This window comes from Coffea arabica, chromosome 5c, assembly GCF_036785885.1.
Source record: "Coffea arabica cultivar ET-39 chromosome 5c, Coffea Arabica ET-39 HiFi, whole genome shotgun sequence".
NCBI classification, from domain to species: Eukaryota; Viridiplantae; Streptophyta; class Magnoliopsida; order Gentianales; family Rubiaceae; genus Coffea; species Coffea arabica.
This window is the reverse complement of record NC_092319.1, coordinates 1,418,880-1,490,968: the sequence shown is the minus strand read 5'-3', so window position 1 is coordinate 1,490,968 and position 72,089 is coordinate 1,418,880. Positions and strand designations below refer to the sequence as shown.

Below are 72,089 nucleotides of genomic sequence, written 5' to 3'. Positions count from 1 at the left end.
GGTGATCGTTGATCGATTAACCAAATCGGCCCATTTCTTGCCGGTGAACATGAAGTACTCAATGGATCAGTTGGCCCGACTGTACATGGACGAAGTAGTAAGACTACACGGTGTTCCTGTGAGCATCGTTTCCGATCGGGATCCACGGTTTGTGTCGCGATTTTGGCAGAAGTTCCAAGAAACCCTGGGGACGAAACTCAACTTGAGCACTACTTATCATCCTCAGACGGATGGCCAGTCAGAACGGACAATTCAAACTCTCGAGGACATGCTGCGAACGTGCATCTTGGATTTTGGAGGCAGTTGGGGTCAGCACATGACCTTGGTGGAGTTCGCGTACAACAATAGCTTTCATTCGTCGATTCAAATGGCTCCGTACGAAGCTCTTTACGGACGCAAGTGTCGCTCACCGATTTACTGGGACGAAGTTGGTGAAAAGAAGGCACTGGACCCGACAACTATTCCATGGATGGAAGAGGCTCACGAGAAGGTCAAGTTGATAAGGCAACGGCTTCAAACCGCCCAGAGTCGCCAGAAGAGCTACGCGGATAACCGAAGGAAGGATTTAGAATTTGAAGTTGGAGATCAAGTATTTCTCAAGATCACACCCTTACGAAGTCTGACAACGGGGAAAGGAAAGAAGCTTCAACCACGGTACGTCGGACCCTACAAGATCCTTCAGAGGGTTGGAGCGGTCGCGTATCGATTGGAACTGCCATCCAGTCTATCTCGAATCCACGATGTATTTCACGTCTCGATGCTAAAGAAGTACCATCCTGACCCATCTCATGTTTTACAACCGGAGGATATCGAAGTAGATGAATCACTGGCCTACGAAGAGAAACCGGTTCAAGTACTCGATCGAAAAGTCAAAGAGCTCAGAAACAAGAAGATTCCGCTAGTGAAAGTGCTATGGAGAAACCACGGAGTGGAGGAAGCTACTTGGGAGATGGAAGAGGAAATGCGAAAGAAATACCCAAACCTTTTCGGGAATTAAGGTGAGAAATTTCGAGGACGAAATTCTTTTAAGGGGGGGAGAGTGTGAGAGCCCGTAAAACCCTAATTATTTTCCTAGGGTTTATTCCCCTTTAATTGCATAATTTTGCATTTTCTGGCTTAGAAATATTTTCTGAGAGGATTTTATGAGCAATTATAGTTTTAAGATGATTTTTCTAGCATTGGCGAGTTTTTAGAAAATTAAGGATAAATAATGGACGTGGGACCCACTAGTGCGAAAAGTTCGGAAAAATTCGGCCAATAAGGTTAAGTTTCGGATACTGTTATAAATTTATCGGGTGTTAAGAGATAAGTAGTGTGTGTGAAGTGATTGATGTGAGAGAGAAAAGAAAGATAAGAAGGCATTAATGAAGGTGACAAGTGTCACCTTCTTATTGGATACTTTTAAAGAAATACTATTCATCATTTTGACTTTCTTGACCAAGGGTTAAATATCTCAAAAAAATCATAAAAATTTACCATTTCTTACCTTGTGTTGGCCGGCCATCCCAAGCTCAAGAAGGAGAAGAACTTCTTCATTTTGCAAGCTTCCACTTGGTCCAATCTACCACAAACCAAAGCCTAGAGTTGTTTCTACTCCATAAAAACTTTGCTTCTAGTGTTAGTAAGTGTATTGGTGAACTTTGTTTGAAGATCAAAGGTGTCCAATATCCCTCTTTCTCTTGATTTCTTGGTAAGTGTTGCTTGAACACCCTACTACCTCTAATAATGGTCATATGATGCTTAGAAGTGGCATGAGTGTGTGAAAATGTGATTTATTTCTTGATTTGGCTTGTTATGGTGAAGTTTTTATTTTATTGGGAATTTTTCTGGTTTAATATGATCTTGATGTTGGGGGCTTGTATGATGAATTGTAATGGTTGGAAATGGCTCTAGTGGATGTCAAATGTGGTTAAATGCAACTAATTTTGGATTTGGATGGAAAATTGGAAAGTTAGGGTTCTTGAAGCCCCAATTCTGTCCGGTTTTAGATCACTGTGTTAGAGGCCGAATTTGACTTTGCTCAAAACATGAAAGTTGTAGGTATTGATGAGGTTGATGTGCCTGCAAAATTTCAGGTCATTTGGATTAATGTAGAATGAGTTATGACGAAATTACTGTAGCTGTTCTGCTTTGAGCAGAATGCGAAAACTGCGATAGTAGTTGGCTATTTTGACTGGAATTGGTTTGGATTTTGGAGTTGGTGTCTTCTGATGAAATGTAGCTGAGTGTCTTAGCTAACATATGCCTTTGGAATTTCGGCATTTGGACTTGTAAGGACTGAGATATACTGATTACAGTTTTTTGTGTTTTGCGAACCTGTTTTAGGAATTCTGGGTTAGTATTTGGCATTTTCGACCTAGTTAAGCTAGGAACTGGATTGAGTGGTCTTCTACATTATTGTAGCCCTGTTCCATAGCTTCGAAACGGTGGGTCTTACACCCCAACCGATATTTGTAGTGAGAGTTGTACCATTACCGCATAATGAGTGTAAAACAGTTTTCTATTTGGGGCCAAGACTAAGGCCATTTTCTAATTTCTGGTTTGCTATTATGCTCATTTATGCATATGAAACCCTATTAGGGTTGTGAATTGGTGTTGTTTATGGCTCGGCATGGAGTCTTATTGTATGTGTTGCATGATTCTAGGGCGTGAAGGTAGTGCACGACGGCTTGGTGATCGTGGTACATGAAATACCACTTACTTGCTTGGTGAGTATACCACTCACTAAATTGTTACTATGTGGCTTTGTTAAATGTTATGTGATGCCTTGATGGCTTATTCGAATATTGAAATTGATTAAGGTGAGGGTGTACTTGACCGCCCTCACCTCTTTTGATATTGTCACTGAATGGCTACCGTTTTATTGCATTACTGAACTTGATATATTGGTTGGTGAATTCCATTTCATGGAAACTGAATTGATGTCGTTTGGACGATGTCCAACGGCCTTACTGCATTACTGAGCTCAACCCCGTTTGGTAGTCAATTGGATCGAGCCGGCGAGGGCTTGGTCGTGAAGATTGAATCGCCACGGGGACTGTACTGGGGAACCTTGTGGTAATGAGACCCTTGGTTCCGGTAAACTCGAGTATTACCAAAAATATTACTGAATGGAGTGCGGGCCCGGTTGGGGTATGTTGGGTGGAAGGAATGGAAGTAAAGAGTTGTCTACGGTTTGGTATTTTAACATTGACGGAGAGTCAATGAGGTTGGTTCAAGATTGCAAGCGTGGAAATGGGCTCTTGAGAGCCGACCGTATCCTTTTACCGTTTTGCTTCATTGCTTATTTGTGCACTTTAAATGAAGATTCATTCTTATATGACTTTGATTGCTTATTGGGTGGTATACCACTGGGTTTTGGCTCATTCCGTGTTATTTGTTTTCCTTACAGGGATATAATTGCTTTTGAAAATGGACTGGATAGTCAATTGCCATACTGAGCTTGTAAATGTCTTTTGTATAGCTCTTGAAGTGAAACCCTAATGTATAACGGGTTCATTTCCTTTTGATAGGCAAATCGAATGTGTACTCCTTAATGAATGGTTTTGGCATGCCATTATGGTTGTAAATGTTGATTTCCGTTGTACATATATGCTTGGCTATGGTTTAGATAAATTTCGGCTTCGGTTTTCGTTTTATTTTATTTTATTTTATTTCGTGTTTTGACTTGTTTGCGCGCGATGTTATGTTCCGGAACGTTTTAGATTGACGTAAACCGTACCGTTAGTCCTGGCGAGAGTTGGGCAGGCAGTCCGCTAACCCCTTTGGTTCGCCTTAGGGGAAGGTGGGGCTGTCACAAATTGAAAGCAGCCTATGATGAAGAAGAAGCTTACAGGAACCAGAAATCTAGACTGAGATGGCTAAAATAAGGGGATAAGAATACTCAATTTTTCCATGCTATGGTCAAGGGTAGGAGGAAGAGGAATAGACTATAGAATTTGAGAATGTGTAATGGAGAATGGACTGTGAATAAAGAAGAGGTGGGAAAGGAGGTAACTCCTTACTATGATCATCTGTTTAAGACCTTAGAATTAGGGGATCTGGAAGAAATATTAGATGGGATTCCTATAACCATAACTAACCAAATGAACAAGGAATTGACTAAAAAAGTAAAAGAAGATGAAATCAAGGGTGCCTTCTTCTCTATGGATCCTAATAAGGCTCCTAGGAGTGATGGTATGTCTCCCTTGTTTTTCCAAAAAATTTGGAGCATTATTAAACAGGATCTGGTAAATGCAATCCAAGGTTTTTTCCATCACAGTGTCATGCTCAAAGCCATTAACCATACACTCATTTCTTTGATCCCTAAAGTTGATTGTCCCACTGAAGTTAAGCAATATAGACCTATTAGCCTATGCCAAGTGGTCTATAAAGCTATAGCCAAAATTTTGGTCAACAGGTTAAAGCCTTTCGTTAGTCACTGTATCAGCAAAAATCAATTAGCATTTGTTCCAGGTAGGCAAATACTAGATAATGTCATCCTGTCTCATGAGTTAATGCATTTTCTCAAAAATAGAAGGCATGGTAGAGTTGGATTCATGTCTGTGAAACTGGATATGTACCTTTAATCAGAATTTTTAAATATGTACCTTTACTTTCCAGTTGCTTGGTAAATATAGTTTCTAAATATATATGTATATATCTATAAGAAAAAAAGGAATAAATATATTAAATAATTATATCCTATAATCCTGTGCAAAATATTTTTTTATACTCATCCAATCTCAAAAAGAGCTTTAGCTAAATATATTCTGTAAAAAAAAAATATATTTCTTATCGTATAAAAAAAATTTTTAACAATAATTCTTGATAAATTCTCTTTGTACTCTAAATTCTAATGCTGAAAGAGGTATAGTTAGTTGACTTATGTATTTCAAAACACTTTCAGTTTTCTAAACTTGTGTGAGTTTGAAATTCTATGCATGAATAATACTTTACCAAGGTTATGATAAAGTTATTATATTCAAATATGAGAATTTGACAATAATTTTTGTATAAAATTTTCTAAATTTTTGTATGATCAAGAAGTTTGTGAAACGATATTTGGGATATTAATGTTTTCGGAAATTGAATTGAGCTAGGAAAAAGAAAATGACCAGAGGAAATAAGATTCCCATGGCATTTAGTGGTATAATAACTCAAGTTATAGGATCTGGAAATGGGAGTGATGCTATTTGAGGTATTATTGATCTTTTTGGAATTTGAAATGAGGTAGATATGAGATTTGAGGGAAGTGAAGGATTTCCATCACCAATTACAAATACAGTGGGCAGGAACCCATATATCGAGATAAGGATTACTTTTGCGATAGTGGATAAGTAAGTTGTGATAGAATGTGCGACAAAAGAAGAAATTGTACTGTTAGTGTTTAGGGCATCCTTTCTATAGGTTGATCTCTATAGAGCAGTATAAGTCGATATTTAAAATGTTGGATTTGTGAGAGATATTATGTTCTTCTGCGCTATATAAATATGAAGATGGGAGGTATAAGGAAAAATAAGAGTGCGCAGCAGAAACTTGATGGAATTAAATAAGGAAATCCAATTTAGACATGATAGGAATAATCCCCAAGATGTATTGCAAGAACATTGGGAATTTTGTTAACTTATTTTGATGTTTAAATCTTGTTGGTTTCGAGGACGAAACCTTTAAAAGGGGAGAGAATGTGATATCTAGTCTGAAAATGAATTGCGAGAGTAGTGTCAGATTGGGATCTTAGGTCCACGTCTAGATTTTGGTCGTCCTACCAAGAGATTATAGGGATTGATATTTAAGATTAAATACCGCCTTCTATCCCCAAATCAAGGCACCAAATGTTGACAATAAGAAACAACAAATGCAGGAGGCTAAGAAACAATTGAAAGCAGCCTATGATGAAGAAGAAGCTTACAGGAACCAGAAATCTAGACTGAGATGGCTAAAATAAGGGGATAAGAATACTCAATTTTTCCATGCTATGGTCAAGGGTAGGAGGAAGAGGAATAGACTATAGAATTTGAGAATGTGTAATGGAGAATGGACTGTGAATAAAGAAGAGGTGGGAAAGGAGGTAACTTCTTACTATGATCATCTGTTTAAGACCTCAGAATTAGGGGATCTGGAAGAAATATTAGATGGGATTCCTATAACCATAACTAACCAAATGAACAAGGAATTGACTAAAAAAGTAAAAGAAGATGAAATCAAGGGTGCCTTCTTCTCTATGGATCCTAATAAGGCTCCTGGGAGTGATGGTATGCCTCCCTTGTTTTTCCAAAAAATTTGGAGCATTATTAAACAGGATCTGGTAAATGCAATCCAAGGTTTTTTCCATCACAGTGTCATGCTCAAAGCCATTAACCATACACTCATTTCTTTGATCCCTAAAGTTGATTGTCCCACTGAAGTTAAGCAATATAGACCTATTAGCCTATGCCAAGTGGTCTATAAAGCTATAGCCAAAAGTTTGGTCAACAGGTTAAAGCCTTTCGTTAGTCACTATATCAGCAAAAATCAATTAGCTTTTGTTCCAGGTAGGCAAATACTAGATAATGTCATCCTGTCTCATGAGTTAATGCATTTTCTCAAAAATAGAAGGCATGGTAGAGTTGGATTCATGTCTGTGAAACTGGATATGTACCTTTAATCAGAATTTTTAAATATGTACCTTTACTTTCCAGTTGCTTGGTAAATATAGTTTCTAAATATATATGTATATATCTATAAGAAAAAAAGGAATAAATATATTAAATAATTATATCCTATAATCCTGTGCAAAATATTTTTTATACTCATCCAATCTCAAAAAGAGCTTTAGGTAAATATATTCTGTAAAAAAATATATATATTTCTTATCGTATAAAAAAATTTTTTAACAATAATTCTTGATAAATTCTCTTTGTACTCTAAATTCTAATGCTGAAAGAGGTATAGTTAGTTGACTTATGTATTTCAAAACACTTTCAGTTTTCTAAACTTGTGTGAGTTTGAAATTCTATGCATGAATAATACTTTACCAAGGTTATGATAAAGTTATTATATTCAAATATGAGAATTTGACAATAATTTTTGTATAAAATTTTCTAAATTTTTGTATGATCAAGAAGTTTGTGAAACGATATTTGGGATATTAATGTTTTCGGAAATTGAATTGAGCTAGGAAAAAGAAAATGACCAGAGGAAATAGGATTCCCATGGCATTTAGTGGTATAATAACTCAAGTTATTGGATCTGGAAATGGGAGTGATGCTATTTGAGGTATTATTGATCTTTTTGGATTTTGAAATGAGGTAGATATGAGATTTGAGGGAAGTGAAGGATTTCCATCACCAATTACAAATATAGTGGGCAGGAACCCATATATCGAGATAAGGATTACTTTTGCGATAGTGGATAAGTAAGTTGTGATAGAATGTGCGACAAAAGAAGAAATGGTACTGTTAGTGTTTATGGCATCCCTTCTATAGGTTGATCTCTATAGAGCAGTATAAGTCGATATTTAAAATGTTGGATTTGTGAGAGATATTATGTTCTTCTGCGCTATATAAATATGAAGATGGGAGGTATAAGGAAAAATAAGAGTGCGCAGCAGAAACTTGATGGAATTAAATAAGGAAATCCAATTTAGACATGATAGGAATAATCCCCAAGATGTATTGCAAGAACATTGGGAATTTTGTTAACTTATTTTGATGTTTATATCTTGTAGGTTTCGAGGACGAAACCTTTAAAAGGGGAGAGAATGTGATATCTAGTCTGAAAATGAATTGCGAGAGTAGTGTCAGATCGGGATCTTAGGTTCACGTCTAGATTTTGGTCGTCCTACCAAGAGATTATAGGGATTGATATTTAAGATTAAATACTGCCTTCTATCCTTAAATGAATAAATAGTTAGAAAGAATTGTACAGACATGGGAGGACATGCTAAGAGCTCGTGTTCTAGACTTCTCGGATAGTTGGAATAGGTTGGTGAAATTAATGGAGTTTTGGTACAATAATAACTATCATAGCGGGATAGATATGGCACTATTCGAAGCGTTGTATGGGCAAAAGTGTAGATATCTCTTATATTGGGATGAAGTATGTGAGAAGGTGATCACTGGCCCTGATTTGGTGGAAAGAACTTTAGAGAAAATTAAGATTATTTGGGGAAGATTAAAAGTAGCTCAGAACCGAAACAAGAGTTGGATGGACTTAAAAAGGAGACTTTTAGAGTTTCAACCAGGAGAAAAGGGTATATTTGAAAGTATCCCCTACCAAGGGAGTGATGAGAATTGGAAGAAGTGATAAGTTAAGTTCAAGGTATGTAGGACCTTACGAAATACTGGATAGAGTTGGACTCCTAGCGTATCGACTGGCTCTCCCACCTGCTCTGTCAAGGATACATAATGTGTTCCATGTCTCCCAACTAAAGAAGCATGTATCAGACCCGAGTCATATTTTGGAGGACTAACCCACGAGGTGAATGAGAATTTAACAGTGGAGGAAGTTCTTTTAGGAATCATGGATCGAAAGGACCAAGTCCTAAGGAGAAGGACCATACCTTACGTCAAGGTGCAATGGACGAACCATACACCATGAGAGGCAATGTGGGAGGTAGAAGAGGACATGCGGAATAGGTACCCATATCTTTTTGATCGAGGTACGCAAGTTTCGGGGACGAAATTTTTCGTAAGGGGGGAAGAATGTGAAACCCACGACTGTTGGCACCAATTTTAGTACCTTATTTATTTTATATTCTCAACTAATTAAAAAGGATAAAGTTACTAAGTAAAAAGGGAAAAATAAAATAAAATAAAATAATGGTAGGATGGGATAAGTGGTTCTAATATAAGTAGTGCTAGGTTTAGAAGTTTATTAAAATCCTAGACAGAAAAATAACCCCAACCTTACCTTCCTTTCGTCTACCTTCCTAGAGCAAGAGCCGTCAGAGAGGAGAGAAGGTGAAGCAGGCGACACCGTCAATCGATCCGACGACTAAGCACCTAAACCTGTAAGTCTCGAGTTCACGCAAGAAAACTTCTCTTTTAAGTTTTAGTAGTTGTATTAATTGTTCTAGGAATTTTATGGACATGTATTGTTGCTATATAGGTGTAGATATATATGTTTTGACAAGGTTCATATCTGGATTAATAGAAATAGGGTGTTAGATTTTAATCTTTGGTTAAGGAGGTTGGCTAAATCTGTCAATGGAAAGAAACATGAAGGAAAGAGTAGCGGCGGCTGCCGCAGATCTCTTCTGTCCGCAATGCAATGGAAAAAAAAAATATGAGAAAGGGGGTCAAACAGGGGCCACCGTCACTGGCGACAAAGGGAAGAATGGCAAAGGTTGGTCTTTCGGCCAACCTAAGGCCAGGACAAAAGAAAAAAAAAAAAAAGATGATGGTGATGTCGCCAGCAAGTGCTGGCGACAATGGAGCAAATTATGGTTGGCCGAATTGAGGAATTTGGGTCGCCAGAGAGTCTAGTGACCATGGTCAGACATGGTAACCATGGGTCCCACCCGAGGAAAAATAAAAATAAAAAAATAATAATAATAAACAAAAATAAATAAGTAAAAAGGGAGGCAATTTAAACTTGGACCAAACTATAGTATAAAAATTTAGTAAATATTTAATAAAGAAATTTTAAATATGATTAGTTCATTTTTATAGTATATCGTGAATATTAAAATTCAAAAACCCAATTTAAAGCAATTGTTAGAATTGAAGTATTGGTCATGTAACACTTATATTTAATTAATTACGTCTAAGATACTTAAAGAAAGTCTAGGATATCTTAATGTAGCCTTATGAGATTAATGTACATGAGGTAAGATAAATTATAAATTGTTAAACGAAACATGTAAAATAATAATAATAATAATAACAATAATAATGGTAAATTATAATTAAGAAACCATAATAGTAAGGACAATCACGATATGGACATGGAGGAGGTAAATTGAGGTTATGAACGAAGATAAAAATATAAATACGAGTGGGATAAACTAAGACAATAATAATTGTAATAAGCCAATATATATATATGTATATGTGTGCATAAATAATAATGACACTTACACACGTATAAAAGTAGAAATAAAAGGAAAGGTAATAGTAACTAATTAACACATATATATAAGTGGTAATAAAATAAATTAGCAATGACGAGGACGATAATAATAATAATGAATAATTATAAATTATAAATAGATATAGTAAGATAGTAGTCAAGATAATAAGCATGATTATGAATAATTACTTTCTTTTAAATTAGGAAACTTTACTAAAAGGAGAACCTTCCCAATTAAGAAACTTTCTAAAATAGAAACTTTCCAAATTAGGAAACTTTCCAAACATAGAAACCATCCAATTTAAGGAAAATGCTATTAGGGTTCATATAATGGTTTAGACATGAATCTTCGACTTACTCAGGGTTGGTATGTTATGTATTTATAGGAAATAACAACTAATTAGGAAACCTATGCATTTGATAGGTACGGTACCAGTTTAAGAGACCTAAGGTAGTTCCACTCGACCAGCCAGACGTAGGTGGTACTTACCCTTCTGAGATTTCAAATGTGCAAAGTGAAATTCTTGTTTTCAATCTTATTTTGTTGTGTTGACTCGAAAGGTGTTTGATTAAATGTTTTGCTTGGATATTTAAGAAAGTTATATTTTACTATACAAAAATGGACCATGTGACTTATTTGAAATGTTTTGATATGTTTCTTATATACAAAATGAGCTGAATCTTTTATGAAAGCAAAGATTTATGTATACGATATATGAAATGAATTTTGACAAGTCAAGCTCAGAGCAGTCATGGAATAGACGGTAGGGGCTATAGTCCTGTCTAATCGCCATGGTAACCTGGTATAAAGTCCAGCCGATTGACCGATTGACAAAGTCATGGTAGCCTGGTATAAAGCCCAGCCGATTGACAAAGTCAGAGTAGTTTGGTATAAAGTCCGGCCGATTGACTCATGTATGAAATGAGACCAATCGGTAGTCATGAAACCTATTGGTCGCCCACCTAGAAGGGGTAAAATCTCTAGGCTGAATACTTAGTAGCCAGTCATTGCATGTACTTGTTATGAGTTGAACTGAAGGAAGGGTTATGAACGGTATGAAATGATTTATGAACTGTTTTGAAATGATCTATGAACGGATATGCGACGTTTTGTGGGATGATTCATGAATGGATATGAAGAGACTTATGAATTGTTGCAAAGTGATTTATGACATTGCGATTTCTCATGTATGGTTGTCAATAAAGTGCTTTTAAATTTCTTGCCTTTCTTTACTTCTGATTGTCTTATAAATGTCGTTACTTTCAAAATTATAGAGGTGATTTATGTGCAAAGGATTTGATATGCATCTACAAAGTTACGAGTACATGGTCCAACAGAGGGGTAGATACTACCTATTGGGCGATTTGTCGCTCAACCCACTTTTTACCATTTTGCAGATTCTGAGGAGTATGAATTGGTTTACGTAGAAGACCCTGAGGATGACTTCTATTAGTTTGGAAGTTGGTAGGCTAGCTACTCTAGTTGTTAGCTTCATTTACTTTTGTTTCCGTGGTTTCAATTAGAGAATAAATGTACGAACGTCTTGGGTATTCGTAGACTACCCTTTTATATGAGATGTGTACTGCATTTTGTTTAATTATATTATATTGTTTTAATACTTGTAAAAGCAGTTTAGTTAATGTAGCCTTGTATTCTTGAGGGGGACTTGGGAATACGGCGGATGTCACGTGACGGGCGCATGCGGGCTCGGGGCGTGACAAGTGAGGCTATAGCTTTTGCTATATATGCAATATATACTATATAGTCCAGGCACAACTATGAGTGCTTAATTGTTCTAATTATTTTTTTGTGTTGTTGTTATTGTTGTTACTCTTCGACACAAGGCATTATGAATTTTGAGTCTTGAAACTGGGCTTTATTTCATATTGCTTGGGGTGTTGCTACTATTGCTGTTTTTGCTCTAGGACATGAGATATTATGATCTTTGAGCCTTGAAGAATAGGTTATTTTTGTTGTTCAAAATGTTTTTCTTATTCAAAATCTATCAAAGGACACTTCTAAGTCAGTAAAATTAGATCCTTAACAGATAGACATTTCAAAGTAAATTAATTGAATGTTCATAAATAGTAATTTGGCATAAATAAGAAGATCAAAGCAAGCATCAATTTGTTAGCTGAAGTCAAAATCATTAATACTTACAAACTTTCTTTTTAGGGTAAAGGGTTTTGACTATTATAGAAAAATATTTTATTGAATATATGTGTATTATAAATGTAAATTTATTTCAAAAAAAAAAAGTACATATTGTGCTTTTCAAATGTATAATAAATCTTACAAAACTAGGGCTCTATATAGATTAAAGTTTTTTACTAAATATGTTTTTTAAATAGATGTTTATAGTAAACACACCCCAAAAATACTCTCAAATGCATCTGAAATACACCTAATAAAATACCAAAAAATTTAAAAAATTAAAAACATCACCATCTCTTTTCTCCTCTGCCAGTACCCTACCACTTTCACCCTCTCACCTCCCTAACCACTCTCTTTTCTCTTTCCCCTTTTCTCCTTTTCTTCTTCTTCGCTTATCCTTTCTCCTCTTTCCTTCCCTCCCTCATTTTCGTTACTTTATATATGGAGTGGTGTACTCATTTTCCAACAAGTTCTAGTCAATGTTTTAAAAGGTGAGAGTGTTGGACAGGGCATTCTATGTCCGCCCAAGTGGAGTGTAGCGGTGCAAACGAATCGAGCCACAAGCTCGACTCGAGCTCGATCAATATGAACTCGAGTCGAGCTCAAGTTGGCCGAGTTGAGCTCGAGCTCGAGCTCGAACTCGAACTCGAGCTCAAACTATTAAGCTCGTGAGTTCGCGAGTCGGCTCGTGAGCTCAAGTATATATATATATATATATATTTATTTAATAATAAAATTACATATATATCCTTAATATTTTATTATTTATTAAGAAAAAATATTATTTTATTTATTTTAAAAAAATAAAATAATTGTTTTTATTTCTTTGATCTTGAGTTTCAATATTGTTAGCTTGTCGAGCTCGAGCTCGAGTTCGAGTTCAATAAGATTAAATCCAGACTCGGCTTTATTAGGCCAAAATTTAACTCAATTCGCCTTGTTTGCAGCCTTAGTGGAGCGCAAGGCCCACAAATTTTTATTTTTTAAATATATAATAATATTACAAAATTACAATATTCATGCATATATGTGTGTATATATATTACTAATAAGTACCAAAAAAAGTTGATAACATTAAGAAAATTAAAAAATATTATGTTTACCTAACATAATTTTAACTCATACATTAGCCATCTGGAATCATGTTAGAAAATATTAAATATATTTTGGGATCAAAGAAAAGGAAAAAAATATAGCAAACAATGTCATTGATGCTTTTATTTTGTATTTTCCCAAACTATTTCTAAAGAGAAGATAAATGGAATCATTCATCAAAACTATTAAACAATAATAATGATGCGAAACAAAGATAAAAAAAGATAAAATAGTAAAATCAAAGTTTAAAATTAAAAAAAGCCCTAAACACCCCAAGTGCCCAATGCCTAAATGCCTAGGCGTTTGCCTCGTAGCGTGGGGCAGATGACAACAATACTTGATATGTGCTAAATTTGTGATATTTTTGAATGTGTTTCATATTATTTTTGAGTCAATTTATAAGGATAAATGGTATAAGTTGTCCATCTTTTGTCTCTAATTTGCACATTGAGTTGATAGATGAATTTATTGTGATTTTATCATTTTATTTGTAAAATCTCTTTATTTTTGTAGGTAAAATGATCAAGTTCAATTGGAAGCGAAATGGTGATTTAACAAAGTGAGGAATCTTGAGAAGTCACAACATTGGCTAAAATAAGTGGTGCAAGGGAAGCTTGAAGAATGAAGAAAAATAAGAAAAAAAAGAAAGAAACTCTCGAGGAATCCACTCGCGGTTTTCCTGCGGTTTGTGGCCAGTGAGTCGTTTCACACTTGTTTTGCCCAAACCCTGGGAGAATCCCTCCAGGGATTGTCCAGGGATTCCTGGCATTTGCAAGTTGCCAACTTGCATGAATTTTTTTTTTTTTTATCCATCTTTGATAAGACAAAAAGGGACCACTTGTACCTACTTTTGGGGTTTCTTGGAGTTGCTCTTTTTGACATTTTGACTCCAATAATGCAAGGCCACGAATATATACTACATAGTTCTTCTAGTTTAAGGGTAGTCAGTTCAATTTAACTTGAGAGAAGAGAGAGAGTGTGGAGAAAGAAGAAGAACAACCAAAGGGTTGTGTCTTACCCTTTGAGGCAAGACACAAGCCCTTAACAAATGGAACTCTATTTTATCTTGATTTAGTGTAAGTTAGTGTATTATTGTAAGTTAGTTGTGGTGTATCAATATTTGCATTGGCTCAACATGGAGCTCAAGGGATATGAAGAACGAGAGGTCCAAGAAGCTCTAGTGATAAGGGTTCTCTTCTTTCCATATCTTTATCTTTGTATTGAACTCCAAATTTGTTAATGCAAGATTTGGATTTTGTGTTTGTGATGTTATTTTAAAGTATATGCCTTGGGTATTTGGTTGAACTTTCTATGATTGTTTGGTGTTGATTTCTTGCTGATTGTTGCTATTATCTTGGTTGAGTTATTTAGCACTTTTACTCTTATAATCATGATTAACTGGCTATTGATTATGATCATCTAAAGTTGTTAGATTTGCAATGAGAATTGGAATATGACATTAGTTCATAGAAGTGTTAAACCTAGGGAGTACACTCACGAAAGTAGAGGTATACCTTTATGGTTTTGTTCCATGTAATTTCATAGAAGTGAATGAACTTGTATTTGATTTTATAATCACAAAAGTAGGTATGAATTAACTATAGGTATAGTTGGTACGCCGGCAAAAGCAGGTATCACATATATTAGGAAAATATGTTATAACTTAGCCGAGATTTTAGTACTCATTTGGTTAGGGAGTTGCATAAACATGAATAGGTAGAGATTCTATTATCCAATGAAGTTTTATTTGCATTTATCTATCCATTTATAGCTTAGTTTATTTGTTTTAATTTGTTGATAGTCTAAATAATAAAGAAGTTTTGGTAGTGTCGGTAGTTGCCTGTCTTCCTTGAGGGATCGACCCTTAATACCCAATATTCACTTACGACCCATATACTTGCGAAAAATCGCGTGTGAGATATTTAGGAATTTATAAATGTAAAACTTGATTCTGGATTAAATTTAATTGTTATATGCATGCCTCGCGCTTGTCAATACTTGTGCCCTACTCAAATGCACTGGAGCATTTGGAACTCGGCTCACCCTAGGGCTCACCCCGAGACTTGCACTAGAAATGTCTTTTAAAACAATGGTTCTAGTAGAACTTCCAAAAGAAATTACAAATACTTCCAACCAAGAGAGAAATATTTAAAAAAGAATGAAAAGGAAGGTGCAAAGATAACCTAGTTTTGACAAAAAAAAAAAACCTAGTTTCAAGTCTCAAAAATCATAATGTCTCACATAGTAGAAGAATGACAATAATAAAATGATATACCAAAAGAAGAGGAGATAAAACTAATTTCTAAATCAAATATCATAATGTCCCATATAAAGCAGAAACAACAATAACAACACAGAAAACAACAATAAGAATAACGAAGCACCATGGCAATGCCCTGACTATATAGCATACACTACATAGAGCAAAAGCTATAGTCTCACTGCTTATGGGGTCCTTTATTTGAGAATGATAATCATAATCAGAAGAAGCCCTTGTAAATTAACATTTAAAGAAGGATTAGCTACATCTAATCCACTACCATAACCAGATCTTGAGAAGGAGATGAGAGAGGAGTGGGATGGAGAGAAAAGAGGGGAAAAGAAAGAAGAAAGGAGGAGAAGTTGAGGAAATAAGAATTGAGGAAGGGAAAGGATGAGAGTTGTTGGCAAGAGTTAGGGAGAGAAGAAGGGGTAGCACTAGGAAGAAAAGGCTGTTGGAGAACAATACTGGAACGGGCACTAACACAGAGAGTAGGGGTGTGTAGTAAAAAGGAGGAAAATGAAAAGAAGAAAAAGGAAAAGAAGTGAGAATAAGGGAAGAAGAAGGGGGACTGAGAAATTAGAAGTAGAAAGAGAAAGAAAGAGATGATTGTAAAGAAGATGGGAAAGGTGAAGAGAGGGTAGAAGTAAAAGGTAAGAGAGAAGAATATAATACGAAGAATAAGTTTAGAAATTTAAATTACCCAATTTTTTATCTTTAAAAGCTCCCCAATACATAACATACAAACAAATTTTTTTTTTTTTGCATAAATACGTCTATAATAAAGTTGTTAAAAATATATCCAAACTATATGGATCCTGGATGATTATGGTTTTGAATTTTTTCATTAAATAGATTATTATCATACTTCATTCCTAAACGTGAATGACTTGCATCTATTGCAAGTTGATAAAATTGTTAATTTTTGAATTCTTGTTCTATTGAGGAATCTAATCTTTTTCCTTGCACTTACTCTACTATTTTCTTAAAAAATCAAGTTTAAAGAGAAATAATTTAAGGACTAAGAAGTACAGAGAAAGTTAGGAAAATTTTCCACTATGTCTTCTAAAGTACCTTTATTGCTTTTGCTATGGATAATTTCTTATAATTGTATTTTTAAATTTTTATCGCTTTTTTCATTTATTAAATAAAAGTATTAGAAAACTTTACAATTAGAGTTGGCTTTCACATAATTTTTAATTTTATTTGTTATATTTTGTTTTAAATATTAAATCTTATTCTTACTATGCTGTTTGGTTGGTTTTTGCTATGAAAGGTAGTGTTTTGATTGTGAGTTATATTTAAAAAGGTTGTTCTGTTATTGAACTTTTTAAGAAAGGGAATTTTTTTGACTAATGTCTTATTGCATTCATGATGTACTGATTCAAATAACATTTTTTAATCTACTTGGTTGAGCTCTTCTTACCGCATACCATTTAAATTTAATTACTATTAACTTGTTTTTTGGCCTTTAACATAATGGTGAATGATGAAAAGGTGGGTTGAATGAAAAAAGTCTACATGATTTATAGGCTAAAATTTTGGAGAGAAATAAAGATTACAGTTGGAGACCTCAACTACCATTCTCTTCCAAAAATGGTTGAAAATATAAAAGATAGAATAGTAGGCTTGTCCAATGGCCTGCTGTATATAGTGTATAAAAATCTTTTTCTATCTTATAGGATTCGTAGTTTATGAAGTGCTTTGAATTACCTGAATTTCCAACCCAATCTCCTGACGCCAAATAGTCTCCCAATTTTGGGTACACATCGATGAGTACAAATTGGTGATGATAGCTCATCATCCAATGATATTTTGGTCCTCTAGATACTTGGTTGAAGTTAAGCCTCATGATCTAGAATCTAATTCATGAAAAAATCTACAAGATTTTTGATTTTGTATTAGGTACACATATAATAGATCTCACGGGGTTCTTTTGAATGGAACTTTCCACTAGATTGTTGATGAATATCATATTGGTGCCATTGAATTTAGAATAGGAGAATGCAAGCTTGTTCTGGAGCCTCTATCTTCAGAATTAGAAGAGTAGAGTTCATGGGATGGCTGTCTTTATATGTTTGAACAATCATATCCTATTGATATCTCTTGTAGCCAGCATCTATTTCAATTGTGGGTAATGAAAGACTATGGAAGAGAAGATTCTTGGACTATTATTAACTTTTGAACTGTCACAAAGTTCCATGAGATTCTAGATAGTAGTGCTATACTTACAACAGTAGGAGGAGTTAGTACTACAGAAGAATATCCAAGAGGTTTTATCATACAACATTGAAAGCAAGAGTTTGGTTAGAATGGTATGTGTTAGCAGCCTTGTTCAACATTATGGATGGTTCACCATCTTGCAAGTTTCATGTATAATCTATACTTCTATCAAAAGTATGGTCACTCTTGATAGAAGATTATAGTCAGTACTTTCTTGTCTAAGTTTTTTATTTCCTATATGACCTTCTAAAATCAAAGGGATAGTTTGTTGGAGTTGTCCATTGTAGATATATCTAGTCTATATGAATTTAAGAAGGAAAAAAAGCCTACATTTAGTTTTTTTTTCCTTTTTAAGCAAGCCTACATTTAGTTAAATATTAGTATCACTTTAAAGTCAGTTCTTTTTATATTTTTCTTGACTATTGGTACACTTTTGAAACTGTTGATTCACTAAGTTGCTTGAGGAAAAGAACCGGACTTTACATGCTATAAAGGGTTATACCGTTATAAATTTGATTTTATTTTGTTTCCCCTCAAGAAATTCCGTAGACTTTTTGTTACGCTTTCATGCATAAACTAGTAAACGAAAGTACGATCTATTGAATATAAGAAACACAAATATAACTGTCTCTCCAATCTATGTGATGGGTATTGATGTAAGTGCAAGTTTAATTCCGATTTTATACCCGTTTGTCTGCAAGTATACAGGTCAACCAAGTGGTATAGGGTATGTATCGGGTCGATCCCATGAGGAGCAAGTTAAACAAGTACTAGGTCCTTATTTACTCTATTATTTAGACTAAAAATCAATTGCAGCAGAAATATTATAAATGCTACTGCTTACAATCTTATTAAATAAATGCAAGTTACAAATAGAGAAAATTCACTAAAGACTTGAATTTAGGGATGTAGATTCTACTTATGGCTCAAAAGATCCAAATGAATGAATCTAACACTTGTTACTACTCTTGTTTAACCAAGGATTCATTTCCAAAATTGCCCAAATTTCATTCTCATGATAATAAGGTTTAAAACAGTCTAGGTTTCTCTAATCTCTTGATTAAAAATAAAACTACTCTTGTTCATGCATGAAATGCAAATTTAATCCACTTGAATGTATTTCTATTCTCATGAACTTACAACTCAAGCTCTACTCATGTTATTCAATTATTATTACCAATTCTCATTGAGTAATAACAACTATAAACCTGCTATTGGTGATCAAACAACAATAAGTAATCAAACATGCACAAGTAGACAAGTTAATACAAGATGTAACAAGTGTAAATCTCCTTCAATTCATATCACCTGGCCATAAGTTTCATGTACTCCCTAGATATAGAAATTTAGCTACTCATGAATGATATAACAATCAAACTCATAACTTCATTAATGGAAAACACCACAAGTTACAAGTACAAGAAGGAGAAGAAAGCTTAGCCAAGTCAATGGTGAAGCTTCCAAAATCTGCTATGACTTGTACTAGATATTACAATATGAAGTCTCCAAGTGCTCTTGCAAATTCTGCTAGCTAGAGAGAATGTCTACAAGAAAATGCTAGCTTCCGTCTGATGTCCCTCATCTCCTTTGTTGCTCATCATAAAAGCTGGTGGAAAAGTTCCTTTTCCACCCCCTCATGATTCTCATTTCTCAATCTTGTTAAGAAAGTCAAAAGCAATGGTTTTTGACTTGACAATAAATCATATTGTCCTTTTTTTTGCATCAGAAGCATGTGCCACCGAATTCTCTTACCAAATATAGCAGGAAAATAGTGTGAAAAGAAAGAAAAATGGTCGAGCCACTTGCAGAGGAGAGAGGCAGATCCAAGGCCTTGGATCCAAGCTCGGATCATGGCTGATCCGAGGACTTTCTCAAATGGATCCGAGCTCGGATCGGTTGATCTCGGATCCACTGCTCCAGAAGTACAGACGAGGGTTCGGATCCTTATGGGTGTGCATGGATGCGAGCTCGGATCCTCTTCTAATTGTCTTCCATCTTCTCTTTTTTTTCTCTATCTTTGTACTTCATTCCTTTGCTCATTTTTTTCATCACTAATATATGCCTCTTCTTAGTCATATGTGTGAGGTTCATGCATCGATAACCTTCAAAATCTCACAAGTTTATGCATTAATCCATTCATTTTACAAGTTTCCATTATTAAACAACACTTAAGCAATTTGTACAAAAAAGAGTTCCAATATGGCTTTAATCCTCTCAAAACATACCAAAAGTTCATACCAAACTGTACAAAATGTACGTTAAATATTCACTTATCAAATTCCTCCACACTTGAATCATTGCTTGTCCTCAAGCAATTCACACATAATCAGCTTTAATGATTCAAAAGGTGAAACAATACATGTACTTTTGTTGAATTTAATTCCTCATGACTTGGAAACCAATCACTATGCCATTGTTCAAATTGCACTAAATACTCATAATATCAAGTAAAGAAAAGATAATTATACCCTATTTAACAAATTAAACTTAATCTCTTATCCTAACCTAATTTTACCAATAAACAAATCACATAGTCAATTTATAGCCTTTCTCCTCCTATAATCATCTTTTTCTTAAAATTTTACAACTAAGAGGGACTTATTCTTACTTTATTTTACTTAAATAGTGAAAATGCATTTTGATGTGAAAATCGACACTTTTAGGTGAAGATCCCCGGTTACTCAACATTTCAACTCATTGTGAAAGAAGGGAAAAGAAACTAGTACTCCTCTATAAAGAAGTGTTGATGCAATTTTGAGGCCACATATATCACGAACATAACATCCAAATTCTGCTCAAACTGAAACAAGAGATATGGTGAAACATAAGTAGCACAAGTTTAACAAAGGGAATGAAGACTTCGAGGTTCAAACTAAACATAATAAAAGAAAGAAAAAGAAACAAAAGACTAAGGATTTGCTAGTCATTAAAGGGATCTTCAAGGCTGCGCAGAATCAGGATCAACTCTCTCAGCAGCACCTTGTAGTCCCTGGGAAGTACCAATGTGGCCCTCCTCAGTGGTAGGAATCGGAGAAGGCGAATGGCGGATGTGGAAATGGTCTTCCAATGCCCAAAGGCGCCGATCATGTCTCTCCAACCGCTGTGTGAGGACACGCTCTTGTTGATCAATTCGTTCCATGACTCTGGTCTCCATACAGTAGATGGCATTGAGAACCTCTTGCCACTTGGATCTCGTAGGAGGTGGTGGTCGTGAAACCGGAATTGAGGCAGATGCTCCAGCTTGTTCACTTCCTCGTTCTTGACCACTTGGCTCAGGTTGAGGCTGAGATGGAGGCTGAGTAGATGTCAAAGCCTTACCAATGACCAAGTTGCGAACCAAAGAAGCTCCAAAATCAGTGGGAATACCCAAGGACTTTAATTATGGAATATTTACTTCATCAACTGCCTTGGTAGTGAGAGCTCTCTCTGCACCCAATGGAACCTGGAGCTCCTGAAACAGAAGAGAGAGGAAGCGAGGAAATCCAATGCAAGTCTCACCGGCTCGCATGCGTGCTGTAGTACACATGTAGCTAATAATAATGCTAGGCAGAGGAATCCTTGTTAACTGCCGACCTATTCCATGTATCATTTTGTCCAAAAAGTATAGGTCGCTATTGCGTAATTCCCTTTTTCCTCTCTTCTTAGGTACCACATTAAAAGTAAAGAGATAGAAAATAAGATGGTACCTAGGCTCAAATGAATCTGCATATACTATTAGCTTCTTAGAACTTGCTCTCTCACGGTATTGACCCTTAAGACGTGATATAGCTTCTCCTATTTTCCATGGATCGCGTGTCTTAAATTCTTTGGTCAATTTCATGTCCTCCCCCGAATCCTTGATTTGGAAATATCTCTCAATTGTCCCACGATGGATGGCAATCCGCTTTCCTCTAACCCACGAGACAATTAGATTACTACTGTGGCCTTGCTTTCATTCTACATTGGCATAAAATTCTCGCACCAAATTGGGATAGGAATGCTTCTGCAATTTGAGTATATTCTCCCATCCAAGTCGCTTAAATGCCGTGGAAATCTTATAGTGGTCATCCACCTTCGGTGCCAAGTGCTTCTCAATGATGATTTCCTTGGCTAATCCTGCCTCATACCACTGTTGGTTTTCTAAGGATGTGAAGCGCGTGGTATCATAATCCGGAGATGACTCCTTGCGACTAGTGGATGCTCTCTTTCGTCGTGAGCAGGGCGGCGACTCGGGTGAGAGAGATTCTTCTACGGGTGAGAAGGACTCCTCAGGTACTGAAGGAGTAAGCTCTTCACTTGAAGATGGTGAAGGAGTGCGAATAATAGCCCTTCTTGTGCGAACTATAGTGCCTATATATATAAAAAACAAGATCAATGCTCATTAGAAGTAATATAAACCTCTTGAAAATACACTTCAAACATGTTGGAAAGTAATTTAAGAAAATTTCGGCAGAATTTTCCTTTATAAATGGACAAAACTCCCTGCCAAGAATTTCCCAAATTCAAGCCACTATCATACTTAACCCATTTCAAACTCAATTGCAACATGTATGATATCAATTTCAATCCAAAATTGCATCACATGATATGAAAAATCTACTCACCACTCCATCTCTTGAAATTTTAAACAATATGCAAGAATAAAGTAAAAACTAGAATTACCATAGGCTTGCAAGGTCATTGGATACAAAATCCAGCTTGAAAAATCACATGAAAGCAACAATTCAATGCTCATGCTAATATCATCTTCAAATTCAACCATTTAGCATTTGCACCCAAGGAATTCATACCAATTCGTTCCAATTATCAAACAAAATCCTCTAATTGGCATAGAGATAATCTCCACTTCTTAAAAACAAGTCCCTCTTATCCAAAGAAGCAAGAAATTGCAAGCAAAAAAATACAATGTGCTTTAGCCTAATAATTGAAAAAAAAAATACAAAAAAATATCACCATATCCACAAATTCCTTAATATATACTAAGCATACAAATAGTTCTAATATCATGTATTAGCACAATGTAGCACAAATTCAACAAGAAATTTCAACAACAATGCTTTTTCCAAATATATAAAAAAGTAAAAAAAAAATTGAAAATTGGGGATTATAAAATATCAAAGAGAGTTAAAAAATGTTACCTCAAATGTGTAAGTGATGCTAGAGGATGTTAATTATGTCAAAATTAAGAAGAAACAAGCCCAAATTCTCCCCCAATTTGAAGAAATGCAGTTCGGCCCTAATTCCTCTTTTGAAGATCAAAACCCTTCTTTGATGATGTTTTAATGCGAAAGAAATTGCGGTTAATGATCACAAGAGGTTAGGGGAGGTTTTTATGGTGAAAAATTGGAAGATTAATGGAGAAAATGGAAGATTAGAGGAAAGGGGCTAGGGTTTGATGAAGAGGGGGAGGAAAAAACTGGAAAAATGAGGAATCGAGGCCGCGTTTCTGCTTTAAACCCGAACCGATCTGAGCTCGAATCGGTTTGAACAGGTCTCATCGGATCTGGCTCTCCAAAAGAACAGATGAGCCCTCAGATCTGTTTGGAATTTTTCGGATCTGAGCTCAGATCGCCTGTTTTCTGCATTAATTGCAGAAACTGCAATTTTTCAAATTTTCCGACAAATTCCAAATTACACTTTGGATGAACTTTTTAGTACTTTCAACACCCCACGCGAGTGTAATATACCTTAAACATTAAATCCAAACTCCCTAAACACATCTACATTACAAATCGAGAGTTGAGATTCTTTGATCATTTTGGCATTTTTACACTAAAATGGCACCTTTAGGCATGAAATGCACATCAAATAAGTCAATGAGCATAAACAAACATGTTATGACCAAAACTCATTTGAATATCATAAGAATGCATAACTCATATTAGACTAAAAACATTTAAACACTTAAAACAAATTCCAATATAAAACTTTCCTTTTTCTTGGGTTGAGCCTCTTATGATCCTTAAAGCTACTCCTTTGAACCGGAAAACCCTACAAAATCAACTTTTATCATTAAAATCACACCAACTAAATAAACTCACAAATTAAAACACATTAAAACAAAAGAAATCATTGGGTTGCCTCCCAATTAGCGTTTTTGTTTATAGTTGTTGGCTCGACTCAAAGGTTGAAATCTCAATTTGAAGAAGAATCCCCTGAGTGACGTACAAGTCCCTTCGGAATGATTTCACCCGCTAAGTAGGGTTTTAATCGTTGTCCATTGACCTTAAACCTTTCATTTCTTGAATTTGTCACTTCAACGGCTTCATAAGGAAATGCTTGAGTAACTTCAAATGGTCTAGACCACCTTGACTTAAGTTTTTCCGGAAACAATCTTAGGCGTGAGTTGAATAAAAGCACTTTTTGCCCTACCTGGAATTGTTTAGGGATAATATGCTTATCATGTCAATATTTGATCTTTTCTTTATAAATTTTGGCATTTTCATAAGCATGTGGCCGGTGTTCCTCCAATTCACTTAACTCAAGTAACCTCCTTTCACCTGCAAGATTAAAATCCATATTAATTGCTTTAATAGTCCAATAAGCTTTATGTTCAATCTCTACAGGTAAGTGACAAACTTTTTCATAAACTAAACGATACGGCGACATCCCTAAGCGTGTCTTAAATGCTGTTCAGTAAGTCCATAGTGCATCATCTAGCTTTGTAGCACAATCCTTGCGTGATTTATTCACAGTTTTCTCCAAGATGAGCTTTATCTCTCGATTTGCTAACTCTGCTTGTTCGTTGGTTTGATGATGATACGGAAGTGATGTCTTGTGCCTACAGCCATATTTGAACAAAAAGGAATCAAGTTGTTTGTTACAAAAATATTTTTTTTCATCACTTATTATGACCTTAGGTATACCAAATCTGCAAAAAATGTTCTTTTCAAAGAACATGAGTACAACCTTAGAGTCATTAGGAGGTGAAGCGATTGCCTCTACCCATTTAGAGACATAATCCACTGCTACTAAGATGTACTTATTATTAAAAGAACTAGGGAATGGTCCCATAAAATCTATACCCCACACATCAAATAACTCAACTTCTAAGAAAGTAGTTAGGGGCATTTCATTTTTTTGAAATATATTTCCAGTTCTTTGGCATGCATCACAACTTTTAACATATTCCCTAACATCTCGGTACATAGTTGGCCAATAAAACCCTGATTGCCATACCTTTGTCACAGCCTTTGAAGTGCTAAAATGACCACCTGTTTCAAGGTTATGACAGTGATATAAAATATTATATACCTCATCTTCGGGAATATATCTGCACACCATACCATCGGCACAATGTTTATATAACAAGGGTTCCTCCTAAAAGTAACTTTTGACATCATGCAAGAATTTCTTCTTTTGATGATAATTAAATCCCTTTGGAACCTCCCCACTTACCAAATAATTAGCAAAATCTGCATACCATGGAGAATTGATAATTACTAGGACAAACTCATCAGGTAAATTTTATTGGATAGGAACTTGTTCATTGACTGGAATATATTTCAAGCATGATAGATGATCCGCCACGAGATTCTCCTTTCCCTTTTTGTCTCGTATTTCCACATCAAATTCCGGGTTAATCACATTTTATCCCCTTAAAGAATACCCCATTTCTCAGTTTACCCCCTAATCTTTAATTTTGCTCACTTAATCCCCTTTAGGATAAAATTGCCCTTGCATTATTTTGACTTTTCATTTACCTTGTTTTCCTTTCTTTTATTTCTTTTTCTCTTTCTTCTTTATTTAATTCTTTCTCTTTCCCACAAAAAACTTCACCTTAATGATGGAAATTAAAAAAGAGGAATTGCAGAGATCTATCTTCTTCTTAAATAATTAAAAAAAAATTCAAATCACTTTCCTAAAATACAATTTTTTTAGCCTGTCAATTCTTTTAATTTTGGGTTTTCCTCTTTCCTTTCTAGTTTCTCATTTTATTCCCAAGAAAATATCTTAAGATGAAATTGTGACCTAATTAATAATCATCAATTGAAATTTGTGACACGTGACATCATACAAAAACTCTAAATTAGTTTTTGATGCCTTTTAAACCTTCACCCAGAAATATACAATTACAAACTCAAAACAAATATTTTCGTTGTAATTGAATTTCTATTGGGAAGGATGAAAGAGAGAAGAAAGGGAAAAAGAAATAAAAGAAAGGAAAACAATTTCATCTTATGATATTTTCTTGAGAATAAAATGAGAAACTAGAAAGGAAAGAGGAAAATCCAAAATTGAAAGAATTGAAAGGCTAAAAAAATTGTATTTTAGGAAAGTGATTTGAATATTTTTTTAATCATTTAAGGAGAAAATAGATCTCTGCAATTCCTCTTTTTTAATTTCAATCATTAAAGTGAAAATTTTTGTAAGAAAGAGGAAGAATTAAATAAAGAAGAAAGAGAAAAAGAAATAAAAGAAAGGAAAACAAAATAAATGAAAAATCAAAATAATGAAAGGGCAATTTTGTCCTAAAGGGGGTTAAGTGAGCAAAATTAAAGATTAGGGGGTAAACTGAGAAATGGGATATTCTTTAAAGGGATAAAATGTGATTAACCCTCAAATTCCTGCAATAAAAGAATCCACCAAATTAATCTAGGTTTTGCGTCTTTCTTATGCAGCAAATATTTAAGAGCCGAATGATCCGTATATATGATAACTTTATATCTTATTAAATAAGATCTAAATTTATCTAAAGCAAATATCACTGCCAATAGCTCTTTTTCTGTTGTTGCATAATTGAGTTGTGCCTCATTTAGTAACTTGCTTGCATAATAAATGACATGCAACCTTCCTTCTTTCTTTTGCCCCAAAACTGTTCCAATAGCATAGTCACTTGCATCGCACATCAATTCAAATGGTAGGGACCAATCGGGTAAAGTTATAATTGGAGCAAAAATCAATTCCTTCTTGAACCTTTCAAACGCAACCAAACAATTGTCATCGAATTAAAAAGGGGGTGTCTTTACTTAATAAATCACACATTGGCTTTACTATTTTAGAAAAATCCTTAATAAAACGTCTATAAAAGCCTGCATGTCTTAGAAAACTCCTTATCCCCTTGACATTGCTTGGAGGTGGTAATTGCTCGATAACTTCAATTTTTATTTTATCCACCTCAATTCCTTTAAAGAAAATCCTGTGTCCTAAAACAATTCCTTCTTTTACCATAAAATGACATTTCTCCCAATTTAGTACAAGATTTGTCTCTTCACATCACTACAAAATCAAATCCAAATTATGAAGACAATGGTCAAAAGATGACCCATACACAGAAAAAGCATCCATAAATATCTCCATAATTTTTCCAATATAATAAAAAAATATAGCTATCATGCAACGTTGAAAAGTCGCAGGAGCATTGCATAAACCAAATGACATCCTTCTAAAGGAAAAAGTGTCAAAAGGACATGTGAATGTGGTCTTCTCTTGATCCTCCAGAACTATAGCTATTTGGTTATACCCTGAAAAACCATCAAGAATACAGTAAAATTCGTATCCGGCTATTTGCTCCAATAATTGATCAAGAAATGGTAAAGAAAAATGATCTTTTCTTGTTACCACATTTAATTTGCGATAATCGATACGCACTCTCCACCCAACCACAAGTCTAGATGGGATCATCTCATCATTTTTACCCATAATTGTAGTGATTCCACCTTTCTTTGGTACAACATGAATTGGACTGATTCAAATGTTATCGGAGATAGGAAAAATTATATCTGCGTCAAGCCACTTAAGAATTTCATTTTTTACTACCTCTTTCATGTTTGGATTGAGTTTTCTTTGTGTTTCTACCATCGGTTTACAATTGTCCTCCAATAAAATGCTGTGCATGCATATAGAAGGACTTATATCTTTAATGTCTGAAATTGTCCATCCAATTGACTTCTTATGCCTTCTTAGAACTCTTAACAAATTTGCACACTGCTCATTATCAAGGTCAGCACTAATGATTACCTGTAAAATGCTATTTTCTCCCAGAAATTCATACCTTAGATGAGTTGGAAGTGATTTGATATCTAATTTTGGAGGTTCAATTTCCGAAGGCGATGGAAGCCCTTTACCATGACCCAAACTTTCATAAACATTACCCCTTCTATATGGTGCTTGAAAATCCAAATACTTGGCCACTTCTTCAAACTCTTCACAATCTCCCTCTTGCATAGCTAAACTCATTAAACAATACTCAAGAGGATCGAAGTCAAAATTGACTTGCATCAACTCCTGGGTTAGTTTATCAAATGTGCTAATAGAATAAACATGATTGGTAAAAGAAGGGTATTTTTTCATTTCATTCAAATTGAATTATACCTCTTCTTCACCTACTTGAAACTTAATAATAGTACCTACAGCAGTTAGAAATGGTATATCTAGAATAATTGGCATAGATATATCTTTTTCCATATCTAAAACCACAAAATCTAGTGGAATGATAAATTTTTGAACTTTGATCAATACATTTTCTAACACTCCCAATGAATATCCAATAGACCTATCCGCTAGTTGCAAAGTAATATTAGTACGTTTAAACTCATGCAAACCTAATTGTCTAGCCACTGTTAAAGGAATTAATGATACACTAGCACCAAGATCACACAAAACTTTAGAAAAATCAATGTTACCTATGATGCAAGGTATAGAAAAACTCCCCGAATCCTTCAATTTCAGTGGTAGCTTATTTTGTATGATGGCACTACACTCCTCCGTTAATGCTATTGTTTCACAGTCTTCCAACTTTCTCTTTTGAGTCATGATTTTCTTGAGAAATTTCGCATATGAAGGAATCTACAAAATAGCATCGGCAAAAGGAATGTTAATTTGCAATTGTTTGAAAATTTTAACAAATTTTTCAAAATCTTTATCAAACTTATTCTGCTTAAGTCTTTGGGGAAATGGAACTGCAGGAAGTATCGAAATGGTAGCGGATGATGGTTGATTTTCTCTTGGATTCTCCACTATTTTCCTCCACAATCACCTTTTGGTTCCTTCTCTTTTGTGCATGTTTTTCACTCTCATCTTTCTCACCTCCACTCACTGGAGGATCCTCTAATTGTTTACCACTACGAAAAGTAATGGCTTTGACATGCTCCTTAGGATTAACCTCCATTTTGCTAGGTAATTTTCCTTGATTTTGATTGTTCAAAGGACTAGCAATTTGACCAATTTGGACCTCTACAATCTTATACATTGTAGTAAGTTGGTCCAATCTTCCTTCTACTCGCTCAAATCTGTCCGAAGTAACCTTAGCGAGTTTTTCCACCACAATCTCCCAACTTGGTTTAGTTTCAGCTTATGGTTGCCTTGGTTGGAATCCCGGTGGGTTGGCTAGCCTTGGTTGATTGCCTTGGTCTTTCCATGTAAAATTTGGATGATTTCTTCACCCCGGATTATAAGTGTTCGAGTAGGGGTTATTTTGAGCATTACGATTGTAATTGTTGACAAATTGCACCTGCTTAGAATCAACACATTCATTAGTATCATGTTGACCTCCACATATAGTGCAACAAGCTACATGTGCATTAGATGAAATTGGACCAACTCCACCTTGTCTACTTAGCAACTTCATCACATTCTTCATTTGAGCACTTAGCATATTGAGAGTGTCCATTTCTATCATACCTGCGTGACATCTTTTATTATCTCTCTCATCGGCCCATTGGTAGTTATTTGCGGCCATTTTTTCTATCAAATTTTGAGCTTCTTGGGGTGATTTATCCATTAAAGCTCCACCTGCAGCAGCATCAATCATAGTTTTAGTAGAAAAAGATAAACCATTATAGAAGATTTGTACGATTAGCCAATCGGACAGTCCATGATGTGGATATTTCTGAAGCAAATCTCTAAATCTTTCCCACGCCTCATATAATGATTCACCTTCCAATTGACTAAAGCTAGTAATATCCATTCTAAGTTTAGCAGTCTTGCCCGGTGGAAAATATTTATTCAAGAATGCTCTTGATAAATCATCCCATGTGGTGAAAGTGTTGGGAACATGAGAGTGTAGCCAAATTTTAGCATTATCTCTCAATGAAAATGGGAACAACTTTAACCTTATAGCATCATCACTAACTTTATTCATTTTAATTGTATCACATATTTCCAAGAATGTAACTAGGTGTGAGTTCGGATCTTCTACTGCATTACCTCTAAATTGAGATTGTTGAACCATTTGGATAAGTGATGGTTTAATTTCAAAATTGTTAGCATTTACCGTAGGTCTTGCTATGCTTGTTTGAGATCCTTGTGTCTCCGGTAGAGCAAAATCTCGTAGAGCTCGCCTATTTGCTTCGTTTTTTGCCATCTCTTCTTCAAATGGTAGCTCTATTAAGATTTCATCTATCGGTTGCCAAACCTCTTGTTCCTCTTGCTGCGGTGTATGCCTCCTTTGTCTACGTAGTATCCCCTCAATTTATGGATCAAAAGGTGCAACTTTTCGAGATGCCCGGTGCATACACTACAAACAGAAATAAGAGAGATTATGCAGCTTCAATTGTCAAAATCTGATTAAAATACAAAATTAACTATAAATAACTTAAATAAGAAAAATAAAGCTGTTTAAATTAATAGAGATTAGTAGACCCTAATATTGCCACTCCCTCGCAACGGCGCCAAAAACTTGACGGGCATTGATGTAAGTGTCAGTTTAATTTCGATTTTATACCCGTTTGTCTGCAAGTATACCAGTCAATCAAGTGGTATAGGGTATGTATCGGGTCGATCCCACGAGAAGCAAGTTAAACTTACTCTATTATTTAGACTAAAAATCAATTGGAGTAGAAATATTATAAATGCTACTGCTTACAATCTTATTAAATAAATGCAAGTTACAAATAGAGAAAATTCACTAAAGACTTGAATCTAGGGATGTAGATTCCACTTATGGTTCAAAAGATCCAAATGAATAAATTTAACACTTGTTACTACTCTTGTTTAACCAGGGATTCATTTCCAAAATTGCTGAAATTTCATTCTCATGATAATAAGGCTTAGAACAGTCTAAGTTTCTCTAATCTCTTGATTAAAACTAAAACTGCCCTTGTTTATGCATGAAATGCAAATTTAATCCACTTGAATGTATTTCTATTCTCATGAACTTACAACTCAAGCTCTACTCATGTTATTCAATTATTATGACCAATTCTCATTGAGTAATAACAACTATAAACCTGCTATTGGTGATCAAATAACAACAAGTAATCAAACATGCACAAGTAGACAAGTTAATACAAGATGTAACAAGTGTAAATCACCTTCAATTCATATCATTTGGCCATAAGTTTTAGCTACTCCCTAGATATAGAAATTTAGCTACTCATGAATGATATAACAATCAAACTCATAACTTCATTAATGGAAAACATCACAAATTACAAATACAAGAAGGAGAAGAAAGCTTAGCCAAGTCAATAGTGAAGCCCCCAAAATCTGCTATGACTTGTACTAGATGATTACAATATGAAGTCTCCAAGTGCTCTTGCAAATTCTGCTAGCTAGAGAGAATGTCTACAAGAAAATGCTAGCTTCCGTCTGATATCCTTCATCTCCTTTGTTGCTCAACATAAAAGCTCTTTTCCACCCCCTCATGATTCTCAATTCTCAATCTTGTTAAGAAAGTCAAAAGCAATGGTTTTTGACTAGACAATAAATCATATTGTCCTCCTTTTTGCATCAGAGGCATGTGCCACCGAATTCTCTTGCCAAATATAGCTGGAAAGTAGTGTGAAAAGAAAGAAAAATGACTGAGCCAGTTACAGAGGAGAGAGGCAGATCCGAGGCCTTGGATCCAAGGGATACAATTGGATCCGAGCTCGGATCATGGCTGATCCGAGGACTTTCTCAAATGGATCCGAGCTCGGATCGGTTGATCTTGGATCCATTGCTCCAGAAGTATAGTCGAGGGCTCGGATCCTCATGAGTGTGTATGGATCCGAGCTCGGATCCTCGTCAAATTGTTTTCCATCTTCTCTTTTTTTCTCCATCTTCGTACCTCATTCCTTTGCTCATTTTTTTCATCACTAATACTGCCTCTTCTTAGTCATATGTGTGAGGTTCATGCATCGATAACCTTCAAAATCTCACAAGTTTATGCATTAATCCATTCATTTTGCAAGTTTCCATTATTAAACAACACTTAAGCAATTTGTACCAAAAAGAGTTCCAATATGGCTTTAATCCTCTCAAAACATACCAAAAGTTCATGCCAAACTGTACAAAATGTACGTTAAATATTCACTTATCACTATGTAAGGTGAAGAACCACATATTATCAACCATCTTTATTCCGAGGTTAAGTACTATTTTTCATTTATGAGTTGCAATTCAACCACATATGCTCAAAAGATTAAAATATAAAGATAAGTGGAAGTTACATTGTATATTTTCAATCACTTGAGATAAAAAAGTTTATACTAAATATAATTTGACGAGTCATGTAATAATCTCATCATACAAAGAATAGAAAAAATTCAATAAAAATCAAAACTTGATTTCATGACATGGCCCATAATTAGTGATTAGTAGCATTTCACCTCCTGTATACATGAAATCTTCAAATTGCCTCTTAGTAACCAACATGGATATGTTCAAGAACCTTTTTTTGGAGGGAAATTGTCACATGGCCTTTTGTGCATTTATTTTTCTCTTTTTCTTTCTTTTGTTACGTCTTTAATTTTCTTTTACTGTGTACCATTTTGCAATTAATATCTCAATTCTAACAATAATTTTCTAGGAGCATTATTTTTCGTGGTTAAATATGTTCTGGGATTTATTATGAGAGCAATCCTTTAGTAACGGAATAAGATGAACCCTCATGAGAAAGTGTTCTAGTCAAACTATTAGTCGTACTAATGGTTTTAGCTAGCTTTTAAGGGGAAATATATGTATTTCATGAATATAGGATGTGATTTACTATTCACTCCTAATTATGGTGGGCTGTTTTAAATTTAACTTTAAAACAATCAAAATAAATAGAGAGACAGGATATGTGAAAAATATCTAACAAAATGAATACTAGAATTTAAAAAGATTATATAAGTTCACTTTGCCACTAGAATTTGGAAAAGAAGCCAAGTTAAAATTACAAACATTCAATACTATGTATTTTAATATAATAAAAAAAGTTAAGTATTATAACCGCCATATGAAGAAAGAAAATGAGTATAAGTTGCTTACAACTAGATCACAAAGATAAGAGTTTTTTGCTTATAAACTTGCTAATATGAATAACAAAATCAATTTTTACTCAAGTTATCCCTCAAAACTTATTTCCTCAAAATCAATCTTCAAAAGTATTGCATAAAATAGGTGGATTTTACATAACATAATTGTTTAAGGCAATACACTTGATAAAATTGATTTAGATTGAGCAAAACTTGGTTGTAAATATAAAAGGCATACTAAGGACAGCTTAAAGTGCGCATGGTATTTTCCTTGAAAGAGGCAAGATAAATCCACATGTAATCAACTTGGTTTTCTTTAAAACTTTCACCCCTGAATGTTTGTCATATTATCTTAAGTTATAATAGACAAAATGTAGTTCGATAACTATTAATATAAAAAGCCTATGTGCTTCAATGTCATAGAGAACATTAATTAAACAATTCTTGTTCATGCAAATTGGATGCCCATCTCATCCATATCAATCCCGAACAAGGATAAAGTTTGGAGTAAAAATAGTTATTCCATAATTTAACTTAAAAATAAATTATAAGAGGATAAGGGTCTAGGAACTTTCATTGTAGTGAGGTTACATTTTCTGAGAGTTTGAAGTAGGGAATTCATTTTTGGCAAATTGCATGTCCAAAAATCACTAGATCTTGAAGTGTAAAATACTTGAACCAAGTCTTTATTTCTTTCTCTATCCTAGTAAATAATAATTTATGTTAATTCATGATGAGCGCGAGGTATACATATACAATTAAGCTTATCCACAATCAAGTTTTACATTTATAAACTCCTAAATACTCCACACGCTATTTATCGCAAGTATACGAATCCTGAGTGAGTATAGGGTATTAAAGGTCGATCCCACAGGGAAGAGTGACAATTACCGGTGTTTTTCGAATTCCTTTATTATCTAGACTACCATAAACATAAAATTAATGAAAATAACACTAGAAAGGTCCTAAAGGTATGGAATTCCTTACTATACTTGCAAATGAGATTACCGATTAAGTGAATGCTATTATCTTGGTTAATTATGGCGTAATTTCCTAATGTATGTGAAACCTACTCTCGTAGTGAATCAACTATACTTGTAGCTAAGCCATACCTACTCTCGTGGTTATGAAATTAATGACAAGTTCATTTCTTCTATGAAATTACATGAAACAAGTCACTTAAATCCACATAGGTGCACCTCTACCCTCGTGAGTGTACTCCCTAGGTTTATCACTTCCTTGAACTAGTGTTAAATTCCAATTCTCATTGCAAACTTAAAATCTTTGGATAATCACAACTAATGGCCGGTTAATCATGATTAGACAAGCAAAAGTGATAAATAATACAATCAAATAACCAAGTAAACATCACTAACAAGATATAGCAAGTTCAATGATACTCTAGGCATAAACTTTAACAAAACATGAAGAAAAACAAATCCAAACTTGTATTATAGCTAAACATGAAATCAAATACAAAAGAGAAAGTGATAGGAGAGATGTCACCCTTGTCACATGAGCTTCAAACTCTCCATCTTTGCTCCTCCAATCTTCCTCTAAATCTAACTATAAATACAAGAAGGAAACACTACACTAACTACTCTATACTACCCTAACTAATGAACTAAGGAAACTTTAGTGAAAACTACATTTTTGGTGAGTTTCTCTAGCCTTCCAAAGTTGTAAAAATGTCCTCCAAATGCTTCTATTTATAGAGGATTCAAGAGCCAAATGAGTTGTTTCTAGTTGTCATTTTTGACTCTTGAAACTTTCTAAGTTTGCTTCTCAAAGTTTCCATGCATCATCTGATCATTTCTAGCCAAAATCTTTGCAGAAAAAGTGGTCAAAAAGGTTGTGTGAAAAGAGCACAAGTTTCAGAGCAAGATGCAGCCGAAATCCACTAAAACACGGGTAGAAAACGTGGCCAGTGCCCGCGTTTTACTCTTTGCAAGTTGGCACTTTTCTGGGCAGAATTCATCCTTGCTCTGTTTTTGGTCTAACTTCAACTGATATTTTCTTGATGTTAGAGGCTGAACTAGCTTTTGTGTAAAACATGAAAGTTGTAGCTATTTGAGTTAGCTTTCCAATGCATCAAGAATCATCCAATTTGGAGCCCTGTGTACCATAAAATGACCAAAATACCCTTGATTGGTCAGAACCTTATTTCAGCTTTTGACCATGAAAATGCACTTCTGTATTTTGACTTTTGACAATGAAACGACTGAACTGGACTTTGATGTCTTCATACCAAATGTAGATCTATCTCTGCTTCAAAATGATTCAAGAATTACCTCAATCTAATTCCTGTAGCTCAAGATATAGCCAAAATACCACAAGGTGTCAAAACTGTCTTCACTTGCATTTCTTCCTTTGAATGTTTTCACTTCATATTCGCTTTTTATCACTTTAATCCATCATCGATCATCCAATTATCTTGTCCAATCGCTCCATTTGATGATTGAATCATTAAACCTATAAACACATGAAGTTTTTACCATAAAAATCTATAGAAATGCAATTTCTACCACTTAAATCATAAAATGCAGATTTTCACTAGAATCTTAGTTAATTAGCTATAAAACTAATTAAAACACACCAAAACTAAATAATAAAACACACTTAAAACACGTGAAATATATTCTTATCAATTCACTGTATTTTGAAGATTTTTTTGAATAATTAATTCCATTGAAGGACACATATTTGTTGCACTAAAACGTATAGTCATCATTGTAGCTCCTCTATGTGAGAGATGAACTCTGCAGTATTGAAACATGTAGTCAGTTTTGTAACTTCTCTATGTGAGATAAACTCTGTAGACATATGAGTTATACTCTATAGAATTGGCCTTGATCTAGTATGTTATCTCTATGAGTTTTGTGCATTTTATAGCTTATGTTTTGAATCAAAATAAAGTATCATTTTTTGAAAGATATAGTTTGTCTTGAGTCTGTTTGCTTCTCAAGGTAACCAATAATTATTGATATATTAACTAATAGTAGTTACATAGTGTGTAGTTCGATGATATTGTTTCTATTCTATTTTACTAGATGAAAAAACCCAACCTCCTTTTGTGCCTGTATAGATTTATTGATTAACTTGTGTACTTTTTCTACTAATCAATTGATTACAAGACCTATATCTTTGTGTCATGTCATATATAGAGTCATTGCAAAGGTGTTGGCAAACAGACTGAAAAGGGACATCCCAAAGTGCATTAGCTATGCCCAATCTGCTTTTGCCTTGGTAGACACATCCCTGACAATGTTATCCTAGCCCAGGAACTGATTCATTTCTTGAAAAATAAGAGAACAGGTAGAAATGGTTTCATGACCCTAAAACTGGATTTATCCAAGGCCTACGATAGAGTGAAATGGAAGTTTCTAGGGAGAATGATGATGAAAATGGGTTTCTGTCCCACCTGAGTAAAATGGATTGATAGGGTGTTAATTGTTAGTAATTTTATTGTTAATTTCCCCTTTTATTCTTGCCAAATATTGTTTTAATTATTAATATTTACTTATATTTGGTATTGGGGTTTAATTTCAGAAACAAAGCAGAAAATTACCAAAAAGGAGGGACTTTTATGGGAAAATGGAGACTTCTAAGGACCTTGGACTCTTGAATTGGTGGGGACCACAAGCTAGTGCAAGGCATTTAGTCATTTGGGCTTTTCAAAGAAAGCAACGTAGAGAGATTTGGAACAACAAGTACTTTGGAGGTTTTGTCCACATGTGCGGGGACCACGGATAAGAAGCATGAGTCATTTGGACTCTAGGAAAAGAAACGTACAAGACTTTGAATTGGATGTGGGGACCACTAGATAGCATGAGTCATTTGCCTTTGGCTTTAAAAAGAAGACAAAACCTACGGGAGGTGATCAATCAATAGTTCTTAGTATAGTTTTAGTTTCTTTTCTTTCTTTCCTTAGACTGGCCTCTGACACACGCCAGGTGTTCGACAATATTCCCCAACGGGGAGATTTTCTCATGAGGCATGGTTAAGTGTTTCTAGTCAAGGGGACAACTGAAGATTTGGTTCAATAATTACTGTGAGATCTAATTTATTTTAATTGCCTCCTTCATTTATTGGTATTCATATGTTTCCTGCTTTTAACCGTTATAGTGCGTGTGGATGATTGATTAGTGCGCAATAATTAATTATTCATACAGGCTATTTTGCTATATAGGGGTAATTGAATCCGTAATTGTTCGTTATCTCTATCCCAATAGCAACTGGCATAATTGGAATTGTGTCAGGGGAATATTTGATCTGGCTTAAATAAACCCTCGTAGCGTGTTTGTTAGTCAGAATTGGGCCTTTCTAATTATTAATGCAACCTAGAAATTAAATCCTACGGTCGTACCTGGGGTTGTTTTTGGGTTAGGAAAATAGCTAACGGTCGTACCTTAGCTATCAATAAATTAAGGAAGGGTTGGTTGTTTATCGCGTGCATGACAACTATAACTAATCTGTTAATAAATGTTGGAATTATTCCTGCATCAATGATCAGTGCATGAACCATTTCTGATGTGTACCCTTGGCTAGAGTTTCTCTAATTATTTCTTTTAATTAATTACTTTCTGCATTTAATTTATTTAGTTAGTATTTAATCCAAAAACCCCCCATACTTTGGACTCTAGAAGAAACGAATTATCCCCAGTCCCTGTGGATTCGACCCTACTCACCGCTATATACAAAATCTGTATTTTTCTGGAGTAGGTATTTATTATTGCACAGGTTCGGCACCTGTCAATTTTTGGCGCCGTTGCCGGGGACTGGCGCTAGTTATTTGTTTCTTTTTAAGTTCATCTTGTTTTCATTTTTTTTTATATAGTTTATGGCTGCTAGCATTCCATATTTTGATGATAGACCGGACTTTGTTCCTGAATGGGGTTATGAGACTCATGTTTTTCCTAATGATCAATAGGCTGTTGCAAATTGTGGAACTTATTTTGACTCAGGTTATTCAACTGACACATGCCCCGCATTTCAAGACAATCTAAGTGCTCCAATTGATACTTTCGGAGATTTTCCACCCCAATATCAAATGCAGTATGACCCTTATTCAAACGGGTATGATCAAGGATGGTGGGATAATTTCAGTTTTGATTATGCGATCGGGCCATTGGATTTTCAACAGCAAGAGTCTCAACAACCATCGTCCTTGCCCGGGTACCAGCAGCAATACCAACCCCGACCACCTCCGCCCCCTCAATCTGGTTCATCTACGGAGGAGATGCTGAAACAAATGATGACAACCATGGCGCAAAATCAGCAAAGGACGGAGGCAGCTATTATGCAAAATCAGCAAGAGACGGACTCCGAAATGCAGGACATAAGGAATCAGATAGGTCAATTGGCCACCAGAATGAACCGTTTGGAGTCCCAGAACCAAGGGAAGCTGCCATCTCAACCGGAGTTGAATCCGAAGAACGTGAGCGCAATGACCCTAAGGAGTGGGAAAGAGATTCAAGGGCCTGAGCCTGTGATCCCTAAGGACAAGGATGAGGAGATGCAAGAATGTCAAAATGAGAAATCTACAGTTGCAGTTGAAAAAGAAGCCGAAAATGAAGAAATGGAACCCCAACCGCAACCCATTGAAGTGAAAGAATCCAGTGAAGAATCATCAAATGTGGTGACACTACCTCCACTCCCTAACCCGCATTTTCTTAACTCTTATTCCATGATTTCTGTTAAGGAGATTGATTTTGTTATACCGGAAGTTTTTGAGTCTCATGGCAGAAATAAGTTAAGAGTAGCTATGGTCAAATATCCTGAACCGTTGAGTGCTTTTGATGGAGGGGTGGAGGAAAAATTGAGATCACTGCTTGATTATTTGGCACCATCAACTAATCCATGGAAGACCGTAGCTCGTGTGCTCAAGGATTATTCTATTTACGAGGGTTATCAGAACTATATAGAGGATGAAGCATTAAGACGAGCTACTAGATTTTATCCGCCATGAGCAAAACGTGATAATGTCTAGCCAAAGACATTAAAGAAAGGTTTAGGAGGCAACCCAATTTCTTTTAGTTGTTTGTTTGATTTTATTTGTTAGTTTAAATATGTTTTTCCTTGAATTCGACTGATTTTGGGTTTCAGTTTTCGTTTTTACTGATTTATAGGTGCCCTTCAGTCATGACGCGCCCGCGTGATAACGTGCAGGAAGCTCACGATCAGGAATTTCTGAAACTTTTGGGAGCTCTCTTGCCCTCATGACGTGCCCGCGTCACGTTCGCGGGAAAGGTAAGGATTAAAAAAAAAAAAAAAAAAGAGAAATTTTTTCGACCGTAGCTAGGTTTCTCAATTATCAAAGAAAAAAAAAACAAAAACAAAAACAAAAAAAAAAAAACAAAAACAAACAAAAAAAAAAGTTTTTTTTCCCTTCTTTTCTTTTCTTTCTTTCCTTTCTTTTTCTTTCTTTCTCTTTTCTTTCTTTCTTCTCCTCTGTTCGCTCTGTCCGCCGCTCGTGCCCACCGCCATCTCAAACTCCACCGCGCACCACCCTCTTCCTCAACTCAATCGCGCGCCCCGCCGCTGCTCTCCGCTGCTCTCCACCAGATCGCGCGCAGCCCGCGACCCCGGCGCGCCACCAAGCCGCGGCCCAGCCTCTGCGCCGCCACTGCTAAAGCCCCACGCGACTCCCTCCGCAAGTGGCGACGAGCCCACAGGCACGTGCAGCAGCCTCTGTCTAGCAGCCATGCTCTGCGCACGGACGCAGCCATCCACCACCAACTTCAACGCCGCTTCTCTGTCTGCCGCCTGGGGTAGTCCCAGTGGAGGTATTCGACACTTGCCCCCCAATTTCTCAGTGTTAGTCGGTGATATTTGGTAGTAGCTTATGCATATTTGGGTGATTTCCACCAGTGGTACTGGTTAGATTATTCTAGCTTGGAATTGCTAATTCTTTTGGGGTGGGTGAAGTTGTGGATTTAATTGGCCATCTGGAGCCACTTGTTGCAATTTTGGGGTGATTGGATGATTCCTGTAGTTGAATTGGGTGGAATTTGTGGCATTTGTGTTGCCTGTTGAAATTGGACGAATTTACTTCAATTGTTGGGAGTGGTCTGTCCATTGTTTCCAATGCTGCTTCACGAGATATTCTATTATAAATCTGGGGTCCCGCTGATTGCTTTGTCCATTATACTTTTAGCCCTATGTTGACTTTCTTTGGAGATTCGGAATTATTCACTGGTTACTGGATAAATATTGGAGCGTATTGCTTGAATTGTTAGGACTGTAGTAGCGCAAATTTCTGGGTTGTTTGTTGAATCGGAAGGGCATTGTGACCCCTGTATCGCTTCTTGAAGTTGGTTAACTAATTTTGGTTTACTGGGTGTGTTTAGTCTCTTGATTTCACTTGCCTTCCGTAGTCGTTGCAATTGAGTTCATTTGCTGCCTTTGTTGGAGTATCTGTTGCGAGTGTGGCATTGTATAGTTTCTACTGTTAGCTGATGCATTGGGGGCCATAGGTAGCATTTACTCTGCTCTGTTATATCTATTTCATTGATTTTGGACTACGTTTTGCACCAGTGGTACTGGTTGGGGTATTTTGATTAGCATTTGTTATTTCCAATTGGTTGGCTGCCTGATTAAAAAGGAAAAACTTGTGATTGTGTGGTTATTGTCTACTTTCTATACTGCTATTGCTGGAATTGCCGCTTCTGAGTTGAAAATTAACTATCCACTTGGAGACTTTGTTGAGATTTTGGGTGGACAGAGTTGTGCATTTGCTGGTTGAATTGAGTTATGATGTCTCAGAACTGGGGCATGTACTTCACCACATTGGTTTCCCTCCGCAGCTGCCAAATACCCTTAGCCACTCGAGAGGGAAGTTTCTTTGTCCTCTTCACTTTAATTGTTTTATTCCCTCCATTGAGGACAATGTAGGATCTAGGTGTGGGGGGGGACAGCTGTGCTAGTTTCTTTTCCTAGTTCTTAGTTTTCAGATATTTTTCTTTTATTTTTAGTCTGTTATTTGTCTAGTTTTCGTTTACATTTTGTCATTTATCTGTCTAGCTCTCCTATGACTGCCAAATTTGATGTTGGATTGTTGCCCCTATTTCTACTTTTGCCAAGTTTTAATAATAAAAATGTGTCGAGTTAATGTGGTTGAATCCAAGAGCATTCCTTTGGTGAATATCAGTGATTATGTGGCTCTTATAATTTTTGGTTAACTTTCCTAGACATAGGGAATGATTATTGGCATTTTCATGTGAATTGGTCCGGTTATTAACTTTAGTTCTCCATGTTTGAACATGAGGCTAGCTGATGCAAGTTTTCTTTTGATTCTTGTGTTATATTGAGTTTTTTTTTTATTTTTAGCTATGAATAAACTTGACTGTACTCCGCTATTAGTTACTACTGAGTAACCGGGGATCTGCACCTAAAAGTGTTGATTCTCGCGTCAAAAGGTAGTAATTCCTATGAGTACGTGGTCACGTGGCGATAGAATCTGAGTAACCGGGCTCTTTCATCTGGCCAATGTTGGAGTTCGCGTCAAAAGGCTTAAATGGCTAGCGACTAAGTCTTTTGTTACTATTGAAAAAAAAAAGAAAGAATCAAAACAAAAAAAAAAGAGAAAAAAAAATCAATCAAAACAAAAAAAAAAAAAAGTAGAAAAATGTGCTAAAAAAAAAGTGAAGGTTGTGTTAGTCAGCTTGCCGAATTATGGATCTTAATGTCGAGATTTTGGTTAATAGTTGGACCATTTGCTGATAAATGTGAGCAACCATTCCTTTTTCTTAGATTAGTTTGCTTTAAATTGGAGGAGTTGGTAGTTCAGATGCTAACCGGGGTGATTTTTCTTGGATCTTGACCTGTGTCGCTTGATATATGATTTTCTTGGTGTCTTGGCAATATGGTAGTTAGAGTAACAGCCATGGTCAAATTTTGGTGTTCAATTGTTGTTCCCATGCTTGAGGGCAAGCATGATTTAGGTGCGGGGGGAATTGATAGGGTGTTAATTATTAGTAATTTTATTGTTAATTTCCCCTTTTATTCTTGCCAAATATTGTTTTAATTATTAATATTTACTTATATTTGGTATTGGGGTTTAATTTCAGGAACAAAGCAGAAAATTACCAAAAAGGAGGGACTTTTATGGGAAAATGGAGACTTCTAAGGACCTTGGACTCTTGAATTGGTGGGGACCACAAGCTAGTGCAAGGCATTTAGTCATTTGGGCTTTTCAAAGAAAGCAACGTAGAGAGATTTGGAACAACAAGTACTTTGGAGGTTTTGTCCACATGTGCGGGGACCACGGATAAGAAGCATGAGTCATTTGGACTCTAGGAAAAGAAACGTACAAGACTTTGAATTGGATGTGGGGACCACTAGATAGCATGAGTCATTTGCCTTTGGCTTTAAAAAGAAGACAAAACCTACGGGAGGTGATCAATCAATAGTTCTTAGTTTAGTTTTAGTTTCTTTTCTTTCTTTCCTTAGACTGGCCTCTGACACACGCCAGGTGTTCGACAATATTCCCCAACGGGGAGATTTTCTCATGAGGCATGGTTAAGTGTTTCTAGTCAAGGGGACAACTGAAGATTTGGTTCAATAATTACTGTGAGATCTAATTTATTTTAATTGCCTCCTTCATTTATTGGTATTCATATGTTTCCTGCTTTTAACCGTTATAGTGCGTGTGGATGATTGATTAGTGCGCAATAATTAATTATTCATACAGGCTATTTTGCTATATAGGGGTAATTGAATCCGTAATTGTTCGTTATCTCTATCCCAGTAGCAACTGGCATAATTGGAATTGTGTCAGGGGAATATTTGATCTGGCTTAAATAAACCCTCGTAGCGTGTTTGTTAGTCAGGATTGGGCCTTTCTAATTATTAATGCAACCTAGAAATTAAATCCTACGGTCGTACCTGGGGTTGTTTTTGGGTTAGGGAAATAGCTAACGGTCGTACCTTAGCTATCAATAAATTAAGGAAGGGTTGGTTGTTTATCGCGTGCATGACAACTATAACTAATCTGTTAATAAATGTTGGAATTATTCCTGCATCAATGATCAGTGCATGAACCATTTCTGATGTGTACCCTTGGCTAGAGTTTCTCTAATTATTTCTTTTAATTAATTACTTTCTGCATTTAATTTATTTAGTTAGTATTTAATCCAAAAACCCCCCATACTTTGGACTCTAGAAGAAACGAATTATCCCCAGTCCCTGTGGATTCGACCCTACTCACCGCTATATACAAAATCTGTATTTTTCTCGAGTAGGTATTTATTATTGCACAGGTTCGGCACCTGTCAATTTTTGGCGCCGTTGCCGGGGATCGAACCCGGGTCACCCGCGTGACAGGCGGGAATACTCACCACTATACTACGATAGAGTGAAATGGAAGTTTCTAGGGAGAATGATGATGAAAATGGGTTTCTGTCCCACCTGAGTAAAATGGATCCTAAACTGTGTCACTACTGCAGCTTATTCTTTTAATGTCAATGGCCAAAAGGTGGGATACATCAAACCACAGAGGGGTATAAGACAAGGAGATCCCCTATCCCCTTACTTGTTCCTTATCTGTGCTGAGGGGCTGTCCAACTTGATGAACTAGAGAATACAAAAAAAAGCTATAACAGGTGTCCAAGTGGGGAAGGAATGTCCAAAATTGTCTCATTTACTTTTTGCTGATGACTCTCTCTTTTGCTGTAAAGCTAGCATCTAGGAAGCTGAATAAATGAAAGGGATGTTTGCTATCTATGAAAGAGCTTCAGGACAGGCCATCAATTATGAAAAATCTGTTGTGTTCTTTAGTGAAAACACAAGCAAGGAGATGAGAAAGAACATCTGTGCCGAACTGGGGAATATGAAGGAAGCGGCAAGTGGGAAATATCTAGGACTACCTATGCTGATAGGTAGATCTAAGCAACAGGTATTTGGCTACATCAAACAAAAGGTAAGGACAAGCTCCAAGGATGGAAGAGAAACCTGTTAAGTCCAGCAGGAAAGGAGACCCTTATCAAATCTGTGGCAATGGCACTTCCCACCTATACCATGTCATACTTCAAGATTCCCAAAGTGTTGTGTAAGGACATAAGTAAGATGATAGCTGCTTTCCGGTGGGGCAGTGGAGAGAATGAAAGGAAAATGCACTAGACTAGTTGGAAAAAAATGTCTCAGGTGAAAGGTAGGGTAGTCTGGGATTCAGAGACTTGAAGAAATTCAATGAAGCACTCCTGGCCAAGCAATTGTGGAGAATACTCATAAATCCGAATCTGCTTGTGAGTAAGGTGATGAAGGCCAAATATCTAGCAAAACCACAGAACTGGAATAAGAATCCCCCAAAAGCAGCCTCTTGGATCTGGAAAAGCATAATGGCAACCAGGAAACTGTTGACAAAAGGGATAGGAAAGCGAGTAGGTGATGGGAAAACAATTGATATTTGGCAGGATAACTGGATACCAGGGAGTGATGATAGAAGGTTAAAAACTAGAAGAGATCCACAATGCATGATCAGGAAAGCAGTTGAACTGATCACGGAGGGAGAATGGAACTAGGCAACTCTAAAATGTTGGTTTATAGAGGAGGATATCCAAAAGATAAAAGCTATTCCAATAAGCACCACAGGCTGCCAAGATAGACTGTACTGGAGATACACCAAATCAGGCTTATTCACTGTGAAGTCAGCATATGATGCAGCAATGGAAGCAAGTCAGAAGCAGCAGATGGGAAGGATGCAAACAAATATTGGGAGCACCAGCTATGACCAACAGAGCTCAAAAATCTGGAAGAGTGTATGGTCCTTATAGATGAAACACAAATTAAAGCATTTCATCTGGAGGTGTCTACATCATAGCCTGCTAGTGAATGAACAAATAAGTAAGAGGACAGGTAAAGGCAGTCCAATGTGTAGAAGCTGTGGGGAAGAGGTGGAGACAATCGAGCATATGTTCTTCTGCCAAAATGTTGAAACCACTTGGAAACTAGCACCATTGCAATGGGATGGCTTGAAGGATATGAGAAGCAATTTTGTAAGGTGGTGGGAAGGGATATTAGGAGTAAAACAAAGGAATCAAGGACAAGAGCACATAGCTCTCAACGTAAATATCTTATGGCAAATATGGAAGGCAAGAAACTGGAAAGCTTTTGATGCAAAAGATGCAGATCCAAGGAAGTCAGCACAGCAAGCTATAGTAGAGTGGGATGAGTACATAGAAGCCCAAAAAGATACAGCTGGAGAGTTCATTCAACAAACAACAAACTCAAGCAATAGATGGAAATGGAATCCACCATCAGGGGGACTGATAAAGATAAACATAGATGCTGCTTTTTCACATAACATGGGGAGACCAGGCATGGGTGCTGTGGCTAGAAATGCAGAAGGCAAACTGATAAAAGCTTGGGCAAGAACTGCACTCAAAACTAGCGAGCCACAAGTGGAGGAAGTAGCAGCAATTCAGATGGGAATGCAAATGGCTCGAGAAGCAAACTGGAAGGCAGTAGAATTCCAATCTGACTGCAAGGAGGTGGACGAGGGTAGATATCATCCTTGAGGACATTGCAAATATGAGATGTTTGTTTGCAAAATGTACTTTCTCTTTTGTCCATAGAGCTGGAAACAGTTGTGCACATAGTTTAGCAAAGTTTGCAGTAAAGCTCAATAAAAATGTGGAATGGGAAGAGTGCTTTCCCATGTGGCTCCATGAGAGTGCACAAAATGATTACAAAGGAAGAATTTCTGATGTATCCAATCTTGTACTATCAAGTTTATGAAATGAAATGAATTTATGATGCTTGACAAAAAAAAAAAAAATTGATTACAAGATTTATTAATTAAATTTGTTTACTTTTTTTCCTACTAATCAATTTATGATAGATTGCTAAAGCACAAACATGTTAATTGACATAGGTTAGAGAAAATGGGTTTCAATTGTCTTTGGAGAAAGAAGCAGTTTATTCTCATACTAAAAGCGTCGACAGACAACACTAAAATTCTCATCCTCTATTTGTTCGCGATTACACTAGATACAGAATGTGAAAAAGCTGATCAAGATGCTCACATAACTTGCTGGATATACCCACATTAATATAGCAAATCAGGTTTTTATGTCCAATATATGGATGTGACAGATAGTTTCTAGGATGGACAGATTGTGGAGATTGGCATGAACGATGATCTCATCAATGTATAGGTAGATCATATAAACGTGGGGTATACATGTCACTCATCTGCCTACAACAAAAGACTAAAAACAAGATTGATCCATCAACTTATATGGCCAAAAAGATGAGCAAACTTCACGGGATGGAGCATATCTAATGTGTCCATCATTATCCTATGCTTTCTATGGACTTCAGTGCACCAAAGGGATACGTCTCTCTTGCTATAATATGTAGACAATAGAATATATTGGAAAAGAGTTAAGTCTTATCTCCTATGTATATGTATTTTAAGCATGGCCAAATTATACTATTAGTTATATTGATCCATTATGTTGGAAAAAAAAAATGGGAACTTAAATTAGTTTGGATATTGATCCACTAGCATGGCTTGAGTTCTCTTAGATGATTGGTTGGTGGTAGAATTTCGTAGGAGAAGAAGAATTGGATCGTATCTAGTAAATTGGGGAGTTACTATTAAACGTCTCAAGAGTTTCATCATCACCTCCATTTTCTCTACTCGGATTGGATAAATATAGAACCATTTGACCTTTATGGCACAAAACCACTTAATGCGGCTGGGGATTCCTTTGTATATTAGCTTGATGTTAAGGACAAGTGTTTGGCCCTCCTATTATTTTGGAATATCAATCGGATTCCGATTACAGTGACAATGAGAAAAGTGGAGGATGACTGTACTTGTGAAAGGTGACTGTAGATTTGATATGCATGAGGTTGATTATGGAGACTTTGAGGAAGAAGATGAAAATGAGAGTGATTACACAAGCGGTAGTAAGGAAAAAGACGAGAATCCCAAAGAGTTCCTTCATATAGTTTCAAAAAGTTATGGTATTGGAAAGCAAGTTTTCTTTTGAATGAGAGAAACGATTTGGGTAGTTGGATTTGATTTTGGACTTGCAGCAGTACTGTGTCTCTTTCATTGAATCATTTCTTTTGTAGATGGACAAGTGTTATGAGGTGGAGTTATGCTTTGAGTTTGGTACATAGTTAAGATTACATAATTTGAATTGTGTTGTCCAGAATTTATGATGTTATTTTTCATTTTGGACGCAATTCTTTAAGGTGTTAAAATGCCTGCTTTCAGGTCTGTTTAAATCTTTCTTGGGTTACTTTTGCTTGTTATGTGCTTCTTTCGAAAACTTATGTTGCATTTGTCTAAACTAGCGTTCAATGGTAAAAGTATGAGCTCTAATCAATTACTATATAAAAATCACGATGAGTCTTAAGTGTAAGCATAAGTAAAACCTGGTTTTGGTTTTTGTAATATCGATATTGCTCTTGACACTAACAAATGGACAGATTACATTGCATTTCTTAAATAATTAATAAGAATTATGTTAACAGTTATAAAGAAACATTCTTTTTTTTTTTTTTAGGTGTGTCCCGCAGGGAGTGGACCCCGCAGACTATTCACCACCCTCAGCAACTTGCTGGCAGCAAGGTTCGAACCAGGGACCTGAGGCTCCAACTTCAGCATATAAAGAAACATTCTTTGAATTGCAGTGATTCTGCCGAATTAAACCAGAAAAAGAACAACCAATTCAATTCATTTCATCAATAATTAATATCAATTATGCCAACAATTCATTATGCCAACTAAATATTTCACTTTGCTTTTTGTCAAAATTTTTGTTCCAAAAGATAGCGATGAATGAGATATAAACATAAATTGACAAAATTGTGGTTTTGATAAGATCAAAATAGCATGGATACGTTTTTTATACTTAGAATATTTTCTCTGAAATAAGAAACGAGGCATTTTGTTAAACAAAAAATGCAATACAAACAAGAAAACTTGCTTTCACGTGACTAGCAATATCAATTATGATGAATTATAATTTCTATTAGAGCACTTCAGAGTTTTAATAATTACAATATATGATGCTATTACACAATTATGATACCTAATTTTGTATGGTGTTATTAAGTCCGAAGTTAGGGAGGCAAATTATGATTAATCCTAATTTTGTATGGTGTCATTTTATCACATTTTTTTTTGATGATGCTATTGCTGCCAACCTTTGAATAGTCAAGTCAGGTATATTTTCTAAGTTGAGGGTAGTCAAGTGTGACTACTTAATCCAATGGCTAAGTTGAAACCCCAAAACTTAGAGGTTTTGGACTCTAATCTTTTTTCCACCTCTCATCTTCTCAAATCTCACATCTTCTTATTAAAAAAAATAAAAATAAAAAGTGGGACTACCCTATATGTTTCTCACCTCTCCCTACTTAAAAAATTTAAAATAAAAAGTGTGACTATCCTATAGGAGGCAAAGTGTGTATATCCTACCTCTCCCTGCTAGAAAAAAAAAATTTAAGAAAAAGTGTGACTGCCCTATATGTTCAGGGGGTAAAGCGTGATTAATCCATTTTGTCATATGAAGGATTTATGTGTTGATATGTGCGCTATGCTTGGTTCTAAGCTGTAAAAGACTAGAAAAGAGAAACAATAAAAACTTTTGGCAAACCATTAATTTTTTTTCCTAGATCCTTCTAAATCTTTACTAATATACTTCTCCATTCTTTAGTCTTTTTTTTTTTTTGGCTTAAAAAGAAGTAAAGTTAGAGGCTCAAATACTCATAGTAGTACAACAAGGTCCTATAAAAGAATGATATAGAAAGCTTTTTTATTATTATTAGTGAAAAGGTATGAACACACATTCTCTGTGTTTGGGCGTGCATGTATGTGCTCTCGTCTTGGTATGTATGTGCATTCATTCTCTAGTTAAAGAACGGTGACATAAAAGTAGAGGTGTCAAAATAGATGATTTTGTCGAATTTGGGTAAGTCAACTTGGGTAATGGATATCATTGGATCAACTCATTTATACTCATTTAATAAATGGGTATGGGTATACTCAATTACCCATTTATGACTCATTTGAAATTTTAATTATTTTTTATTTTGTTGCATGCTGTTTGACAAGAAATAATGGTATTTTATTGTTATTAGATTGATAGAAAATTCAAATTTATCTCCTTGAATTTAAATTTATAATTATTTTTAAATGAATATAAATGAGTGAGTCAAGTCAATACACTACCCACCAATTAAATGGGTTTAATTGGATACCTATTTAGACTCATGTAAAGTTAATGAGCGGGTTTGAACGGGTCAAAGTAATTAAATTGTGATTGACAAACTACATGAAAGAAAAATATGATGCCGGCGAAGAAGATGGCTGAGAAAGGGACTACGCTTTACTTGATGGTTTGCTCTTCATGTCCTAACACTTTTTAGTATTTATATTTCAAGAAATTTTAAATTCACCCAGATTCATTTCCAGGTCACATTTCTTGCCTCCTTTGTTGTATGAATCCTTTGTGTTAGGTGTAAACTCATCAAAGTATGCCAAGTCAAGGGGTATTTTCTATATTATTATATATATATATATACATACATACATACATACGTGTGTGTGTATGCATGTACACACACACTTATGTGTGTGTATGTGTGTATATATATATGTATTTATGTATAATTAATTTATATTTATGACATTATTATTATGTCATCATTTGGATCTCATTTTTTTTTTTATTTTTGATAAATGGAAGGTTTTGAATTTAAGACTTACTTACAATCCTCCTATCTTACCACCCAACCCAACCTTTCTTCCAACTAGATCTCAGGTTCTCCTCTCGACTCAACCGGTCGAACCCACTGATTCTTGACTTTTAAATTCTTTCAAGTCACTGTCCGGTGCGAGTTTCAAACATTGCATGCAATGGGTGATTTTTTTTTCTGCAATAATTAGAGGCTAAGTTTGCACTTTGCAACATCTGACGGGAAAGAAAAGGTAAATGGAAAACAGAATTGCACATAGTAATCATGCGAATTGGATCAAAATGATTGGGCAACGATCCAATAGTAATTTGACACTCAAAATTGTGAGTTAAGAAGTTCATGTTAGCCCATGTTATTCCTTCCACTTTGGATCCATTACAAATGGCTCATATTTTATCATCCAAAATAATAGACGAGGACTATCGTTAGCATCCGGGCCACCGACCCTGGCAGAACCGGCTAGTCTTCTTTCTTCCTATTTTCTTGATCTTGTTGAAAGAAGGGTAGTTGTTATTTCTTGTTGGACCTTCACAACAACAACAACGTGGTGTCCTAATCATTGAAAAGTCAATGATTGGATTCTATAGCACTGATAGCTAAGTACTAGCATATATGTAACGTTTCAGGTGGTTTAGCGTGGAACCACATTCCACATATAACATTCTTTTGAAGAATGCTATTTTGGGGCCATAGATTGTCCTGATATAAAAGAAATTGCGGGCAATAAATGATAATTGAATGATAATCTTCCTGTAATAAACGCATGATCCTGCAAAAGAGCAGTTTTTAGCCAAAGTTCCAGGTACTTTGACCAAATTAAGGAGTGTTAGTTGGAAAGTTTAACTTTAAAACTTCTCCAACGTCTGTCGTTCTTCTATCTACTTGTCATAGATGCATTGCTTAGTTATCTCTAAACTTCAAATTGGAATGGTAGTTAAAGACAAGCAAGTAAGCAAAGCATGGATGTTTATCCTCTACGCATCAATTACTAACTTCGAAACCTGATAAAATTTTGATTAAACCGCTGTGAATTTGATCTACTTCAACGAACTGGCATGCTAAAGAACTTGGTTCACTTCAGAGTTTGGTTTGAAGCAGGAAGCTGAGTCATAAGTCATAACATGGGCTCAGCTACAGAATACCAGCCTCTGCTTCTTGGACTTGATTCTCATTCTCAGATTCCGGATTTGACGTCCAGTGTTATTGAAGAGTTCTTGGAGCATAGGCCGATTCCTATCCGGTGGTATCCTAAGCTATTTGCCTGGGAATCAAGGCTACTTTGGCTGCTTTCTGGAGCTTCGATTATAGTTTATGTTTTCAATTACATGCTTAGTTTTGTGACACTCGCGTTCACAGGCCACTTGGGTGCACTCGAGCTGGCCGGGGCATCCATTGCTTGTGTAGGAATTCAAGGGCTTGCTTATGGAATCATGGTAGGTTATATCCTTATGAATTCCAGCTGTTATAGATCTATTGACTCTTTAGTTCTATATTTCTACTGCACATGTTGTGTAGACTCTTGCTTTCCTCTAAATACACGAGGTAATGTATGAAGAAGAAAATTATTTTCCATCTTTTGTTATCCCCAGAAAAAGGAAAGATAAACAACGGAGAATCAAATATTTTGCCTTCTTTTCTGCAAATCATGCATGCTTGGTTTCTGTACATATATTATAACTTAGTTTACTTATTAGATGGTTGACTACCAATTTCCTTGATAACAAGGAAAAGGAACTTACTGAGGTAAAGGAAAAAAGAAAAAAGAGCAGGGATTCACTCAGCTGAAAATCATTTTGAATTCATTGACTAAAAAAATTGGACCAATGTGCCTCTTCTAGTGTAAACATGTTGCTAATTTCCTTCTCAATTATCATTCACCTGCACATATTTCAAGCGCTTACACATATAAAAGCAATCATGTGGAGTATAATTAGTTCAAATAGCAGTCTTTTTGGTGATAATTCGGTTACTGACTCGACTAATTTCTTATGCTATAGTTGGGCATGGCAAGTGCAGTTCAAACAGTTTGTGGTCAAGCTTATGGAGCAAGACAATATGGAGCAATGGGGATCATTTGCCAGAGGGCCATTGTCTTGCATGTTGGAGCAGCTGTTATCCTCACATTCCTATATCTATACTCCGGCTCATTCCTCAAATCAATTGGTCAATCAGCTAGCATAGCTGAACAAGGCCAAATTTTTGCAAGAGGACTGATCCCTCAACTTTATGCGTTTGCAATTAGTTGTCCCCAGCAAAGGTTTCTCCAGGCTCAGAACATTGTGAACCCTCTAGCCTATATCGCTGTTGGCGTGTTCCTCCTGCACATTTTGCTGACTTGGCTGGCCGTTTATGTCCTTAATTATGGGATCCTGGGAGCTGCTCTGACACTTAGTTTGTCATGGTGGTTGCTGGTAATTTTGCAAGGACTTTACATTCTTTTCAGTCCATCCTGCAGAGAGTCTTGGACAGGTTTGTCGATAAGGGCTTTTAAAGGCATCTGGCCTTATTTCAAGTTAACCGCGGCATCTGCTGTCATGTTATGGTATGTTCAGTGCGCTTCAGTCATACTTACATTAAATGCTGCTCTCTAAAGATTGATTCCTTATACTCACTGATGCTGTAGCTTGGAGATATGGTACTTCCAAGGTCTTGTTCTCATATCAGGTCTCCTTTCCAATCCTACAATCGCGCTGGACTCCATTTCAATTTGGTAAAGACATTTGCTCTACTTCTATTCCACAGTTTAGTTATTCACAAGCTAAAATTTTGACTAAAATTGCAGCATGAACTATTTGAATTGGGATATGCAATTTATGTTGGGGCTAGCTGCTGCTGCCAGGTATGACTATAGAAGCATGAAATTGATTTTCTGCTGGATCAAACTGGACAGACTTGTAGCAACTTTAATTGTTCATTCTCCTTGCCTTGTTGCAGTGTTCGAGTAAGTAATGAACTTGGAGCAGGTCATCCAATGGTTGCAAAATTCTCAGTCGTCGTGGTAACCACAACTAGCATTCTGATAAGTATAGTTTTTGCGGCAATTGTGCTGATATTTCGGGTTGGATTAAGTGAGCTCTTCACAAGTGACTCTGAAGTCATTCAGGCTGTCTCAAATTTGACACCATTGCTGGCTATCTCTGTTTTCACAAATGGCATTCAACCTATACTTTCTGGTAAGAAACTTTATAAAGCAAAACAGGCTCTGAGATGTGAAATTCACTTGAAACATGTTGATTTTCAGGAGTGGCAATTGGGAGTGGATGGCAAGCTGTTGTGGCCTATGTCAATTTGGCTACTTACTACATCATTGGCCTCCCAATTGGCTGCGTTCTTGGCTTCAAAACCTCTTTGGGAGTGGCTGTAAGTCCTGATCTACATTTGCATTGTACTACTGGCATCTATCTGTACAAATGTATGTACTGAATAACAGGCTTTGGTGGTAACAAATTCAGGGGATATGGTGGGGAATGATTATAGGAGTTTTCCTGCAATCATTGGCACTATTTATACTAACCGCGAGAACAAACTGGAACTCTGAGGTAATCCCTTAATTGTTCGAGTTGATTATGTGAATATTCAATAGATAACCATGCAGATTGCACCACTCAAAATTTGTTATTGGCTTGCAGGTTGCCAAAGCTGCTGTTCGCATAAAGGATTCTGCAAATGAAGAGGGACGTGATAATTCTGATGGCATTTGAGAATGTATTGTCGAATTGAATATTATCTCTTTGCAGCGTAGGAAAGTTATTTTCCTTCTTGAAACTGCCGCCACGGGTACCCCAGTTTCTTGTTTGTCTTTGAAATGTATGCAAGTTGTTGAGGTGCTCATTTTTCTGGCAAAATGTTCAATGGATTCTGCTTCCTAGAGAAATTAGCCCATCCAGAATAGTATGAAGTTTTTGGATTTGCTCAATTATTGCTAGCCTTTTTTGACTACTACGAGGCATTAAATGTGCACAAACAAAATCACAGAGTGTTCAATTGTCAAATGAAAACGTATTGCAGTGTGGTCTATTGCAAACTTTTGAGATCACATTCGTCAACAGAATCAGACACTAAATTGCTGATATCATCTAAAGTTGTATAGTTCTCTTGCCAATTGGATTTTGGCCCCTACAGATGTAGGAAAAATTTTAATTTTGGACACCCCAACAAAATTTCAAAATGGTCCTACTAGTTTTGCTGAACCTCAAAAGCAAAATAGCCTCTAATCATATGCAGCATATACAGTAATGATCTTCATCCCCATATCCTCATGTTAAGATTTTAGAGTGTTCATATAAATGAAGAGTATATGAATGAAGTGTTAAACAGCATGTTGATTTAAAGTTTGCGAAATGCAATTGATTATTCCAAGATCACCTCTTTATTTCTATGTTTTTAAACTCAGACCGGACCAGCCAATCCGACCGGTCAAACTGGAAACCGGCAAAGTATCCGGTCTGAATTATCCTAAAAAATCGGATAGATGGAAACTCAGTCAAAATTGATTGAAAAAATAGAAAAAAGTTTCTTTTTTTGGAAAGGTCAAAACATTTTCAATATTATGTTTTGACCCCTAGGTTATTAAAAATTATTAATATACCTCAAATATTTTATACTTTATAAATGTTGTCCTAAAGTTTGGTGCTATTTTTCAATCAAGTCCATAATTTTAATTCTAAACTTGTTAATGTTCATTGACTAGCATGAATTGCTACTTGATTGTTCTAATTTCTTTGTATTTTCTTGTTAAATATATTTGAAATATTAAATATATATGAATATACTTTTATTAATATTAACATACTCTTAGGTATTTTACATACAATATTTTAATTTTTAAATAATTTTTATTTATTTTGTCATCCGATTCAACCCCGATCGAATCTATTGCCCTTTGACCCTTGAGTTCGACCAAGTCGATATCCTGTCCGAGTTTGAAAACATAGCTTTACTTTCGCATACAAGGCATGAGCTATATAGTACCAGCATCCAAAATTTAGATGCATCTTAGTATTAAAATTATGCCTTCGTCACCTCCTGCAAAACTTTTCCATTTCTTTATTCCTTCTCAAAAGATAGAGCCTAGGGAGGAAAAAAGCGATTTGGCCCTAGGTACTTGAATTTTGGGCCTTTTCGAATGCTCATAAGAGGCAAAATGGAGGCCATTTGACAGACAATATTTTCAAATAAGTCAAATTCTGCTGTCTAGAACTAGCAATCTAGAAGTTCAGGGGCTTTTCCAGTTGATTTTGTTTAGTTTTGTCCAGTTGACATAATTCTTACAACTTTTGAGATAAATTCATATAACTTTGATATAGTTGTGAATTTAGTTGTATGAGTTGACAAAATTCACGTCTACACCAATATTATATCATTTTATTCCAAATCACATAACTAGACGGAGTCGGACAACAATTCAACCGGAAAGGCTCTAGATCCTGATCCAGCAATCTTGAGTTTGAATCCTTTTAATACTTTCACTCTTCTATAAAGATCTTCAAGCTTCTTACATTGTTCATGGCTTGTGAGGATGGAGCCGAATAGGAAGTCCCTGAGCTAGCTTGGGAAATAAATTATGGGTAACTTTCTCATTAGGAATCAGCTTTTCCTATCTGAACTTGTTCACAACATTATGCATGAATATAAGTAGGGCAAATTATACTTTACCCCCATGTGATAGTGTTTTTACACAAAATCCTCCTGTGATTTCAAAAACTATACATAATTCCCTCATGATTTTGATTAAAGTGTCAAACTAACAGAATTTGTAATATATAATGGAATCACCTAAAATATCAAAAATACCGCTATGTAAAGTTGAAAATTATTTATTATCTATAAGGGGGTTATGTGTATATTTCGAAAACCATAAAGGGCTTATATGGTAAAACATTAAATCATAAGGAATTATATAGTAAAACACAAAATCATATGGGGTTAGTGCGTTATGTATACTATGTTTGCATATTTTAATCACTTCAGTCATTTAATTTTTAAACAAAGGTAATTTCGACAGTTTTAAAAGTTCTTCTACGAATGATCATTTTCATCACTTTAATACTTTAATTCAAACCATCAAAGAGTTATGTATAGTTTTTAAAACTATAAGGGGGTTATGTACAAAAAATACTAAATCATAGGAGATAAAATGTAATTTGCCCTTATAAGTATTGCTACCCGTGCATACTCGTTCCCAGGGCACATTCGAGGTTCCTCCCCGGAATGGAACAAATGTATAAGGAGCTGGACCATTTCCATCAAATCTTGATGGATCAAAATTGTCAGGATCAGGAAAATATACTGCATTCATATGTGTGGCATGCGTAATCCACTGGATCTATAGGGTGAAGCACAATATAATCAATTACTGTAATAGACTAGTAGTATTTGTGAATGATGCAGGACTAATCTCAAATACTGCAGTCACAAGAATTTACCTTCTAGCCTTTTGGAATTGTGAATCCTTCATAGGTGAAATCAGTTAAAACCTCTCTGAAACTTCCAATTCTTGGTGGCATTAGTTTTAGCACTCCACGCACGACATTCCATGAATACTTCGTCTTTCTCAGATCCTCCGAACTAGGTTTATCTTTTGCCTGTTGACTTTTTGGCAAAAAATTTTAGTCCCACATTGGTGAGATTGGTTTTTGGGGTAAGGCTTGAGAGTTATAAAATAACTTTATAACTCTCAAGCAAACCAATTAAAGTACACCAAAGAGGAACACCAAAATTTGTATTCTTTCTTCTCCTAAATTATTAAGAGTGGGTCGCTTAGGCGGTGTTCGGAGATTAGGCAAAATTGGCCGAACTCCGTTATCAATTTTCGGGTGCGTTCTTTCCTTATCTTTTCTATTTATTCCGTATTTATTTAGTAGTTTCTTTTCAATTGTAGTATAGTATTCAATATATTTGTCGGGTTTGCTTGTAGTGTTTTATACGATTCTTTTGGGTATATTTTTCTTATTCATGTGTACGTACTATTTATGTATACACGGGTAGGGCTGCAAACGAGTCGAGTCGAGTCGAGTTTTGAGCTAATCGAGCCGAGTCTCGACTAAATTTTACCAAACTCGAGCTCGAGCTCGAGCTCGACGAGCTGGCAATTTTCGAGCTCGAGCTCGACTCGAATCAAGTCGAGCCGAGCTCGAGCTCGAGCTCGAAAAAAATAAAAAAATATATTTTATTTTTAAAAAAAATAAATAAAATAATATTTTTTTCTGAATAAATAATAAAATATTAAGGATATATACGTAATTTCACTATGAAAATAAAAAATAAAAAATATATATATAATATACGTAATTTTATTATTAAATAAAAATAAAAATAAAAATATATATATATATATATACTCAAACTCGCGAGCCTAACGAGCTTAATATCGAGTTCGAGTTCGAACTCGACTCGAGCTGGCTCGAGCTCGACTCGAGCTTGACTCGAGTCGCTCGCGAGCGACTCGATTCGTTTGCAGCCCTATACACGGGTCTGACTTTGATAATACACCGTACAAGTAAATTCTATCATAGGAAGACTGGATTTTAAGTGGGACCGCTTGTGACCCCTCCAGCCTTTTCTGAGAATTTATTTGGAATGGTAATTCTGTCTAAAGAGATTATTTTAACGATCTTTCCTGAGAATTATTGAATCGGTTTAAATCACTAGTTGAATTTTTGAGTGAAAAATTATCCGATTTCCCCAACAAGTGGTATCAGAGCCGAAGGTTCGTCCTTTGGTCTGTTTGTAATTTGTTATATTGAATACTATTATTTGAGTCTGCAATGGCATCAGACGATTCTACGTCAAGAATTACATTTGGGGCATCGGCTTCCTCGCCCACATGGTCGAGGACTCCAATGTCAAGTTTGAAGATGGCGGTGGAGATATTTGACGGTACTGGCCATTTCGGCATGTGGCAAGGCGAGGTCATAGACTCCTTTTTCCAACAGAGTCTTGGCATTACTATTGAAAAAAAAAATCATATGACATAGAAGAAAAGGAGTGGAATACCATAAATCGGTTAGCATGCGAAACTATTCGATCGTGTTTGTCTAGAGAGCAAAAACATGCTTTCAAGAACGAGATTTCTGCATGAAACTTATGGAGGGCATTGGAGGAGAAATTTCTAAAGAAAAGTGGTCAGAATAAACTCCTTATGAAGAAAAGATTGTTTTGATTCAATTACCAACCAAGTATTACTATGAATGAACATATCACTATGTTTTATCAGTTAGTAGCAGACCTGTTAAATTTAAATGTAAAATTTGAAGCTGAAGATTTGGCTTTGATGTTGTTGTCATTCCTTCATGATGAATTTGAATATTTGAAGACTACGTTATTTCATGGGGAGGAGAATGTGTCTTTAGATGCTATATGTTCTGCTTTGTATAGTCATGAATTGAAAAAGTAGGATAAAATAAAAAATAAAGTAATTACAACAGATGAAGCGTTATAGGCAAGAGGTCGTCAACAAAGCCAATCAAAGGGGAGAAGAGCAAGGTCCAAATCGAAAAACAGAGTAGCCAAAGATGAGTGTGCTTTCTGTCATGAGAAAGGGCACTGGAAGAAAAACTATCCAAAGTTGAAGAAGAAAGGGAAAGCTCCGCAAGACGTAAATGTTGCAGAGTGTAAAAGTGATACGGAATCAGATTTCTTTTTGGTTGTATCACCTTCAACATCCCATCCAGATGAGTGAATTTTGGATTCAGATTGTACCTACCATATGTCTCCCATGCGGGAGTAGTTCTTTGAATTTGAAGAACTTGATGGTGGAGTTGTTTACATGGAAAATGACAATCCATGTAAAATAGTTGGGATAGGTTCAATCAAACTACGTAATCATAACAGATCCACCAGAATCTTGAAGAATGTTCGGTACATGCCGAATTTGAAGAGGAATTTCATCTTCTTGGACTCTTAGAGTCAAAAGGCCTGGAAGTGAAGATGCGAGATGAAATTTTTAAAGAAAATTCGGGAGTACTTGTGATGTTAAAAGGTGTGAGGAAGAATAATCTGTATTACTACCAAGGTAGTACAGTTGTTGGGACAGCAACAGCAGCAACATCTTCCAGTAGCAAAAAGGATGCGGAAGTAACAAAGTTGTGGCATATGTGATTGGGACATGCTAGTGAAAAATCTTTGCAAAATCTTGTCAAGTTAATATTGTTGAAAGGTACAAAAACTTGCAAATTAGAATTTTATGAGCATTATGTTCTGGAAAAACAAAGAAGAGTGAAATTTGACACTGGCATCCATAATACCAAGGGTATTTTGGATTATGAACATTCAGATATATGGAAACCTGCCAAGACTCCATCCCTTGGAGGCAGGTACTATTTTGTCACATTTGTTGATGATTTTTTCAGAAGAATTTGGGTGTTTACTATGAAAAACAAGGATGATGTGCTTGGGGTTTTCCTTAAATGAAAAACTCGGGTTGAAAATCAGACGGGAAGAAAGATCAAGATTCTTCGAACAGACAATGGTGGAGAATACAAGAGTGATCCCTTCCAGGAAATATGCCAAGAGTGTGGCATAGTTCGGAACTTCACAGTTAGAAGAACACCGCAGTAAAATGGGGTGTCAGAGGGTATGAACAAGACACTAGTGGAGAAAGTACACTGCATGCTGTCTAATACTAGGTTAGGCAGAAAGTTTTGGGCTGAGGTTGTAACATACGCTCAACATCTCGTTAATCGCTTGCCATCATCTGCAATTGGTGGCAAGATTCCATTAGAGGTATGGTCTAAAAAACCTGCAATAAACTATGATTCTTTGCATATTTTTTGTTCTACTGCATATTATCATGTAAATGAATCAAAGTTAGATCTACGAGCAAAAAAGTCTCTCTTTATGGGCTATAATATTGGAGTTAAGGGATACCGTTTGTGATATCTAGAAGCAAAAAAAATTATTATCAGCAGGGATATTGCCTTTGATGAATATGCCATGTTAAATAAGGAAACACAAGATGGGATCAGTGGTACTCCGCAACAGGTGGAGTGTACGCCGAAACAGGTGAAATTTGAGCAAATAATAGTGAGCCCAGCAAATAGCACTATCAGTGACTCTCACATGGCAGAAAAGAAGTCAGATGAGGAAGAGGTTTCTACACAAGAACCTCAACAGCAACAAAAGTCAATTGTCATCAATAGGCCAAGACGAGAAATTCAAAAACCTGCTCGTTTTGCTGACATATTGGCCTATGTACTTCCAGGTATTGATGATGTTCCATCCACCTTTTCTAAAGCAATTCAAAGTACAGAAAATGGTAGATGAAAAAATACTATGGAAGAAGAGATGAAATCTCGTCAGAAGAACAAGACGTGGAAGTTGACACAGCTACTGAATGGCAAGAAGGTAATTAGATACAAATGGATATTTGCAAAGAAAAAAGAATTTTCTGACAAGATTGATGTTCGCTACAAGGCAAGATTGATGGCTAAAAACTACGCTCAGAAGGAGGAAGTTGATTATAATGAGGCATTTTCTCTAATTGTTAAACATTCTTCTATTAGAATTTTGTTGGCCTTGGTAGCGCCGTTGAATTTGGAGCTAGTTCAATTTGATGTGAAGACCGTGTTCCTTCACGGTGACGTGAAAGAGGAAATCTATATGTTTCAATCAGATGGATTTAAAGTTGCTAGTAGAGAAGATTGGGTTTGTAAGCTGAGCAAATCATTGTACAAATTGAAACAATCATCGCGGCAATGGTACAAATGATTTGACCAGTTCATGATGGACCAAAAGTACACAAGAAGCAAATACGATCAATGTGTGTATTTGCGCAAGCTACGAGATGAGTCCTATATCTACTTACTCTTGTATGTTGGTGATATGCTGATAGCATCAAAGAGCCAAGTTGAAATTGACAAAATGAAGGCTCAGTTGATTAAAGAGTTCGAGATCAATAATTTGGGAGAAGCTAAGAAGATTCTCGGCATGGAAATAAGCAGGAATAGAATGAAAAGCAAGTTTTATCTAACACAGAAGCAGTATTTGAATAAAGTACTATAACGTTTTGATATGAATGGAGATTCAAAACCTGTAAGCACTCCGCTTGCTCCTCATTTGAAATTTAGTAGCCTATTATCTCCAAAGACGGATGAAAAACGAGCATATATGACGAAAGTCCAGTATGCTAATACCGTTGGTAGCTTAATATATGCAATGATGTGTACGAGATCCGACATTTCACAGGCAGTTAGTGTGGTAAGTAGGTTTATGCATGATCTGAGCAAGGGTCATTGGCAAGTTGTGAAATGGATTCTACAGTATATCCAAGATACTGTAGATGTTGGATTAGTATTTGGACAGGATGAATCACTTGGTCAATGTGTAGTTGGATATTGTAATTCTGACTATGTAGGTGACTTGGATACGCGACGTTGGACAACTGGCTACTTGTTCAAGTTTTCAAAGGTGCCAGTTAGCTAGAAGTCTACTTTGCAGTCAATAGTGGCTTTGTCTACAACAGAGCAAAGTATATGGCGATTATTGAAGCTGTGAAGGAGGCAATTTCGCTTCAAGAATTGCTTGAAGACTTGGGAGTTGGTCAAAAGCACATTAACGTGTTTTGTGACAGTCAGAGTACTATTCACTTTGGAAAGAACCAAGTCTTGCACGCAAGAACGAAACACATTGATGTTTGCTATCACTTTGTACGGGAAATTCACGAAGAAGAGGAGTTTATTTGCCAAAAGATTTGGATTACGGATAATCCTGCAGATATGCTGACCAAGGTGGTTATAAGGTTCAAGTTTGAACATTGTTTAGACTTGGTCAATATCCTGCATATTTGCATTGGTGCTGAGGGAGCAAATTTTGGAGGCACCGCAAGGACCGTTTGTTATTTTTTGTTTGAGTGAGAAGATTTATATTTCTGGTGGGATTAGAAATTATGCCAAGGTGGAGATTTGTTGACTTTTTGGCAAAAATTTTAGTCCCACATTAGTGGGATTGATTTTTTGGGAAAGGCATGAGAGTTATAGCAAACCAATTAAGGTACACCAAAGAGGAACACCAAAATTTGTATTCTTTCTTCTCCCAAATTATTAAGAGCGGGTCGCTTAGGTGGTGTCCGGAGGTTAGACAAAATTGGCCGAACTCTGTTATCAATTTTCGGGTGCGTTCTTTTCTTATCTTTTTTATTTATTCCGCATTTATTTAGTAGTTTCTTTTCAATTGTAGTATAGTATTCAATATATTTGTCGAGTTTATTTGTAGTGTTTTATACAGTTCTTTTGGATGCATTTTCTTATTCGTGTGTACGTACTATTTATATATACACGGGTCTAATTGTGATAATACACCGTACACGTAAATTTTGTCATAAGAAGATTGGGTTTTAAGTGGAACCGCTTGTGATCCATCCAGCCTTTCCTGAAAATTTACTTGGAATGGTAATTCTGTCTAATGAGATTGTTTTAACGATCTTTTTTGGGAATTACTAAATCGGTTTAAATCACTAGTTGAATTTTTGAGTGAAAAATTACCCGATTTCCCCAACATTGCCTTCTTTGAATCTGCAATTTCTTTTTACTCTTCACAAATGAAGAAGAGAAAGATTCGAGCAAGAACACATACCAATTTGGAACCAAGGACAATCAATCACTTTGATATATATCAAGCTAGAAAATGAAACTATACAAATTATGCGCTGATTAATTTAGGGTTATTAGCCTAAGAAAGGAGAGAAAAACAAAGCAATGCCAAAAGCTCCATCCATCCACTGTTCATAGATAGACAGAGCTTCACAGTATCTTTGAAACTTATCATCCCCTAATCTTCAAAATAAGCTATGCAACAAGACAAAGTTTACTTATTTAAGCAACATAGCTAATTGAGCTTACCTCTTCGGACAAGATCATATACACGAGGAAGCTTAGCAAGATATTTCATGATCATGGTAATTGTGAGGTGCAGAGTTGAATAGCTACCCCTGCACTAAACTAACTAAATGGCTAGCTATGTCTGTTTCACTGAAGAAATGACCATTATCATCTGTTGCAAGAAGCATGCGTGACATGAAGTCTTTTTTTGAATATAGATTCGTCTCTTCAAAAAGATCGATTTTTCTCTGTCTAACCATTGCCTCAACCGCTCTATGCATGAGCTTGGATGCCTTGATACCACGACCAAAAACTGTTCCTGGAAATTTATGGGCATTGAATGAAGACCATTCGCTATGTCCTCCGTTCCTTTTGCAAGTTCATCAATTTTCCCTGGATCGTTGATGCCGAAGAATATTTTACATGCCAAAATTAAAACGCATCTCTTTGCCATATATGGTTCACCGTCGCAGGTCGCGGTTGCATCGTGGTTTAGTTGTTTCATATCCGTCGCGGTATATCGATTAAATATCGGGTGATACGCACATTATACCACATGAAAGTTTCCAAAAAATTTGAAAAAATTACTAAAATTAAAAAATACCAAAAAATGCACAATTTGAAAAAATATTTGAGTCGACTCCGAATTTATTCAGATATATCGACCAATACCATGCATTACGAATTTGAATCAACCAATATCGGCCAATTCAGAGCGAGTAACCGCAGATATGGTAATATCTGTGATTCGGAAATCGATATCGTACCAGTTCCCTCAGTTCCGATTACGACTCAGCCGATATGTATTGGTATCAGCTGATATTGCTAACCATGTTGCCATATCATCAGCCGTGACTTGTACTTTGTTTTCCCAATCACTTTGCAGATGCTGTTTCATCATCTCATCCATAAATTCAACGTTTTCTCGAAGCCCATGCCCCTTGAGAATCACTGAATATAATTTACGTACTGTTTTTAAGTGCTCATTGTTCCCGTTGCCATCAGACTTGGGAAAGAATTTATCCGTGGCACTCGGAAGCCAACGTTGGACCAACTTTCCCTCGTTAGTGAAAAGAAATTTGTTCCCCTCAGCACTAGAGAGAATTGCCATCGGCTCACCAATTAATGATGTCCTGAAAATTTTAGAGGAATACTTGTTCATCCTCTCCTTGACAATCATATGAGGGACTGCTTGTTTTACTTTAAACTAATAATCCAAATTTTCACCTAGTTGAGGCAACCGTGTTCTCCCGAGGGGAAGCCTTGGCTCCTCAGAACCAAATGGTCTGAATATGCGGGACTTGTATCTAAGTGTAAGCTTGTGGAGACAGAGATAGAGGAAAAGAAGTTGAGGGAAAAGAAGCCAAAGAATGCCTGATTGTTCCATTATCACGCTTGGCTACTGCAGATGAGAATGGAAGCAAGTGCATTATTTTAGATCAGCAAGAAAAAGATAAGAAAAAGCTAATCGGACAAGTACTACCAATTGATAACTTTGGCACGAGTTAGTTTGTTTAGTTTCATGGGATTATATAATGTGCATGCAAGTGCCAGATTACCTTATCGATGAGGATTTCTTAATTATTTTTTTAAATTTTTTTTAAAGTAAAAAGTTTTGAAATAAAATCTCCTACTTATAATCCTTCCTACCTTATCACTGAACCCTATTCTCCCCAAAAGATTTCTTAATCGAAGAAATGGTTACCAAAAAAAGAGCACTTAACATAAAGAATGTTTCTGCCTGGTGTAGATCTCATAAATGAAATCATGATATTTATCTGAAAAAAGTTTTAAAGAGTGTCTCTAAAGACAATAAGATTCCAAACAACATTATCTTATACTACAAAGGCTTAATTACAACTTTGCTGCCTTAATATGGGTGAGTAGCGGATTATCCCTAGTAATATAGAAACTCACAAATTACCTGAATACATGGGTCGGATTTTATGTGTATAAAAGATTCAAAATGACACTCATACATAATATTTTGATAGGTTTATTTTTTTAGAAATGGTATTATGGTAAGTTTCTGCTGAAGAAAATTGTAGTGTCTAAAAATGATGACATAAATATAAATGTAATAATTGAAATTATTATTTTTATTAAATAAATTTTTTAATTAAAATTTTTCCATAAGAAAATATTAGTAGATATTTGAACCTTAACAAAAATTTTTAAGAAGGACAAACAAAGAAAAATGTATAAATATTTTTTTGACATTTATAAAGAAAAACGAATAAATATTTTTTGACATTTTAATTTGGTTTTAGTCCTGACAAGAGCCATCAAGCTTCTGATCGAGTGTCTAAAAAAGGGATTGTTGAATAACACCAATGCTATATATTATTTTTATACATAATTTTTTTTGTTGAAATAACAGGAAATTACATATTCATAAGAAGCATTTCACTTTTATTTTTCTTTCCTTTCCCTTATTAATAAATATTTCTTGATGTTCAAATATATATTGGTATTTTGTTGTGAAAAATATTTGATAGCATAAATTATCATTAGTAACTAAAAATTGATCTTGTAAAACTGGTTTATATAATTTATAGTTGTATCATGATTTCCTAGATACCACAAAATTCTGTATAGATCAAATATAATAACATAATTTTTTAAGAAAGGAAGAAACTATCAAAGCATTATGTATACGAGGGCATGATTGTCCTTTCACATCTCAAATACGCAAAAATTTAACCTACATGTTTGACCAATTGATTATAGGGATATATTTTTGGATAATAGGAGACAATTTGGTACTCAACCCATATTATGGGAAGGCAGCTTGAGATTAAGCCCACCAATAATTAAGATTATATTCAGTAGTTGAGAACTTAGATTACATAAAACATATGACAACTAAGAAGTGTACGGTTGAGACAATGAGATTAAGGTTAGAAACAGTTATATAAACATCTTTTTTTTTTTGTTTTGGAGATGATAACTGTAGTGTATCCTAATCTATCCTACACTAGGGGAGAGGATGGATCTAAGGAGATCCAAGGGGATCCGGAGGGGACTGAACCACCACTGGACCAAACGTGCACCCGCCTGGATTTTTGGAACTTAGATTACATAAAACATATGACAACTAAGAAGTGTACAGTTGAGACAATGAAATTAAGGTTAGAAACAATTATATAAACATCTACTGGTGGTTTTCCCACGCAAGGCACGGGGTGGTGCCCAGGTGATTTTTTTTTAAAAAAGTTATGAGAAGGTTGATTTTTTTTTTTTTGTGGGTGAAGAATTAATAATACTTATTTTTTTGTTAATATTTAGTGATATTTATAGCATGAATCGTTAATTGGAGAATCATAGTCATGCAAGGGCAGCAACAAAATGGATATTTATATGAGCATGTAAATAAACCTAATGGTTGTTGACTTTTAGTTGGAAAAGCTATACATTGGCATCGAATCCTTGAAGAAGAACCTAGCTCAAACAATGATTAGGTAGCTAAAATTTAAAGAAAGAATAACAAGTAGAATATTGCTATTCTATTACCAGTGAATTAAATAAAGGGATAATTTCAGAAACGTCCCTTGAGGTTTTTGACAATTTCACTGAGCTTTTCTGAGGTTTGGAAAATTACACTTACCTCCCTTGATTTGATAGTTTTAGCAACAAAATCTTAAAATAATATTGACTTGGTCAATTTTTTAAATGAATACCCAAAAATGCCCTTGTGTAATGAGTTTTAATTTATTTCCTTATATAATTATAAGATTATAAGGAAAAGGTACTGAAGAGGTGATTTTTGACACGTAGCAGAACCAACCTAAATCCGTTCTCTCTCAAGTGAGGTGAGGTGAATTCACTTGTCTAAAGTGGATGGCAAGGCTTCTCCCCTGAGATCCCTCCGACGATCAAGTTAGTATATTCAAAGAACGAGAGAAATAATAGTATGTATTAATGAACAGTATGCTTACTTGTTGAGAGCACATGAGAAGTATTTATAGGGTAAGATTGGAAGACAGGACGGAGGGCCTCATGCTAGTAGGACCCAAGTCCTGGCCATTACGGCTCTGTCCCCTACCAGAAGGTCCGACTCTGACACTGTAGCTGCCTGGACATGATGACGGGGTCTTGTGCAGTAGCCATTAAGAGCATCAGGTGCTTTTCAGATAAAACACTAGTTCTGGGTGATGTCAGGCCCCCTTGACATCACCAGCATGTAGCCGAGGTAGGAGCCTAGAGGTCATCCATGCGGTAGGCCAAAGATTTGGCTGAACCCAGGGGTTATGTCCAGGCCATGGCCGCCTCATGTGACTGACGAAGTGAGATTACCTCGACACCACGAGGTGGCTGAGGTGAGCATTCTCAATAAGCCCCCCAAGCCTCGGGAGCTCAGGAGTTCGTGAGGTACTGAGGCTTCCCTGTGTTGAGGTCGTTCAGATTCGGGGACCTGAACCTGTTCCGGAAGGTGAGGGGGTGTGACACGTGGGTAGGTCAGTTGAGGGGACGTGGTGAGCAGATCGGTTATGGGTACCCGTTACGTCGTGAGATAGTGGGACGCTTCGTGCAGAGAGAGTGTTAGCTGAAAGGACGGGACATTAATGAAGAGAGAGAGAGAGACATGTTCTTTTGAATTTGAACGTGGCCGCCTCTTCGCATTATTGCCGCCTCTTCGCATTCCCCCGAACCACTATAAATAGGGGGTCCTTTTCACTACACTACCCATAACTTTCCATCTTCGCATTAGTCTTGCAAATTTGTGAGCGTTGTCAAGATCAGTCCCGTTAGCCGAGATCACAGCCAAAGTCTTCGTTTTTATCCGATTATATAGTCAATAATAAGTATCTTTCTTTTCATCTCATTTTTCACACATGGCCAAAACGGCTAAAACCCATAAAGAAACAATGAAACCGAACTACCAAGCCGAGGAAAGGCCTGACCCTTCAGAAGAAACAACCTCGTCCAGCTCTAAGGGGTGACGTCTAGCGCCGTGGAGGAGACGGCCGAGGAGGAAACCGCCGAGACAGCCCCGGAGTTGGAATCATCTGAAATGAGTGAGGGTGGTTCCGAGGTCGTATATAATAACGATCTCGGAACTGAAGTACCCCACGATGAGAGCGTGCTGGAGCCGGTCGCTCCAAAGGATGTCGCCAAAATTGACTTCGATAAGATGACGAAGTTTAAAAGTCACGTCGGGAGAGACAAGGCCGCAAAGGTGATAAGAAAATACCCCTTCAGGACGGGGTATCCTATCAGGTCGCCTGAGCCAGATGATTCGGCCAAGAAGCCCCCAATGGGTACTGTCGCGATTTACCTCTAGCAGTTGGAGGTCGGGCTGAGAACGCCGATGTCGAGATTCTTCAGGGACGTACTCCGGCACTTCGGCGTCAGGATCACTCAACTCACCCCGAACGTGGTCCGCATCTTGATGTTTGAGATGCTATACCGGCATCAAGAGGTGACCTCCACCGTTAACCTTTTTTGTCGATGCTATACTTTCAAGGCACACGGGACGGACAAGGGATGGTTCTATGTCTGCAACCGGAATAAGACCATCCTGCAACTCGTGGTCAACGCTCCCACTTCGATAAAGAATTGGAAGCGCGACTTCGTCTTCGTCACCGCCAGGGACTTCCCTAGGGATTTTTTGTGGAGGCCGCTCAAGTTGAAAGCAGACCCTTCCCTGGGGGATCATGACGAAGTGGCATTTCGAAAGCTAATGGGGTCAGGAATTTGGATCAACTGTTGGGATTACCTGGAGGCAGTGTTGGTCGATGCGGGGATTAGCTAAGTCGTGATCAACCCTGACAAGCCTCCTTTCTTTTCCACTAAACTTTCGAAGCCTTGTAACTTTTCTTTCTTAGCTTTCTTTTCACTTCAACTGTTACAAATAATAATATTTGCTTCTTGTGTAGTGGTTAAATTATCCGACATCATCACCTCCGATTCGGCGGAGGTGGCCAAGAGGAACAAGAGGAAGAGTTCAGACGAGACCTCGGCACCCCCGCCGAAGAAAAAATCTCAAGGGTAGATGGTCAAGATTACGGTGCCTAAGAGCACCCCGGCCACTGCAGCCAAAAGCAGTTAGGCCACAGCAGCCACAGAGTCCATATGTCAGTGCCAGAAGGGGTGCCCCTCGAGGGAGTTACCACGGCACTCTCGCCTCCTCATGGCCGAGACAAACCGCTGAAACCCTCAGTCAATCCGGTCACGGGGTCCTCGCCATGGAATCGTTTCCATAGCCCTCTGTGTTTCCTGGGGAAGACAAGACGCATCCCGGCGAGCACTGGTGCCCGAATTGGATGTTCTTGGTCAATGACAGGTACACCCAGTCTCGGGTCGCGTAGGAGCTAGTGATGCAGTCGACCTTGCCGAGGGGCGTGGAGTTTATGAGGAAACTGACTCCGGCTGAGATGGTCCAGAGCGTCATGGTGGCCATGGCCTCCAATACAGCATTTTTAGTCGAGATGGCCCACCGGTATTGTGCCCTGGTCGAGGAGCAGGACACCGGCAAGTTGCAAAATAAGATCTTCAAGTTGGAAAAAAAACTTGTGGTATCCGAGTGCGAGAAGATGGAACTCCAGAGACGACTTCAGCAGGTTGAAATGAAGGAGGAGGAGAATGCCGAGGCTACCATAAACAGCCTCAGATCGGCTCTCGAGGAGGAGCAGAAAAGGGGGGACGAGGTGAAAAAGTCCTACGAACAGGCACTCAAGGGTGCTGGAGCCTCGGCGGTGGAAGCTTTCCGGAGGTCCGAGACCTTCACCAGAGACCTCGACGAACTGACCATGACGAGTTTCATGTTCGGCTACACATCTGCTATTGATGAGGCCGCTCCTCACCTTTTTTCCGAGGCCTTGGAGTTCTTGAGAAATAAGGCCAACTACAACGAGAACTCTAAGGAGCTGTACGATCAGATGGCCGAGGGCATCCAAACGGGACGAAACTTGACCGAGGTCCGGAACAAATTCAATAAGTGGCTATCCGAACTCGACAAGGTGTTCGAGGAGGAGGTGGAGGAGAAGAGAGTACTTTCAGTAGGGAAGACGCCGGCGAGAAGATTGGTGAAGAGCACAGAGGAGAAGGAGAGCCTCATCCAGGAGGGGGAGAGACCGGCAAGGAGACCGGCCAGGAAGGAGCCGAGACAGAGGTCTAGGCTCGTGGGTGTTGAGGGAATACCGAGGTGGGAGGTGTTTAGTAACGCTCTTTACCTTGACTATTGTATTCTTTTTGTAATGTCCTTTTAATTAAATGAAGTTTCTATTTCTTTTCATCTCGACTTTTTTACTTTCTTGCTTCGTCCCCTGCTTTTCCCCCTTATTTTTTAGTAACGGATGTGTGGTATCATGGTATTAAAAAATAACGAAGTGTATGAAGTCACAACTTGTTAAAATTTTCAAGCATAATACAATCTAAGATTCTCGACGAGCCAAATCCTTGGCACTAGAGAACCATCTCGCTAGCTTAATTTACAATACCCACTTAGGTTAGATTTCACAATCCGGTAAGGGTCTTTCCATTTTGGGCATAATTTTCCTTGCGGTTCAGCTCGACTGACCGAGTTTTTCCTCAGGACTAGATCTCCTGATTGAAATCAACGATGTTTCACGCGGACATTATAGTAACGGGCCAAGGTGTTCTTGTATGAACCAACCCGAGCTGATGCAATATCCATTCTTTTTTCGACGAGATCGAGATCCAGTTGTCTCTCTTCTTCGTTTATCTCGGCTGCATAAGCTGCCAACCAAGGACTGGAGGTAAGAATCTCAGCAGGGATGACCGCCTCGGTTCCATAGGTCAAGGAGAAGGGGGTCTCTTGCGTGATTGATCTCGGTATGGTTCGATAAGACCACGGGACATTATGGAGTTCTTCTACCCATGATGATCTAACTCAGTGTAGTCGGATCTTGAGATCATACAAGAGAATTCAGTTGAAATTTTCTGCTTGACCGTTGGCGTGGGGGTGGCCTACGGAAGTGAAATGTTGCTTGATGCCAAGGTTCTCACACCAAGCCTTAAACGGGTTCTCAGCAAACTGCCTCCCATTGTCTGAAATGATGACCTTAGATATGCCGAAACGACAAACAATGCATTTTCAGAAGAATTTTTGAATCACCAACCCTGTGATGGTCCTTAGAGGCTCGGTCTCGACCCACTTAGTGAGTAGTCCACGGCGGTTACAATGAAGGTATACCCTCCGACAGCTTTAGGGAAGGAACTGATAATGTCGTCCCCCATTGCTCGAACGGCCAGAGTGAGGTGATTAGGACCATGAGATTTGAGGGCTGGTGGTGCTCGGGGGCATGGGTTTGGCAGGAAGGGCAGCCGAGGACAAGGTTTTGAGTATCTTGTCGAACAGAAGGCCAGAAATACCCGAGAAGTAGGGTCTTCTTGGCTAATATCCTGTGGCCAAGTAAGCCCCGTATAGGCATTCGTGTATCTCGTGGATGGTTTGGCGTCCCTTCTCGGACGTAATGCACCTCAGCCACGGGCCAAGGTAGGACCGTTTGTACAGCTCCCCATCGTGGATAGCGTACCGAGCGGCTTTGCGTTAGATCCTTCTCGTTTCGGCTCGGTCCTCTGGAAGGATTCCCTGGCTTAAGAATAAGATGAATGGACTCATCCATGTATCTTCCCGGTGTACGGGGCAGGCCACCCCTTCCATAAATCCAGACTCGTTCAACACTTCCACTAAAATCGTCTTGTTGAGGTCAAAAAATGATGTGAAAGCCAGCCGAGACAAGGCGTCGGCCCTCCGATTCTATGACCGGGGTATCCTTTGGATTTCGAAAAATTCAAAGTACGCAATGAGTTGGTAAACTTTGGAGAGATACCGTTGCATGGTCTCATCCTTGACTTTATATTCACCAAGAACTTTATACACTACAAGTTGGGAGTCGCTGCGGTTATGGTCCCACTGAGCACCGAGTTTGCGGGCTAACTAGAGTCCCGCAATCAAGGCCTCATATTCGACTTCATTATTGGTGGCAGGGAAGTCGAAGCAAAGAGCATATAAGCACACTTCTCCATGGGGGCTCTCCAGGAGCAATCCTGCGCCGCTGCCATCTCCATTAGAGGATCCGTCCACATATAGCGCTCATAAATGCGGGTCGGGCACTTCGGCAATTGTGGAGGTGGATTCTCGGCTCTCTGTAAATTTGAGTTCGGCAAGAAAATCAGCTAACACTTGAGTTTTTATAGCAGTGCGTGGTTCATACGACAGATCATACTCTCCTAACTCGACAGCCCATTTGTTGAGGCGTCCGGAGGCCTCGGAACGCACCAATATCCGTCGAATAGGCTGATCTGTCGAATAGGCTGATCCGTCGAATAGCCGCCGAACTGCATGGACTAATCCTAGCACGAGCTTCTCCACCTGAATATACTGAGTCTCCGGCCCGTGAAGAGCTCGGCTGACATAGTAGATAGGCACTTGAGTGCCTTCATCTCGGATGAGCACAGCACTGACAGCTTCGTCAGTGGCGGAGAGGTAGAGGTACAGTTTCTCTTTGGGCCGAGGTGAGGCGAGGGTAGGCAGGTGATGTAGATATTGTTTCAATTGGTCGAAAGCCTGCTGACACTCTTCGGTCCAGGCGAATTGGTCAGCCTTCTTCAGCACCTTAAAGAAGGGTAGGACCTTCTCAGCAGATTGAGACAGGAAACGGTTCAGTGCGGCCAGGCGTCCGTTTAGC

The 72,089-nt window shown here is 36.8% G+C and overlaps 3 protein-coding genes, 1 long non-coding RNA gene and 1 other non-coding gene across 5 annotated transcripts; 4 read left to right on the top strand and 1 right to left on the bottom strand.

Moving 5' to 3' along the window:
* Positions 1-29,554: 29,554 nt before the first annotated feature.
* LOC113691201 (small nucleolar RNA R71) lies at positions 29,555-29,661 on the top strand. The gene has a single exon (XR_003448613.1). It is a non-coding gene; the product is annotated as a small nucleolar RNA R71 (small nucleolar RNA).
* Positions 29,662-41,782: 12,121 nt separating this feature from the next.
* LOC140007402 (uncharacterized) lies at positions 41,783-42,019 on the top strand. Its single transcript, XR_011814713.1, has 2 exons — positions 41,783-41,847; positions 41,974-42,019. It is a non-coding gene; the product is annotated as an uncharacterized lncRNA (long non-coding RNA).
* A 2,753-nt stretch (positions 42,020-44,772) lies between these two features.
* Positions 44,773-45,420, top strand: LOC140007678 (uncharacterized). Its single transcript, XM_072050711.1, has one exon. It carries the CDS (start codon positions 44,773-44,775, stop codon positions 45,418-45,420), a length of 648 nt encoding a protein of 215 aa, XP_071906812.1.
* Positions 45,421-50,479: 5,059 nt separating this feature from the next.
* On the top strand, positions 50,480-53,534 carry LOC113690118 (protein DETOXIFICATION 41-like). Its single transcript, XM_027207941.2, has 8 exons — positions 50,480-51,051; positions 51,616-52,160; positions 52,242-52,328; positions 52,401-52,457; positions 52,553-52,791; positions 52,860-52,978; positions 53,071-53,157; positions 53,248-53,534. Exons 1-8 carry the CDS (start codon positions 50,740-50,742, stop codon positions 53,317-53,319), a joined length of 1,518 nt encoding a protein of 505 aa, XP_027063742.2. The 5' UTR covers positions 50,480-50,739; the 3' UTR covers positions 53,320-53,534.
* A 9,003-nt stretch (positions 53,535-62,537) lies between these two features.
* On the bottom strand, positions 62,538-63,544 carry LOC113690654 (dammarenediol 12-hydroxylase-like). The gene is made up of 2 exons (XM_027208650.1): positions 63,223-63,544; positions 62,538-62,752 (listed from the first exon to the last, which is right to left on the bottom strand). Exons 1-2 carry the CDS (start codon positions 63,542-63,544, stop codon positions 62,538-62,540), a joined length of 537 nt encoding a protein of 178 aa, XP_027064451.1.
* Between the last annotated feature and the right edge of the window lie 8,545 nt (positions 63,545-72,089).

Bases quoted from the DNA above. Each gene is read 5' to 3' on its own strand.
- LOC140007678 (XM_072050711.1), top strand. From the start codon at position 44,773: ATGTGTAGAAGCTGTGGGGAAGAGGTGGAGACAATCGAGCATATGTTC.
- LOC113690118 (XM_027207941.2), top strand. From the start codon at position 50,740: ATGGGCTCAGCTACAGAATACCAGCCTCTGCTTCTTGGACTTGATTCT. The intron at 52,161-52,241 runs GTATGTTCAGTG...CTGATGCTGTAG, and splicing joins GCATCTGCTGTCATGTTATG to CTTGGAGATATGGTACTTCC. The intron at 53,158-53,247 runs GTAATCCCTTAA...ATTGGCTTGCAG, and splicing joins GAACAAACTGGAACTCTGAG to GTTGCCAAAGCTGCTGTTCG.
- LOC113690654 (XM_027208650.1), bottom strand. From the start codon at position 63,544: ATGGCAATTCTCTCTAGTGCTGAGGGGAACAAATTTCTTTTCACTAAC. The intron at 62,753-63,222 runs GTAATCGGAACT...ATAAATTTCCAG, and splicing joins CAATACATATCGGCTGAGTC to GAACAGTTTTTGGTCGTGGT.